The 60,349-nt window shown below is 40.2% G+C and overlaps 2 protein-coding genes across 2 annotated transcripts; one reads left to right on the top strand and one right to left on the bottom strand.

Annotated features, from left to right (window-relative positions):
- Positions 1-10,039: 10,039 nt before the first annotated feature.
- Positions 10,040-18,846, bottom strand: RBM11 (RNA binding motif protein 11; the record flags this gene model as incomplete). The annotated part of the gene is made up of 5 exons (XM_032195311.1): positions 10,040-11,310; positions 13,254-13,347; positions 14,039-14,117; positions 14,974-15,136; positions 18,757-18,846. Coding segments are annotated over 5 exons (759 nt in total), but the record flags the coding sequence as incomplete, so codon positions are not given.
- Positions 18,847-24,866: 6,020 nt separating this feature from the next.
- LOC116501806 (lipase member H-like) lies at positions 24,867-44,477 on the top strand. The gene is made up of 10 exons (XM_032207404.1): positions 24,867-24,945; positions 27,988-28,364; positions 29,545-29,653; positions 32,203-32,304; positions 33,726-33,815; positions 34,859-35,026; positions 36,717-36,809; positions 39,629-39,740; positions 40,112-40,285; positions 44,390-44,477. The coding sequence occupies exons 1-10, from the start codon at positions 24,867-24,869 to the stop codon at positions 44,475-44,477; spliced, it is 1,392 nt and encodes a 463-aa protein (XP_032063295.1).
- Positions 44,478-60,349: the final 15,872 nt, after the last annotated feature.

Genomic DNA, 60,349 nt, shown 5'->3' with positions numbered 1-60,349 from the left:
TGAACATCCAGCCTAGTACCGGCAATCGGGGTGCTAGGAGGAGCTGTGCTTCAGTACCGACCACCTCTGAAGCAGATCGAACTCCTTCATATGCTGCCAGTATCTCCTTTTCAGTTGGAGTATAGCGGGCCTCAGACCCTCTGTATCCCCGGCTCCAAAACCCCAGGGGCCGACCTCGAGTTTCCCCAGGTTCTTTCTGTCAGAGGCTCCAGGTGGGACCGTTCTCCCCGGCTGCAGTGTAGAGCACATTCTTTACATCTGGTCCTGTTTGAACTGGCCCAAGGGCTACTGCATGGACTATTTCCTGCTTAATTTGTTCAAAGGCTTGTCGTTGTTCAGGGCCCCATTCAAATTCATTCTTCTTACGGGTTACTTGGTAGAGCGGGTTTACAATCAGACTGTAATTTGGGATGTGCATTCTCCAAAACCCCACAACACCTAGGAAAGTCTGTGTTTCTTTTTTGTTAGTTGGTGGAGACATAGCTGTTATTTTGTTGATCACATCCATTGGGATTTGACGACGTCCATCTTGCCATTTTATTCCTAAAAACTGGATCTCCCGTGCAGGTCCTTTGACTTTATTTTGTTTTATGGCAAAACCGGCTTTCAGAAGGATTTGGACTATTTTCTTCCCTTTCTCGAAAACTTCCTCTGCTGTGTCACCCCACACAATAATGTCATCGATGTACTGCAGGTGTTCAGGAGCTTCCCCCTGCTCTAGTGCAGACTGGATCAGCCCATGGCAAATGGTAGGGCTGTGTTTCCACCCCTGGGGCAGTCGATTCCAAGTATATTGGACTCCCCTCCAAGTGAAAGCAAACTGTGGCCTGCACTCTGCTGCTAGAGGGATGGAGAAAAATGCATTAGCGATATCAATTGTGGCGTACCACTTGGCTGCCTTCGATTCAAGTTCGTACTGAAGTTCCAGCGTGTCTGGCACTGCAGCACTCAGTGGTGGCGTCACTTTGTTCAGGCCACGATAGTCCACTGTTAGTCTCCACTCGCCATTAGACTTTTGCACTGGCCATATGGGACTATTGAAAGGTGAATGAGTCTTGCTGATCACTCCTTGGCTCTCCAATTGACGAATTCGCTTATGGATGGGAATCAGGGAGTCTCGGTTAGTGCGATATTGCCGCCGGTGCACAGTTGTGGTAGCGATTGGCACTTGCTGTTCTTCGACCCTCAGCAACCCCACAACAGAGGGGTCCTCTGAGAGACCAGGCAAGGTAGAGAATTGTTTAATGCCCTCTGTCTCTAAGGCAGCTATACCAAAAGCCCACCGGAACCCTTTTGGGTCCTTGCAATATCCTCTTCTAAGATAGCCTATGCCAAGGATACATGGAGCATCCGGGCCAGTCACAATGCGGTGCTTTTCCCACTCATTCCCAGTCAGACTCACTTCAGCCTCCAATACAGTCAACTGCTGAGATCCCCCTGTCACTCCACAAATACAGATGGGCTCTGGTCCTTTATAGCTCGATGGCATTATAGTACATTGTGCACCGGTCTCTACTAAAGCCTTATACTTCTGTGCGTCTGACGTGCCAGGCCATTGAATCCACACAGTCCAATAAACTCGATTGTCCCTTTCCTCCCCCTGGCTGGAGGCAGGGCCCCCCTAATCCTGGTCAGAATCTTCTTCGTTTCTGTGTTTGAAGGACTGTCTGCTGGAAGTTGGAGCAGCAAACTTTTCAGAGAATCCCTTTTTCTTGATTGTTTTCTTTTGCAACTCACGTACCCGTGCCTCTAGGGTCGCGGTGGATTTTCCATCCCATTTTCTCATGTCCTCTCCATGGTCTCGTAAGTAAAACCACAGGGTGGCACGGGGTGAGTACCCACCATATCGTCTTCCTTGTGTGGATGAACACCTACCCCTGATAGCTGAGACACTGCTTTGTACAGGTGCGGAGGAGAATAATCTCTCTTCAAGTTGGTGAACCTTTTCAGAAAGTTTCTCCACAGCTGAGACGCAGGCCTGTAAGGAAGAGGAGAGACTTTCTTCGCACTGCCGGAGTTGTTTAGCCACTTCATCCACTGTGGGTTCCTCATCCTCTTTCCAGGCCATTATTGCCAATGAGCTGGCATATGAGGATGGTGCACTCCGTACAAACTTCCACCACATGGGTCGCGTACACCTGACTTCATCTGGATCTTTGGATGTTTGTCTGAGGTCTGGATCCTCATCAATCACTTCCCGTATGGCTAATTCCCTCAGGTACTGGATTCCCTTCTCCATAGTGGTCCACTTGCCTGGTAGACATAAAAGTTCTTCCTTGAAGGGATACCTTTCCCTCACAGCTGAGAGGAGACGCCTCCAGAGGCTGTGAGATTGTGCTCCATCTGCAATTGCTTTGTCAATGCCTGCGTCTCTAGCAAGGGATCCCAGTCGCTTGGCTTCCCTGCCGTCTAATTCCACACAATCGGCTCCAGTGTCCCAGCATCGGAGCAGCCAGGTGACAAGCTGCTCACCTATACAGCGACCAAAATCTTTTTGCACATCTCGTAACTCACGCTCGTTTAGGCTTCGGGTAGTTACTGTTGATTTTTCGGCATCCTCATCTTCCTCCTCCTGAACCCTTGATGGCCCAGCGTCGTCGTCGTCTCCATCGTCTCTATACCTAGATTTGGCAGAAGACTCTCTGCGTTCTAAACGACCTGAATCTCTATACCATTTTTTTCACCTTCTCTACAGGGGCAGCTTGCACTGCTACTGCTCGTTTCTCTGACCTGGTTAGAGGGTCTGCCACAGAGGTTGGAATACCCTCTGCAGGGTCAACTTGCACTGCTACAGCTCGTTTCTCTGACCCAGCCACAGGAGCTGGAGCAGCTGCAGGAGCCGGAGCTGGAGTGGCTGCAGAGTCCACCGTAGGGGTCACAGTGGCCGTTGGATCTGTCACCGGGCTTGGAGTGGCCGCAGGGTCTGTCACTAAGTTGATAGCAGTATCAATGGCAGCTCGATAGGCATGAGCCAGGCCCCAGCATGTTACAATGATTTGTGCTACTTTGGAACTGCCAGAATCATGACACCTTTTTCTCAAGCATTCTGCCAGTTTTTGAGGATTTTGCAGTTGTTCAGGGGTGAATTTCCAAAACACTGGGGGTGCCAACTGCTCTAGATGCCTGCCCATATCCTCCCATACTCCCTGCCACCCACAACTATACTGCCTCCGGGCAGATCTCCGGATGAGCTTCCTAAGTAGTTGTTTAACTTTAAGCAGAACCTGAAGTGCATTCAGGAGGCAGAACAACAAGACTATGCTGGTCTGAGCATCCCAAGGATATTCAATACCTTGGAGAGCTATTGTAGCAAGCTCGGAGGGTAAGAGGGTGGTGAAGGAGGAAGGCAGAGTGATCCAGGAGGATACAGGGGTGGTGAAGGAGAAAGGGAGAGTAATCAAGTAAGAAAAAATATCTTCCCCTTTCCCCTCCACAGATTGACTCCCTAATGGAAAAAAACAATAGGTATAATTGCTAATAGTTTCCAAGATACAGTTTCTAAAATACAGAGTCGACGATGTTACCGAGTACAAATACCAAGTTAGAGTCATGACCAGATATCTCATCGTCTCATAAGCCATTGCTACAACACTCAGTACCACAATGATCTGAAACCAGGGCCCGGAGAGGATAAACAACATGACAGAGAGCAAATACTCTGTTATATATCTGGAAAATAATGTACTATAATACTCAATTTGGAAAACAGGCGCAGCAGAGTTGAGATTAAAGCAATCAGCATTACGACAAGTGACTATTAAGCAGGTCTAATACTTACACCAATTTTAGTTTAACACACTCTGGTCAGATCTGCCGTTATCTCAACCTTTCGAGCCCCACGTTGGGCGCCAAAAAGACTGTCGTGGTTTAACGCGGCCGGCAGCTAAACACCACGCAGCCGTTCGCTCACCCTCCCCCCTCCCTCTCTGGGACGGGGGAGAGAAATAGAAAGTGAAGCCCGTGAGTTGAGATAAAGACAGTTTAATAAGACAGGAAAATAATAATAACAACAATAATAATAACAATAACAATGATAATAATAATGATACAATGGTGATAACAGCAAAGTAATAATAATAATATGTACAAACAAGTGATGCACAATACAATTGCTCACCACCCGCTGACCGATGCCCAGCCTTACCCCGAGCAGTCCGGCCCCCTCCCCCCGGCTAGCCACCCCTATATATTGTTTAGCATGACGTCAGATGGTATGGAATACCCCTTTGGCTAGTTTGGGTCACCTGTCCTGGGTCTGTCCCCTCCCAGCTCTTACTGCACCCCCAGCCTGCCTGTTGGCAGGACAGAGCGAAAGGCTGAGATGTCCTTGGCTTGGTATAAGCACTGCTCTGCAACAATTAAAACATCGGGGTGTTATCAGCACTCTTCTCATCCTAAGCCAAAACACAGCATTCCACCAGCTACTAGGAAGAAAATTAATTCTGTTCTAACTGAAACCAGGACAGCACGTAGCCAGTGTTCGAGAGGAGGACCAACGTTTTCCCAACAAGGGCGCCCCCCTCCCCTCTTCTTCCTGTTTCCACCTTTTATTGCTGAGTGTGACATCACATGGTCTGGAATATCCCTTTGATTGGTTTAGGTCAGCTGCCCTAGTGATGTTTCTCTCCTCACTTTTTGCCCACCCCCTAGGAGGGTTAGAGAAAGGCCCGATGCTGTGTCTACTGCTGAGCAGCAGTGGCACAACACTCGTGTGATAACACTGCTGTTCCAGCTACAAGTGCAGAGTACAGCACTTTCCCGGCTGCTGCCGGGAAAGTTAACATTCCAGCCAGACCCAGAGAAGCGCCACAATTCTGCGCCACAATTCACAGAATCACAGAATTTCTAGGTTGGAAGAGACCTCAAGATCATCGAGTCCAACCTCTGACCTAACGCTAACAGTCCCCACTAAACCATATCCCTAAGCTCTACATCTAAACGTCTTTTAAAGACTTCCAGGGATGGTGACTCCACCACTTCCCTGGGCAGCCTGTTCCAATGTCTAACAACCCTTTCGGTAAAGAAGTTCTTCCTAACATCCAACCTAAAACTCCCCCGGCGCAACTTAAGCCCATTCCCCCTCGTCCTGTCACCAGGCATGGGGGAGAACAGGCCAACCCCCACCTCTCTACAGCCTCCCTTGAGGTACCTATAGAGAGCGATAAGGTCGCCCCTGAGCCTCCTCTTCTCCAGGCTGAACAAGCCCAGCTCCCTCAGCCGCTCCTCGTAGGACTTGTTCTCCAGGCCCCTCACCAGCTTCGTCGCCCTTCTCTGGACCCGCTCAAGCACCTCCATGTTCTTCTTGTAGCGAGGGGCCCAAAACTGAACAGAGTACTCGAGGTGCGGCCTCACCAGAGCCGAGTACAGGGGGACGATCACCTCCCTAGCCCTGCTGGTCTCACCGTTTCTTATACAAGCCAGGATGCTGTTGGCCTTCTTGGCCACCTGAGCACACTGCTGGCTCATATTCAGCCGACTATCAACCATCACTCCCAGGTCCTTCTCTGCCTGGCAGCTCTCCAACCACTCATCTCCCAGCCTGTAGCTCTGCCTGGGGCTATTGCATCCCAGGTGGAGGACCCGGCACTTGGCGTTGTTGAACTTCATGCAGTTGACCTCAGCCCATCGGTGCAGCCTATCCAGATCCTCCTGCAGAGCCTTCCTACCCTCAAGCAGATCGACACACGCGCCTAGCTTGGTGTCATCTGCAAACTTACTGAGGGTGCACTCGATGCCCTCGTCCAGATCACCGATGAAGATATTAAAGAGGACCGGCCCCAGCACCGAGCCCTGGGGAACGCCACTAGTGACCGGCCTCCAGCTGGACTTGACTCCATTCACCACGACTCTTTGGGCCCGGCTCTCCAGCCAGTTTCTAACCCAACGAAGCGTGCGCCAGTCCAAGCCAAGAGCAGCCAGTTTCTTGAGGAGATCCTCGAGTCCAACTCCTGGCACCACACAGGTCTACCCAAAACTTCAGACCATGTGACTAAGTGCACAGTCCAAATGCTTCTTAAATGCCGACAGGCTTGGTGCAGTGGCTGCTTCCCTGGGGAGCCTGTTCCAGTGTGCGACCACCCTCTCAGTGAAGAACCTCTTCCTGATGTCTAGCCTAAACCTCCCCTGCGTCAGGCTGACACCATTTCCGGGGGTCCTATCACTGGTGACTGGAGAGAATAGATTGGTACTTGCCCCTCCACTCCCCCTCGTGAGAAAGCTGTAGACTGCGACAAGGTCTCCCCTCAGCCACCTCTTTTCCAGGCTGAACAGGCCCAGTGACCTCAGCCGGTCGTCATACGTCTTCCCCTCTAGGCCTTTTGCCATCTTTGTAGCCCAGTATCTTACTGACTTGAAGAAAGAGGCTTTAATCTCTCCTGTTTTGTTTACTAACAAAGGAGCACGAAAGAGATGCATGTCCTCGCCTCTGGAGAGGAGGTGAAAGAACAGCCAGTGCAAGGAACACAAAAATCGGTTGCGCCAGACTAACATGCAGTTGTATCTGAGCTTGGGGACTGCATCCCTCTTCAGACTTCCAGATCTAGAGGAACACTTTGGCTGCAGCCTAAAAGCCACATGTACATAAACTCCCCCAGGCCAGCTGATCTTCTTCCCATGACCTGCCAGGAAGCAGCAATGTAGGCATGTACCCAAATCAAAGCCCAAACCTTCAGCCCAGTCCTTTACCTGAATAGTGAGTGAGGATCCGGATCCTGGCCTTTGTACGTGATAGCTTATATGCAGTGGAAGTAAATAGTGTAGTCAGAGGTCACGGGGCTAGATTTAAATAACATTAATGCCAAGAAAAGTCATTCTGATTGCTATATTCTTTATCTGTCGTGACTAGACAGATGAAAATCTATGATAGCAATTTTGCCTTTAAGGTTATTTTCTTTTTTCTTTTATTTCATTTCTTTCATGTGTTTATTTACCTATTTATTTATTTTAACAGGCTCTGTACTACTTTTCCTCACAGAATGTCTAACAGAAATATGACCCTTGTGCACCTTTTGCAGTTCATTCATTAGGTCAACCCAAACCACTAAGCCCCTTGTCAGGTTATTTCTATAAGTGATAAGGAGCAATTGACCTTAAAAGACTGAAGCCAGGTAGATGAGCCTATTCCATAAGGTGTCTTGGCTCCACCCTTGTTAAGTGAAACCTGCCAGGTGTGGATCATTTGACCTTTGCTATATAGGAAGCCTGAGGGCTTGTGGGGAAGTGTTTCCCTGGGGGGAGTTTGAGGCTCAGGTTCTCTAGGGTGCTTTTTTCTGTCATGGTGACGTGGACTCAGTGTTCCCTGGTGGGCTGCTTTTTCTTCGTGTTTCTTCCCACGTCTGTGAAATAGTTTGAGTGACTCTATGAGCTAGCTGTGTAGTTGGTGCCTCCTCAGTACAGTGAGAGCCTGGTGGTGTGACTTCACTGTGAAGCCGTGTGGAAGTGATTCAAGTTCAGGAGCTGGCGGGTAAGTGTTCCTGGGTTCTACAGTTCTTCAATGTTGAGGAGTTTGAGTACTTCTTTCACCTTGTCTGTTTTCAGTGAAATTACTTCCGTGGATTCTAAGCTCCCTTTCCAGGCCTTACGAAAATAATAATATTAATAAATAAAGACAAACCGCCACCAACTCAGAAGCTCAAGTGCTTACAGTTAAGCCTGACTTTGCAGAATGTTCCTAACTGCTTCTTAAGCTTGAACAACAGGCAGTGTGAGAAAGGTGCCTTAATGTGAACTCAAATTAAGCCCTGTGGTAAGTAGAAACAGATTGTGATAGGAACCAGTGGCATTACCATAACTTTCACTGAGTGGAAATAGCGAGACTGTGCTGTTCATAACAGAAATGCCGTTTTCACAACATGTAAGTCAAAAGCAGTATGAAGAAAGCCTCTCCTCTTCCCTACAGGCCTGCGTCTCGGCTGTGGAGAAAGTTTTTGGAAGAGGTCTGCCAACTGAGAGAACCTATCTGCCTCCCCACGTGTACGAACCAGTGTCTGAGGTATCGGGGAAAGCGTCCTTCTGTGAAAGGCAGACGAGAGAGCGGGAACAAGGCCCGAGCGACCCTGTGGTTTTACCAATGTGACCATGCAGAGGACATGAGAGAAAAAGAAGGAAAACGGATGCTGATGTTAAAGGCATGAGTACTTCAGTTGTGAATAAAAACAATGGGGGGGGGGGGGGGGTGGAAGGGGTTCTCTGAGAAACCTGCTGCTCCAAAAGACCCAGATCTGGTCCCCAGATCAGGCAGCGCCAACTTAAACTGTGACTGAGGCTCTGCAATGATGCAATTTTATCATATAACTTATGTTGCAGCTTGACACCATTCCCACTGGTCCTATCACTTGTCGCTAAACAGAATAGGTCGGCGCCTGCTCCTCCACTCCCCTCGTGAGGAAGCTGTACACTGCAATGGGGTCTCCCCTCAGCCTCCTCTTTTCCAGGCTTAACAGGCCCAGTGACCGCAGCTGCTCCTCCCCTCTAGTCCCTTCACCATCTTTGTAGCCTTTCTCTGGACATTCCAGCAGTTTCACACCCTTCTTGTGCTGTGGTGCCCGGAGCTGCACTCCTCACTCGAGGTGAGGCCACACCAGCGCAGAGTAGAGCGGGACAATCACCTCTCTCGACCGACTAGCAATGCCGTGCTTGATGCACCCCAGGATACGGTTGGCCCTCCTGGCTGCCAGGGTACACTGCTGGCTCATATTCAGCTTACTGTTACCCACAACACCCAGACCTCTCTCTGTGGGGCTGCTCTCGAGCCTCTAGTCTCCCCATCTGTACATATAGCCAGGGTTGCCCCTTCCCAGGTGCAGGACCCAGCACTTGCTCTTGTTAAAGTTCATGCGGTTGGTGATTGCCCTGTTCTCCAGTCTGTCCAGATCTTGCCAGAAAGGCAAGGCAATTCCACCCTCAACAGAGTCAACAACTCCTCCCAGTTTAGTATCATCAGCAAATTTGCTCAAAACACCTTCTAGTCCTACATCCAAATCATTTATGAAAACATTGAAAAGAACTGGCCCTAAAATGGAGACCTGGGGGACCCCACTGGTGATTGGTCTGATGTAACCCCATTTACCACAACCCTTTGAGCCCTTGGATACCTATTCAATGATAAGTCCGGTAAGGACATATCAGCATAGACTAAGCTTCTCTTTTATCTTGTCCAACTCTGGCCAGGGCATCTCTGTTTTCTCTTTTTTTTTTTTTTTTTTTTGGATTAATTTCATTTCTAAATTAAGCTTATGTCAACATCTTCTTCCTCTAAGTGATTATATTTACGTTTCTTTAACATGTACTGAAAGAAATCCAGTGGCAAGTTTTGTGATCACTGGCTTACTGGTATAACGTCAGCAATATATTTCAACAGAAGTTAGATTACATTCACGTACCTCAGCCCTAAAGCTACTAGTGTGACATAAAAGATAGAGAGGCACATGTTTTTATGGCAATGTGGAAGGGAAAAGCAAAGGTGATTGGGCAGGCTTCATAAGGCATAAATCTTATTTAAGGCACAAACCTTTGTTATGTAAGTTCCTTCCAGAGACTGTTGAATTGCTGCTAATGACATTTCAAGGGTGCCATACATACATATGTATTATAATAATAGTCTCCTTGTCTCAAGAACTAATCCCTTTAGGAAGTTAGAAGCGGCATCCTTGAGAAATTTAATTCATTATCTGTGATTCAGAGTATCAAAAAAACTAGGAATTGTTGCAAGCCGTATTTTCTTCCATCTCTTAAAGTCATTTGGACTTGAAAAACTTATCAACTTTAACCAGTAAACTTGGGTATTCTTTCTCAATACTGTTGTATGAAAAGCATTCCTTTTGAGCAACCCAACATTATTATCTAAGGAAAAAGGGTTTTGGTTTTATTAAACTCAGTTTACTGTTTAGAGCCTACATCCAGTCTCCATAGAAGACTTTAAGCAATTAATGGCTGAAAATGAAGTGTTTTGCTTTCTCATAAAAGGATCATGAAAGTGTTTCACCTGTACTTGATCTAATAAAGAAAAATACCTCTGTATCTGTAGGTTGTTGATGGCAGCTGTAAATAATTAAAGTTGTGAAAGATAGAAAATAGGTCAGTATTTTGATTCGCCATTGTATGAGATTTATTCTTCCTCCACAAACAAGGTAGGAACTTTTCTTCTTAAGAGGCACTATTAACTCAGTTGACTTTTATGGTACAAATTAGGTATAATGGAGATACTCTGTTATGTTTTTTTATCTATTTGTTACAATTAACGAATTGTAACAAGAGTCTCAAGTAAATAAATAACTAGAGAGTAAGTTCATAGAAATACACATATATAAATGTGTATATAATTCTAGTCAGTACACATTGTGGCCATAAAGTACTTACATTCAAGTATTGACATATTATGTAAGTCTTGTGGTTAGTGCAAATGCCCGAATTTTACCTCACATTTAATACTGTGGGGGAAAAAAACACACCACAGTTCCAGTAAGTATACACAGTGATCCTACTAGAACATAACAGCAGAGCTAAATCAGAAAAGAGTAGAAGTTATAGGTGTTGATGTGACAAGCACGTCTCTAGTATGATGCCTAGAATTTCTAGCCTGCTCAGTTCAATTGCTCCAGAAAGTTCTTACATCAGTCCTAAAAATAAATTCCATAAATCATAGAAATGATACATATGCTTTATAAGTGGCTGAAATTATATATTTTCATAAAGTTTCTACAATAGTGAAATAATTGTCTTTCACAATTCATAGAAAACAAAAACAAAACTAGCTACTTTTTTCCTTCAAAAGGAAAATTTTAAGTTTTTAAATGTTTCCCATACTTTAAAGAAAGTAATTTGGTTGAGGTTAAAGTATATCAGCATAATTTACGCACAATACATTTCAAAATTAATATGAATCTTGAGCATTCCTTTTTAATAAAGTGCAACAATGAGAGAATTTCTCTTAAGTAAAAATAGCAAATATAGTTAAAAAATTAACCCAGTTACACAGTATTAATGCCTCTTTTTCGTGGCTTTGCACTTCTTGTATTTTTGGTCACACTCTCTTTGTTTCATTTGGTCATCTTCAGTACTAGTGTCACTGTCACAGCTTTGCTGTTCTCTCTTTCTTTTAGAAGTACTTTCATCCACCTGGTACACTTCACAATCGCTTGAATGCGGCAAGGCCAATTCAAAGGAACTCTGTCCAGACTTAAAATTTGCAGCTTGATTCTGATAAGGAGGAACGGATAAATTTGAAGGCAGTGGCGGAGTCATCTGATAGTAAGGAAATTGTTGACCCACTGGGCTGTGAACTGTATACTGCTGTGCTAAAAAGTGGTTCATCTGGGGAAATAAGAACTTGAATTGTTAATACTGTTAAGGGGAAGTTCTGAAGAGCTTAATTTCACATACATTACAGTTTCTACAATGAAAATATTGACAGCAAATTATATATAGTAAATAAACATGAAATTTAAAAGCAAAACATTTATTTTATTAGATCAACTAGTGTAGTTGGAAAACATACAATCTTTCATGGTTGAGGTGGAACACACAATCTGATTTAAGATTAAACTGCCCATTAAGTCTTTTTGTAAGGTGATCAAACATAGCATTCTTTTCTTTTCTTCACCTATGCATTGTATAAATATTTGTAACTACAATACCACTTGTTAATATAAAGACATACAGATCTGATTTTTTTTTTCTTTTAATCTGGTTTGATTCAAATAATTTTGAAGTTATTGTCGAAACAAGTTCCAGCAAGGTATAGTGAACCCATAGATTAAAGCACTCGGAACACCACAGTAAGTGCACAGCTTCTTGATACATTCTCTGAAGTATCCCAAGAGTCTCTCTCATAAAAAATACACAGTCCACATACAGCAATAGAATTACAAAGGTCAGAGGAGCAAGCGCCTTTCTACTGACTGTCAGTAACCCGAAAAAGTATGGGAAGCATGTCTGAGTATCTCCTTGTGTGCAAAAGAGACTTCCAAGTAAGTCTGACACACCCATATAAAGGTGAGGTAGATGCATGAAGGCATACATTCTGCTGAAGCTGCAACAAAGCAATCACTGGAGACATGCTGTTATACTGTCTATCTCTTCTAGCAAGTAGAAAATGGAATTAACTTGTTGGTGTTTGCAGGTCTGCTGAGCGTTTGGTCTTTCAATCTTTGTGTACTGCATTGTTACTGAGAAATGGGCTTGACAGTGAGCACAGTGGGGGCAATGGTACCCTCCAAAGCATCCAACCACAACAGAGAGGATGGAAAAGTTTGTGCAGGCATCAGATCTTCTGAGTACTGAGCCTGGGAAGTGGGGAGGCAGGCCACCACCAGAAAGATCTGTGTGACAGCGAACAGACCCTCTCCACCTTCCTGCTTAGATTGCAGCTATCAGGAAGAATCTATCTAGAGTTCACCCCTTCTATGGTTACAACAGGCAGGGCCATTCCCTGGTCAGACTGGGTGACACTTGGACTGTCCACAGTCTGCACCTCACATTAAATGCTGGGTTTCTTCAGTCCTACCAACTCATCAGATTCAGAATTTCCATGATGTGCTTGATGAGTAAGTAGGGCATGGCCCATAGGTTACCATCTGAAGATACCAGTTCACTTGATTCGGAGAATATCTCAGAGATTAGGACAATAGACCAGTGCACCTGAGTTTGACAAAGAGAAAAGGAATATGATTCTCACTGTCTACTGCAATAAAGGAGAATTCAATGTGAGAACTGTAGAGGCATGAAAAGGTTCAGGCCAGAAACCCTTAAATTACTGTTGCCTTAACTTAAACATTTCTCATAATGGCAGCGGTGGTTGTTGGAGGAGTTTTAGTTCAATTTTAGAACAGAACTACATTTCAAACTTCTGCTGGGCATATCTGAAGTAAGTAGAAGAGTTAAGTGGCCACTGACTGAATTAGCCATATATGAAGAACCTATTGCTTTCATGGTTGTATTTTTACATATACATATTTTTACATTTACATTTTTATCTTGTCTCACCAAGGGGATTTGATTTGAAACACAGTACAGCAATGAGCTCCTTCTATAGACTGACTTCTTAGCCTCCCTAAGCTATACCTTTAAGACATTCCTGCAGTAAGAAAACAGTTTGGTTAAGTAGATCCCTTAAGTGATAAACAGACCTCATAGTCAAAGTTAGCAGCCTAAGCCAAATTTTGAGTCATTAAATAAGCACACTTGTTTGTCAGAATGCAGAAAACCTTCAAGTTCAAAAAAAGTTAACATATTTATAACTTTTAACGCAAACTCACCATCTTTTGAAAGACTGAGTATTCCTGAGGTAAACTATTGTTCATTGGAAAGGGAGTAACAGGAAATGGAGCATTTCCATAAGGTTCTTGATACCTAGGAAAAACAAGCAAACACACAGAGACCAGACTTCCACCAAATACTGCCTAGTAGACTGCTGAGATGTAATTCTTAGGCTATAATGAGTATATCCAAGAGAAGAATGCAGATATTAATATCTGGGCTTACATGAAAGACTAGTAAAACAAGGAAAACATAAGTAATCAACAAGTAATCCTGACATACTGAAGTGCAGACAGAGTCCTGGATTTTACCATGGGAATTCTGTCACACTTGTTGAAAAATGATGAATTTTAAATGTTAAAGACATTGAAACTTGGGTGTCCAGAGTTCCATTATAACAGGTTTCTACCTGTGCAGTCATGTGTGTGACAGTTGCTTAAATATACACACACACAGAAAACTACAGATATAAACTCGATGGGGTTTGAAACGATTATTTCCATTACCAGATTTTTTTTTCCCTAAGAACTGCAAACACTGCTAGTACAAACACCATACTTAAATACTTTTTTTCATGTGCCTGTATCTTGCAAAACCAAACAGGATTGGAAATTCAACTAACTGAACGTCTGGCAAGCTGAACAACCAAACATTAACTAAAACCCACTGTGAGTAAGGATGCAATTAAGTATGCAACTGCTGATTGTTCTACCACATCAAGTCACTTTCTTAACAGGATTTCTTTTAATCATAATCATACAATTAATGTATAGATCTTTGTTACCTATATGAAGGTGAATATAAGTCAACATAGTTCTCAAAACCATGTGTCGGGCTGTTTAGTTCTGATGAGTGCGAACTCCCTGTAAACAAGACAATACTGTAATGACTATTCAGTTATGACTATTTGATTTACAAATTAAAGACACAGAAAGTGTTCTGTGTTATCTGTAGTGCACCAGTATATCAAAGTTAGCATATAATGGTGAGGTGTCAATTTATGGCTGACAACCTACAGCATCAATTTACTGCTTGAAAATATTTGTTTATCATTTAATACTCAGTCACTTACAGAAGCATAAATCAGGATTGTTGAAGTAATCACAAATAAAATTGTTCCCATTGCTTCTGATTTTAGGAACCTCAGCCACTTTACATACAACCAGAAACTACTCTGTACAGCCTTCTAAGAGCAACACAGTGCATAGTGAACACAAGTCCTTAATGTCTGGATTGCAAATACTGCCTAATCATTAACATTCTAGAAGCTTTACTTTCATAAACATAAAATGAAGAATAAGACTTTGATTTGACTGTGTTTTTCTACCTACAATCTCTTCCACTTAAAACTAATAACTCTGTGTATAGAAGTCAAACAGCTTGAGTGTTGCTGCTCTCACTAAATGTAATGTGTCATGACAACTGTGGCCACACCAGAGTTGTTTCTGTATTCCACACAGTGTGGTCTCTGCTGGCTTTCAAGTTGTGTTGTTGTGAACCAACCCATTGTCTTTCCTTAGTAAACAAAAAATGGTGAACACTTTGTCATGCAAAAACCACAAAAAGATTTTGTTCCTTAAAAATACAGAAAAGACTGCAATAGATTCAACTATAAATTGTCATCTTTCTGAAAGACTGTAGGATTAAAAAAATAGTCATTTAGGAAAACAATTCAATTTTTACAAAGACTTACGTAATCATCATGACCAGTAAACCTACCAAAACGATACCGTACTTTAATTGGTCTTCCATACAAACGGATTCCATTCAGCAAAGCGATCGCGTAAGGCACAGATTCTTTGTGCTTAAAGCAGACAAATCCAAAAGACTTTGGCTTTCCTTCTTTGTCCTTACAAATTGTCACTTTGGTTAACGGTCCAGCCTGAAAGAAATTTACATTATTTTCTCACAGAACTTGTTTGTTTGTTTGTTTGTTTAATACTTATGTCATAATAATGTACATTTTGTCATAGTCAGAAACAGTGCAAGTTTCTCAGTATAAGATCCTCTACTTAATTTTAAAAATCTCTCCGCATTCCCCATGCTTGAACTCAAAACTTTCCCTATAAAACAAAAAATCATCTCTAAAAATATTAGAAGGAGAACAAACCATCACTCCATTGATGATGTTTAGTCTTTAATAATCCATTTTTTAAATTATTTTTAAAAAGCAGTGATGACAGCCGCAAGGAACTTAGTAACTACTAAGTTACTGTATTCATAGCAAAGGTTACCTTATGCATGTACAGCTCCTAGTACAATTATTACAGAGCTTTTTTTGCACAGCTAACACAACTGAACAAATTGATAATATCAGTTACATAACAGCTATGAAGTCCAGTAATATATTTCTATTTTCCTTAAATTCCTAAAACAGGCAGCACCAAAACTGTAGGAAAGCACACCTTAATAGAGACTAGTGATTCTGGAACCACCACAAAACACAGTTTTCTGTACTGTGTAACCTTCATCACAAATGCATGGCAAGGAATCAAGAAACTCTACCATCTCATCGGAGATAGCATACTGTTCCTGACCAAAAAAGAAACAAACCCCAAACCACACCCTTAGGTGCCTCCTGTTAGGAGTTGAACTTGGATGATCCTACTGGGTCCCTTCCAACTCAGGATATTCTGTATCTTCACTGAAAAGAAGTTCCATCTCTGCCTACACTGTAATCCTTGCATAGTCCTTCTAGAAGAACCAAACCATGGCAGCGATGTTGCATGAAGACTGGTCCCACTTGCAAAGAAACTGTCATTTTCATAGTAGATATTAAATTTTCCCTATGCAAGGCTGAATATCAGTCACAGAATTATCAATTTTTATTAAAACAAACTGTAAGGCTGATTTAGCAGAGTGGAAACAAATGGCCAACAAGTCTTCTGCCACAGATCTGGAATGTTAAGGATGACAACAACTTATCTTTAAGACGATATACTATCCAGGTATGAAATGAGGTGTCACTTTAAGTGACAAAAAAATCCCATCAGATACAGTTACAAAAATTACCAAACGTTGTCTATGTTACTGTAGTAGATGGATAATTTATTGTTCTGAATAAAAACAGCAGAACTGGCTTACACTCCTACTAGTGATATGAAGCGTACTTTCCAGTAAAAGTCACTCAGAAGTCATCTGCAGCTTTAGGCAAGCACAAGTTAATTCGTTATAACAGCTTCACAGCAATTGTGCATAAACAGTTCAACATTCATAATAAACACACAGCATATGCTCAGATGAAGAAAATAAGCCACAGAAAGTGATCTACTTTATTATTCTGCACTTTCAATGATTATTGTCAAACAACAAATCTGCAATTTGTCTGCTGTGAGCATTCAGAGTGATGATTTGGAGCCATCTTCCTTATTATACCCTTTCTTATGTCAGACTGAGAATATTAAGGACTGTCATCTGTGATAATAATGTCTGATTGCTGTATGCTTTTGCAAGCTGTCTATAAACTACTCGCTTAAGTAAGATGCTCTTGATGAAACATGAGTATTATTCTCCCTCTTCCCTCCCCAGCCCTCGTGAAAGCAGAAGAATCATACAGACAATAAATATTAAGGATCAAAAATAATGTACCAGTTTTTATTATTGGTGCAGAAAGATGATCGGGCTATACAGCAATGGATACTACCTAGATTGTCCTGCGCAGGCAATCTTCAATATGTTGATTTTGTCTTTCCAAGTATCTTCAAGTTTGGTGGCCTTATTTAATTTTTTTTTTTTTAAAGGGGATTTCAGTGAGATTCTGAACATGCTCATTTTTGCTTGAGTTGGCTCTTTAAGGCATTTTTTTTGTTGCTGTTCTGCACTACACTGCAGTTTTTCTAAAAACGGAATATATCCAGTCTTCTGATTGTTTGCCTAATGAGGAGGATCTGGTTCTTCAAGAACTAGAAGTAACACGCTCAAATGCTTTGCAGATCAGTCTTAACTCTGTAGTCTTCCTGTTCATAAATAAAAAAATATTAATAGTTTAGAAATAATTATAGATATTTTCTCGTAATTTGATGGGGAAAAGCTACAGCTCAGGAGTGCATTTTTAGGGCTGTACCACTGCAGGCAGGTTGAACTATATGCTGCCTAAGAAAGGACAATACTGCAACAGGAAGCATGTGCTGTTGCAGCAAAGAGAGAAACATGAACAAGAATGCGATGAACAGAAGGAAAAAGTTAAGCAGGTATTAATTCAGATGATATGAAAACCCAGACAGAAGTCAGCAGTTGCATGACTGAAGCAGATTATGCAGAAGATTCATACAAAACTGTATTCTGAGAACAACCACTTGTTTTCATTGCTTTTATGCTCGGAATTGTGTGGCGTTACTCAAACCCTCTGGTAAGACAAGCCTTCGTAACTTAACTTTTAAAGTTACACAACAGAATACTATTGGAAACAGGTAGGAATACTGTGTAGAAAATAAGAAATAAAGAAACAACTGTTTCTTAGATAATTTTAGGGAGAAGTCAGGAAGAATTGGAATCACCTAAACCACCACAAAGCTAGAACAGACCAAACAAAAATGCCTTTCAATGCACACAGAGTAGTGTGCTGATACCTTGCTTAGATGAACAAGATGAATATCAGATTAATCAGTGGAAAAAAAACAGTGAGCAGAAGTAGTTCTAAATAGCAAATGGCATAGCAGAAGAACAGATTATTCTGCCCACCTCTATTTTTGTACTGTTGTGCGAAAACACCTGAAGGAAGCAAGGTTCCTTCTGAGACCAGGTGTAATTAGTAGACTGGCAGATGCACATGTATCACCATGCTATTGGCTGAACTGTCCAGGCTGAGCTTCATTCATGCTGATTGTATCAGGCCCGGAGAAATGCCCCATTGTCACCGACTACTGTCAATCCACCTTGCCATTAGATGCTTGCATTACTGATATGATGCTCCCTGCCTTTTCCTTACTCCTTTCAGGTTAATAAGCCTGGCTCAGCCACATTTGCTGTCTTTCAGCAAGCCCTCCAGGTCCTGGGGAAAATGGCAAGAAAATGGAGGCAGGGGGTGGGGACCCCACTGACAGAATCAGCATCTCCTCAAGCCTTAAAACACGAAACATTGTGTTATAAAGGTTATGCGGGTGGAAGACCCACAACCCACCATCCCTACTGCCTGTCCCACCATGCTAACTGCTGCCACCGTGCTGGACACATTGTCAGCTTTTGCACCCATTTTTCTTAATAAAATTATTGATCAAAAAAAATATATAAATAAATCTTAATCGATATAGAAAAACTATAAAAGATTTTTTTTTTTTTTTTAACTTCCTCGCTAACTCGGGGCCCCTTTCCGGAGCGAAAGCTTGCACAAGCAGGGCAGAGGCGAGGGAAACCCTGGAGAAAAGCTGGAGAAGGGGGCAGAGGACGGGGGGCAGCTGGGCCCGGCCGCACCCCCCGGCGCCCCCCGCCCAGCAACCGCAGCCGCGGAGCCCCCCGCGGGGCCGCCGGCCCCCCCGCTCCCCACCGCCCGGGGCCCGCCGCCACCTGCAGGAAGAGCTCGTAGAGGATCTCCTCCCGCACCCGGCTCTCCAGGTTGCCCACGAACAGCGTCCTGTCCGCCTCCCCGGCCCGCCCCGGCCCCGGCCCCGGCCCCGGCCCCGACATGGCGGCCCCGGCCCCGGCCCCCGACACGGCCCCGACATGGCGGCGCCGCTGCACGGCGGCGTCGGGGCGGGCCCGGTGCCCCAGCAACGCGGCGGCCGCGGGAGGGGCAGGCAGCGCGAGGAGGCGCCCCGCGGGTTTTATGCCCCTGAGGTTTCCCGGCCCAGCCGAGGAAAAGACCGCGTCCAGCCCTGCCGCCGGCACCGTGTGTGGTGCACGGAGCCAGGAGGAAGCCAGCCGCCGGGGTGTTCCCCCCGCAGGGAGGGTAAGGCGGCGCCGAGGAGCGAGGCGGGGCAGCCGCAGAGAGCTTTGTTCGCTGCTCGCCATCCTGGGGAACCGGTGGGCGCTGCAGCTGCTGCCGCAGGAGCGAGCGGCAAGGGCTTCGGGACCGCTCCACAGGGACACGGGACGGCCGAGGCCGGGAGGGACCTCTGAGGGGACCTCTGGTCCAGCCCCGCTGCCAGGCAGGGTCACCCACAGCACGCTGTGCAGGGTGGCACCGGGCGGGTTTTGGGTGTCTCCAGAGAAGGAGACTCCACGGCCTGTCTGGGCAACCTGTCCCAGCGCTCTGGCACCCGCACACTGCAGAAGTGCCCCCTCGTGTTGAGCCAGAACCTCCTCTGCTTCGGTGTGTGCCCCTTGCCTCTCCTCCTGTCGCCAGGCACAACCGAAAAGCGACTGACTGCGTCCTCTTGACACCCTCCCCTTTAAAACCCTCAAGTATTGTAATAGTTACTAATAAAATTTACACGTGAAGAGTCAAAGGTTGTACTTTTCTCAAGAAGTGAAAAGAACTGGAAAATGACTGTTGTCTTTAAAGCTGTAGTTACACCTGCATGCTAGTCCACTGTTACGTGATTACTGCATTCAGGTTTCAAGCACATACATGCGCGTAACATTCAGTGTATATATTTTAAAGTGTTATTTTACGAAGAGGCACATTTCTAGAAGTCAATGACAGAAATGTAAGGAATCTTTTCAAAGATTTTTTTTTGTTTGTTTGTTTTGTTTTTTTTTTTTTTCCCCCAAGCATAGATAATGTGTTTTCCCTCTGCCCATTATTTTCTCATGGAGGCTTAGTTGCAGACCTGTCAAGTCTCTGCTAAAAATGAGTAAATAACTTTCTGTTTTTCTTGCACCTATTTAAAAATCAGTTTACAGGAATTACAAGTGTCAATGTAGAACTAACAACGAAATGTAATAGTTTTCCAGACACAGGGTTTTTCACTTTGTAATCTTCATATTTTTTATTTTATTATTATTTTTTTTTTCCATACTTAAACACAGTGCATTGCAGAACAGAGATTTGATTTTGTCTTGCGTGGAGGGAAGTAGAGTTCAAAAGCTAGCAGCTAGAGGGGAATCAGTAATTGTTCTGGAGAAGTGGCTTGATTCAAAAGAGAAATGAGAATTCTTATAAGAATGGGATTTTCCAAGATTAAGAAATCTTTGGGGTAGAGAGAAGAATAGAAAGGGAAATACGTGTGACCACAGATCAGGATATCAAGACTTGCGTAAGAACTTGATCTTAATTCTGAAAAGCATGCAAGGGTTCTGTAGCATTTTTAACTGTTATTCTACCAGAAACTTCTGGGTGTAAACTGAAGTGTAAGACTGCCGTTCTGATATCTGGAAATCGTAATAATCTTGCACTACAATAAAATGAAGGTTTTATGTATTTTTTAACTTGAACACTTGGCCAGTCTTTTGGGTTTTTATAACAGCTGACGGACTGAGGGCTCTCCCAAATGCATTGTGGTTTGTTCAAGAGGTGCTACCCTTACATTTCTGAGCACTGCATGTCACAGAGTACTTGAGAGGTACTGCAGTGATCCTCCAGTGGTTGCACAAGCCACTTCAGCAGCAGGTAACTGAATTTCAATGCAAGAAAAGTGTATCCTTCTGAGAAAACCATGGGACATAATATGCAGAGAAGAGGGACAGGTAATACCTGAAGTTTGAGGCTCTCACATCTGTTTGTGAGCGTGTATCTGAAACTCACAATCCCCTTGATGGATTTACCTGACACTGAGATGTCAGTGGAAACTACACTGTAAACAGGAACTGTAGTTAAGATTTATGAATTTCCAAGTGGCATGACACTGTTTGTGAGTAATTCCCTTATGTGACAGTGGTGAGTCCCACGAGCACTCATTCAACAAGCTGATTAATATCACAAAATTTTCTGGGTGTTCAGTTGGTGCTGGAAACCTTTTCTAATCCTGATTTCAGAGAGCTTAATTTTTTTTTTTTCATTTTTTTTACACATGTTATTATATCAACATAGGTGATATATCATAGACTATATCAACATGGGCACAGTACTTACACGTTATTTGGGATTATTAGTTTTCACTTTAGAAGGAACTAAAAATTTCCTGTCTTTTCCGTGGTCATATGTAAAATAGCAAGTGTGAGCAATTTGTTTACAGCTAGTGGTATTAGGTATATGTATGGGTGCATATGTGAGATTTTCTTCTAAGATAAGTGACAGGTTCTTAGATAAATACAAGAGATGTTTTACTAGAGTTCATTACTGGTTCCAGTACTAGGCATTTTCAGTGGTGTTGAGCTCTCCGTGCTTTAACTTGTATATGAATAATCATGAAGTTTTTGTTGTAACATTGATCTATGTTAAAAAGTAGGGGAAAGGAACCAAATTTACACTACAGCATTACTTCTTATAAATAATATTTAATACCAGTAGGTCTGTGCTTTTATAATAATAGTTGGACAAAGTGTTAAAGATTTGCGATGAAGAGGAATGCAAAGAAATAACGAGTTACCTTATTGAACATTGCTCAAAATAGACTGACAAAATTGAGAAATGGGAACAAAAATAATCAAAAGACACTGCTTAAGCTGGGTTGAATTTCAAATGAGCAGATGTACTGCATTGTCTTCTCCTTGTAGCTGAATTCAAAGGGGTAAAGACTTTGAAGAGTCTTCTTAAAGGCTATCATCTGCAGAAAGAAGCTGTTTGCTTTTGTAGCACAGCTTTGTAGAGCTGTTCATGGTTGTAAAACCACCTGAAGAGACTTACTGCTTGAAAGCTAATACTGAATCCTCTCTGCTAACTGTTCTTGAAGAAAAATAATTATACCTAGAACATCTATTTAGAAGCACTGTGAAAGATATACTACACAGCAAGCATTTCTGGGACATGTCTCGCTCATATTTGGGTGGTTCTGACATCTTTCTATTTCCTACAGTGGAAATAATTGGGAGCTACATAAAGACGAACTGAGCATCCAGACTTCTCATTCCAGTAATTCAGAGTCTATCTGCCTCTTTGCCTTACCGTGAAGTCCAAGAAAGTTAAGTTTGTCCTCTTACACCTACCCAGTGAAATGGTTTGTAAATAAATGAGCTTCACAGTGGTATATGTTGCTTCATTTGTTTTAGAGCCGGGGACACAGAGAGTTCACAGAGTGGGGTATGTCACATTCAGTGTGACATACAAATACAAATACACAGCAACTCATTGTCTGTGTGAGATTCCTAAGCCCAGGGCTGTATGCTCCATCTCTCTCCTATAGAAATGCTTTCATAGATCTCCTCTGGATCTAGATTGGAGAATGACTTATTGGAAAAGGCTCTGAAGGTAATTATGAGTAAAAATTAATCCATGGAGATATAGTTCTCAGAATTACTGGTTGAAAAACAATGCAGACATTGGCCATAGGCAACACAGGCTCATGAGGGGGGAAGTCCTGTTTCACTAACTTAACTTCCTTTTATGACAAGGTTACCCATCTAGTTGGCCAAGGGAAGCCAGTTGATGTAATCTTTTTGGATTTTGGCAATGCGTTTGTTACTATTTCTCATTGTGTGTTTCTTGACAAAATGTCCACCATACAGCTAGATAAATACATAATACAATGGGTGAACAATCGGCTGATGTGTTGGATTCAAGGGTTTATGGTAAATGGGATGGCATAAGGCTGGCAGCCAGTCACTAGCAGGTTTCCCACTAGTGGGGCCTGCATTTTAGGGCTGGTTCTCTTCAATGTTTTCATAAATGACTTGAATGCAGGACTTAAAGTTATATACTAAGTAATTTTGTGTGTGGCAATTGGGCAGGGCAGTTGACTCCCTCAGTTGTGGAGATCTCTTGTAGAGAAATCATGCTGAATTAGAGATGGGCCAGTCATTGACTGCATGAAGTTCAACACAGAATCATAGAATCATCTAGGTTGGAAGAGACCTCCAAGATCATCTGGTCCAACCTCTGACCTAACACTGACAAGTCAACCACTAAACCATATCGCTAAGCTCTACATCTAAACGTCTTTTAAAGACCTCCAGGGATGGAGACTCCACCGCTTCCCTGGGCAGCCCATTCCAATGCATAACAACCCTTTCAGTAAAGAAGTTCTTCCTAATATCCAACCTAAACCTCCCCTAGTGCAACTTTAGCCCATTCCTCCTTGTCCTGTCACCAGGCACGTGGGAGAATAGACCAACCCCCACCTCGCTACAGCCTCATTTAAAGTACCTGTAGAGTTCGATAAGGGAGAGCCATTTCTTCTCAGAAAGAGTAGTCAGGCATTGGAACACCCATGGAGGTGGTGGAGTCACCATCCCTGGGGGTGTTCAAGGAAAGGTTGGACGTAGTGCTTAGGGTCATGGTTTAGTGGGTGTCATTGGTGGTAGGGGGACGGTTGGACCGGATGATCTTGGAGGCCTTTTCCAACTCTAATGATTCTGTGATTCTGTGTGTATATTAATTATATACATATATATATATTTAGCACTTGAAATTTATATATATGTATATATATATCAGAATGTATGTATATATAATGAAGGTTATGACCCAGCTCTGGGACACGATGAAGAATTAACCCCAATTAAGACAGGCTGAGGGAGCAGCTGCCCCACAGCCAGTGGCTGGATGGGCAGCTCTCCCCATTCGTTCACCTTTTCCTCATGGGTCACCTTCCAGGGTGTGCCCAGAGCCCTTTCCACCACCCGTGAGGGGCTCCCTGGCAGTGACATGGCGGCCCAGGGCCACCCTCACAACGGGCACCCCAACCGCACCACCCAACTGGATCCTGCTGGATTATGCACCTGGGAAAGGGCAACCTTGGACATACATACAGATGTGGGGAAGAGAGGCTGGAGAGCAGACCCACAGAAAGGGATCTGGGGGTTTTGGTAAACACCAACCTGAATGTGAGTCAGCAGCATGCCCTGGCAGCCTGCAGCTCCCTCACAAGGTGAGCAGAGGGGCAAGCGCTGAGCTCTGCTCTCTGGGGAGAGCGACAGGACCTGAGGGAATGACATGGAGCTGGGGCAGAGGAGGGTCAGGCTGGGAGTTAGGGAAAGGCACTTCTCTGAAAGGGTGGTTGTGCACTGGAACAAGCTCCCGTGGTCATGGCACCAAGCCCACCAGATTTCAAGAAGTGTTTGGACAACGCTCTCAGACACATGGTCTGATTTTGGGGTGGTTCTGTGTGGAGCCAGGAGTTGGACTCAATGATCCCTGTGGGTCTCTTACAACTCAGTATGTGTACTGTTCTATGATTATTTTCAAGTTCTTACATAAAACTTCTTCTATCACCCAAGTGACTTTTTGTTGCAAGTTTCTTTTGCCCATTTCAGTGCCTCTAATTACAATTGAATGACACACTTTAAAAAAAAAACACACAACCACAGACATGGTGGATCTCTGAATATGATGTACACCTAGCTACTTTGCTTCCTAATGGAGTTCTCTGTAAAACATAATGTCAACTGCTTACGTGTAAACTTGGTGATAACCGAAGAGAGAGGGAAATAGATTAAAAAACAGTCCCAACCCTGAAGACCCAGAAATCACCCTACCTACTGAAGTCATTCAATAGGAGGAGTCATGAATTGCAGAAGCTTGAATAGAGTTTTGCTTTCTGCTTCCTACTCTAGATGTCACCTACTTCATCAGGGGCATTCAGTTAACTTAGAATTCTGGTACGCTATAAGGAAGCACTTAATTTGCTACTTGTGTGTGGATGTTACGTATTACTTTTCTCCGTCTCTGTATGTTGAAATTGTGTTTCTTCATCTGTTTGGTATATGGGGTGAAATCAGGTAAGAACTACTTTTTTTTTTTTTTTTTTTTTTTTTTTTCCTTATGTGATATAGTCTCATGGCTTTATTGAAGTATAAAAAAACCCTAATATTTCTTTATGTAATTTGGCCAAAAGATTAAATCTTGTGAGAACTGTGCATAATGAAGCAGACGGTTAGTAAAGAGAATTTGATTGCTTTGAAACTGAGCCAAAGGTTCCCATTTTAAAGTAAATAGAACAAAGCCTGATATTTTATCTTTTGCTGTACTTTGGACAGAGACACACTCAGGTATGTGCACTTTGTACAAAGTAAAGAGGAAATTATAAGATAGTTTTAGTGTATTAAGCACTATTTATATTTATTAAGCACTTAATTTTATAAGTTTGTAATTATTTTTTGCTGATTTGATAGTTTGACAGCATTTCAAGTTATGTGTTATATTTTAAGTAGTATAATTTAGTTATGAAAAGGCAGTGTACACTTAAGATTTCCCTCTTTTTGACCACAGAAGACACTTATGATGCTTAGAGACATACACAGGAAAGTTTAGATTGTATATTAACTGAATTAAACTGCATATATAACTGCCCAACCCCTGTTTGTGTTTTCTGACTGTACAGAACAGTGTACTTGAGTACTCTCACAAGTGCGAACAAAGGGCACCTGGACATTCCTTCCTTCCAGGTGTCAAAAAGAAAGAGGAGTATGAAGAAATTCTCCTTAATGATTCATTGTTTAACAACTTAAACTATTAAATCTACATATTTATTCCTAGGACTGATCTAATTTTACAAAGACTTTTTTTTTTTTCTATTCACTTTTCAGAGAACAATTCCACTCTAATTTCATAGCCTTTAGTAAATTATTTTCATAGCCTTTAGTAAATTATTTTTTCTGTTTGATGTTTTGTAGCAAGTAAATAGGCTTCATCAGTTAAAATATATTCCTTGTGATAGTTTTCTCCCTTCAGTGGATCAGACTCTGTTTTATGTCAGTGTCATTCCATTGACTTTACAAAAATGAATTGTTATTTCTCCCAGTCAAATGATATGGTAAGGAATCAAAACATAAGAACACTTTTAGGCAAAAATAAAAGATCTATGTTATAGCTATGAATCTGAACAGCAAAACTGTAATCAAGTGGCTGTTTCCACTAAATTCAAGAAAACTGCAGCTGAACAGTTCTTGATTTCTGAACTTCTTCTATAAGTCTCAGCAATGAAACTGAGTTGCCTTCCTGTATCAGTCATTAGTTAATAACCTGTCCAGTAATCACAATAAAAGTTACTTAAATTGTTCAATATCTAAATTATGAGAACTGTGATATTTATTTTGAAATACAAGTAATTTTAACTTTTCCCAGACACAGTACTTGAAATTTTTGTAATTTATGATAAGGTAATGATAGGCATGATTTTTTTTTCTTCCGTTGACAGGAAGTTTTAGACCATTTCTAACATGCTGTAACTTCAACTTTACTCTGGGTTGCAAATATCCATTATTTTTCCTGATATCCAGTCCAGTGCTGACTGCTCTAATCATTGTAGATACATGGTTTGACCAAGAGATTATTGGTCTAATTCCCTAAGCTAATTAGTGTTTTTACTTCATCTTTATTGCATCCCAAATTTTTCAGTTCACTTTGTTTGGCTTCATTTAGACCTCTGCTATGATATCAAACACATTTTTCAGATACCTTTTAACCCCGTGCTTGCTATGCAAGCTTTTACAAACTATAGAGGGTTCTTCGTCTTCCTCAGATTTGCAAATGTGGTGAATTTGGTTCTACTTGCTAACCAGATGCTGGGAAAAGGAGGAGAGCTAGCCTCTTCTATAACTCAAAAGTACTGAGAAATTTCAGGTCACTTTTTTTTTTTTTTTTTTTAATAAAAAAAAAAAAGGGAACTGAGTAGGCATTATTCCTCTTCCTAATTTTGCTTTCTAGAAGTTGATTGACTTTTGTTTTACAAAATTGTTAATGTAATGGCAGGAAAGTTGACACAAGTGCTATCAAATACTAAAAAAAAAAATTAAATTAAAAAAAAAAAAAGATTCATGTAAAGTTAAAGTAGCCCACTAGAACCACTAGAAGTCAACAGATTGGCCCAAATATCTTTGCTCATGAAACACCTAAACCATAGAATCACAGAATTGTCTAGGTTGGAAGAGACCTCAAGATCATCAAGTTTAACCTCTGACCAATAGAGAAGGTGAACACGTCATACAGAAAAACTATGACAGGCAAAAGAGTTATGCCTAGAATCCTGAAACCACATTCTACACATTGTGATGTCAGTAGCCAAAGGTTACTTTTTAATGACTTACCTTTTGATGTTTGGGAAAAAACTAAGTCTTTGTAGACTCGTGGAAATTGCCATCCTCCTATTGATCCTGAGTGATCTAAAGCTTAACTTTGTTTTGTCCAACTACAGAAATGCTAAATATTGCAGGTTTTCTTGTGTCCTCTATATACAGGTAAGTTTTTCAAACTCAGGACAGTATCATTTTTTTCCTTGTTTCTTGGTAATGCTGTCCTTATGGTGATCCAAAATTGGGTATGGATTCTGGATCATCCCCTAGTGTCAGATAACTGTTTCTTATTGCTAGATCGAACAATAAGGCATAAGGATTAGCAACTTTGACACCCTGGCTGAAAAGAGGAAGAACCAACCACAATGGTCTTCCTGTTTATACAACACACACTGGTTGTGAAAAAATTCTGAGAACCTAAATTCGATGGTTAAGCGAACGATTTTATCAGCATTGGTTGCTAATTTTTATTTATTATGGAGAATATATATGGTTCAGAAATAATTAGAAAGGTTAGTTTCATATTTGAATTATTCAAGGGATCACAATAATATCTACAAAGTCATTAATTTAACTGTGGCTCCTACTCAGTCAGCACACCTTCTGGCACCTCATTCCAAAGGTCTGGAGTAAATAAAAGACAGGTTCTTCACTTTCCATGGATAAATGTGGAAAGAAAAGTGAAGAGGTGATATTTTGTTTGGTCTGACTCATCAAATTACTGTCTAATAACATTTTCATCTTTTTCAGATGAGGAGAAAAAATGTCCTGAATTTACAGACCTTAATATAGGCAATGCTTTATCTGGAACAGAACTTGATGTCCAGCTACTGCTATACACAAGGGAAAATCCAAATTGTTCTGAGAAACTCAATGAACATAATGTTACTGCATCTGAGTACCTTAATACCTCCAAGAAAACTGTCTTTGTTATTCATGGCTTCAGACCAACAGGGTCTCCACCAGCATGGCTAGATGATATAAAGGAGCTCTTACTGTCTTCTGGGGATATTAATCTCATTATAGTTGACTGGAATCGTGGTGCAACAACTGTGATTTATACAACTGCTGTTGAAAACTGCAGAAAAGTTGCAGAAAAACTGAAGGACTATGTTGACCAGATGCTGGTAAGTCAGAGAGTTGTATCTGTTCTGAACAAGTTTAAAGAGCATAGTTCGGGTAGGAATGAATATTTAAAATATAGTTATGTCTAAAGAGGAGCCCCATGAGAATATCAAGTGATATTTCTTTAAAAAAGTATTTCCTAATTTTGCATGCAGTAAACCTCACCTGAATTCTCATTTCCCTTTCAATGAAATATGTGTAAGACTGCATCTCATTTCTTTAGCCAGATGGAAATTTTAAGTCTTCTGGAAAGAGTGAATGCACCAGTGGGGAAGAAAAGTAAGAGTTATTCAAATAGTATTCAGCAATAAATTAAAATATCACACTACTCTTTCCAATATTAAATTACTATAGTTAAGGATCTTGAATAAAAAAGACATCACCAACATATATAAATATTTGTCACAAATTTATATAAATTTCCTGATGCTACAGATAGCTGCTAAAAGAGTTGCTGATGCTAGTATTCTTCACTGGACTGTAGATCTATATCCTTAATCAAATCAACAAAAAATGTAATTTTATCTTTTTTTTTTTTTTTTCATTATTACCTGAGTTTTTATCGCCCGAGTTTTCTTTTCTGCTCACTGTTTCTTTTTCCAGCTGTTCTCATGTTACCAGCATTCCTAATGCTTTGTAGTAATAAAATGTTTTTGTGGATTTTGAGCTTTTTTTTTTTTTTTTTTTTTTTTAAGTACTATTAGCCTTGTAGAATAGGCCTGTTAAGACTTTCCTGCAGGTCTGCATCTGGCACCATTATTCACTTGTTCTGTGGTTTGTTAATGGTATTATGGTTTTAATTTACTATACTGGAAAAATAAGGCATGAAGAGATTTCCCCTGCCCTCCTTGTTCATAGTTTTTTTTCATCTTTTTTGTATCTGGTAAATGTCTTCCTCTTCCATCTCTATATTCTCCTTTTTCAAATAAACTGGTGTGATATTTTGGAAGAAGTGTGACTCAGGTTTCCTTTTTACATTTTTATAGTCAAATAATTTCATAATTACTACAACAGATAACTATTACAGAAAGTCAAACTTAAAATAAGTTTAGAATTTTCATTTGTTTTTTAAAGTTACAGAATTACAATATATAGCCTGGAGTATTAACCTACAACTAAACAATCTGCTGATGTCTGCTTAGTTAACTCTGTGTGTGTTTTGTTTTGTACTTTTTTTTTAAGGCAGATGGAGCTTCTCTTGACTCTATGCACATGATTGGAGTCAGTCTTGGGGCTCATATTGCTGGTTTTGTTGGCCATAAGTATGATGGCAAACTTGGCAGAATTACAGGTAAGGCTTTTAATCCTGATACTTGTATTCTAGTGTACCCTGCTTTGTTACAGATCACGTAGATACTGGTATTGAAATATCAACAAATAAGAACTGATTATTTAGAAACATACAAGAGGAAAAATTAATCATTAATATAAGTTTAGAAAATTGCAAAATTATTCTTTGAGGACTTAAGTTACTGGTGAAATTTCCTATTTTTCCACTGCTTACCTCTAGTCTCTCAAATGAAAACTAAATGCTGCATCCAGATGCCACTTGAGTTAGGTGATGTACTATCTTAGTTTCAGTCTGGTGGTGAAGAAAATAAGGTCTCTCTTAAGGGAAGTTCAGAAGCTTTTGGTCAGAACACAGGAATTAGGCACAAGTATTAAATTTCACTTTGAATTATCTGAGCATGTTGCGGGCTTTACTATATTGGGCAACCTGCTACAGGAAGCTTAAATCAGGTGTGAAGCATGGATACTGCAGATTTTACCTAATATCTGTTGCAAATCATCATTGTCATCCGTGGGAGTGGTATATACAGTGAAAATTTGAATACCTACATTTGGGTACATCCTTCAGGCACATGAATTTTAAGAATAACTTTTCAATGCTAGTTCCTAGGGCAGAATCCACAGTGCTAATTTGGGTACACAGGCTCCTGATAATTCTTGTGCAAGAGCTAAATTCACTGCAGCTGGCATGCTGAGGAGGAAGCTGATTTAACTAACTACTAGAAAAGATTGTAAGAAGGCTCTGTTGCTTTCTAAGATTTAAGTGAGCAGCTATTTTCAGGCTGAAAGGAAGCACCTTGAGATTCACAGCTCCTAACCATCTCTTTGGGGTACTAAAGTGATTTGTTGTTTTGTTTTGTTTTTCCAAATGTAACAGAAGCCAGTAGCCAGTTTTATGAAAGGGAATTAGATACTCCTCCCCTTTTACTACAGTACTCTGAAAGCCATGGCCTTTTCTAAAAGTTTGATAAGCTATATTCCCTTGGTTATAAATATTCATTTCCACTTTACACAATTCCTTAGGGTGTTTTTTTTTGCTTCATAGGCTGGGGACAATCTTGATGGCAATACCAGGCCAACAAGTCTGCCGCCTTTCTGACTTTTTATATTAACTGTGAGCTAGTAGATCTATGTCATTTCTGAATTCAGGTGCTTAAGGGTAAATGGAATTGTATGAAACATCCCAATCACCTTCCTGTCATTTCAAATACAGATGAAGGCAAAGACTAGATAGTACAAACTCACAAGACTCATAATCACTTGACTGTTTTGATACTGTTTCTTTCCAACAAATTGGGTGTAAAACTATAAGAAAGTGGCCCAAACTGGTGTTGGAAAAACTAGATTAAAAAGAAATAAATAAATTGAGGCTTTTGGAACATAAAACTGATTAATGGATGGAAACAATAAACTTTGTCACCTGGCATACAATGAATGTTTAATCTTGGCATTCCATGAGCTTCTGTGGTAGTTTGGATTTTGGTTATCTTGATCTTGAGAGAAAACCTTTCTAGACCAGTTCTTAAAGCACATCTGCCAGTTAAATCATAATACAAATCTGTTGGGTCTTGAATAAGCTAAGGTCATGTGCTAGACCCATCTCACAATTAGTGAGAATGAAATTAGGAGTCAAGTGCAAAGATACGTTTTGTCTTGACAATTAGTTACATTTTCCATCCTTGCTGCTTTTTTGCCACCCTCTTCCCTTTGTCTCTGCTTTTGTTGTCAAGAAACTAGGAACAGAGCAAACCTCAACTAACGACTTTTCTTTCCTGCGAAGGACAGTAATTACTATCTTGAAAACTGTTAAGTTTCGTGGTTGCACAACAATAATTCTCTATTGCTAAAAGGAAGGAGAATAAGAAATGCTTATGCTTCAAATACTTTCCCACCCAAATTCTCTCCTATTAGGTATCAAGTGCTTTTTGTGGATCTCAGCTGAAAACTCTTTTGTCATAGTTCAGTTTTGATTTGAGTATAATACTTCCAGACCTGCTTCCAATGAAATTGTGTAAAAAGATAGTATGTCACTTATTTTCCTTTAAAAACTTTTTTCTATAATGAATTCCAACACCAACTGGTAAAATGATCAAGGCTTGTTTGAAATCATCTCCCATCCAAGATGTCCCTATCCTGGGTTTTTGTGTTGAGAGCAGCTACATTTCATATTTTATTTTTACGAAGTAAATAATAGGAATCGTATTTTCTGGGGGAAAAAAAGAAAATGAATTAACTTGATTTTATTCCTAATATAGTTGGCTTATAGTTGTTCTGGAGAATGTGGAGATGAGCACAACTTAACAGGAGAGAGATAAACTTAATAGGAGAGAGAGAAATTCAAACATATGGCTTGGTCTTATACTAGGAAACCTTGCTTTACTTAGCTTAGCAAGTTGAAGAATAGAAACTTGTGAATAATTGTTTTGGTTTTATTCTTATTACCTCATGAAAAGGGGTAAGTCATTGATGAATAATGCTCACGTGTCAATCTTGTATATAACTGTAGATACAGATCCCAGGATTTGTAATGCTAATGTCTTTTTCATTCAGGTCTTGATCCAGCAGGCCCTTCATTCACTCGAGAACCACCAGAGGGCAGATTGGATCGTACTGATGCAAAATTCGTTGATGTAATTCATACAGATTCTGATGGTAATGACATAGCTCTAACTTCCCTATTTCAGCTAAAGGAAAGGCAGAAAAGGGAAAGATGGGATAAGCTGTTTCAGGAACATGCATATGGCGTTGCAGTAGTTTTAATGAGTGGATTGCTGTGCTGTTGCTTCCTAATAGTGTGCATACTTTTGAAATCATGTTTTATGTAAGCTTGTTCATCAAGAAATTGAAATTCAACTTTGATGATGATTTCAGCAATGATGACCTGTTTTGTTCTGTTCTGACATGAGTAGTCCTGTTATTGAATGAGTTAGCTTCATAACTGAACCTGAAAATACTGAAGCAACTTTAATATCCAACAGCTAACTGAAGGCATATGTAGATAAACATAAAGATGAGTCCACTTAATGCCATGCAAATGTAATAATTTATGCATTGTTTGTTATGGTATATTCTTTCTGAATACAAACCAAGAAGTCTGCACATTGGATAAAACGTGTGTATTGCATTTATTTCTGATACTGTTCTTTGCAAAATAGTATCACGTAAACATTCTTTTACTGTGCTAGTGTGTATGAACACAGAGGTTGTAAGCATGTCACTGAATTAAAGCCTGTTCTCAGATAACCAGTCTCAGCTGTAACACATTAGTACGCTGTTCAGATCCACTGCCTAAAATTATGTATGGAAACACATTACTGTAAGGTTGAAGGACATTGTAGTCTGATTTCTTCATACTATAATCTGGTTTAATTTTCTTCTCAAAATATAAGGAAACCTTTCAAATCTACCACATGTGGCCCATTATTTGTGTAGTTTCATATCAGTTTCTTTAACGGTATTAAAACTTATTATTTTATTATACAATTTTATATGTGAAGTTGTAAAATACCAATGTTTGCAACATTCCCATTATGTGAATAAAGGTAAGGAAGGTAGAAAGGAAGGTAGGTCAGATTAAGTTAAATCTTACTGAAATCAGTCATGTTTCTTTTATGGAACATGAGAAACAAAGATTTATTTTTTAGTGTAGTTCAGAATCCAATGTCATATGCAAAAAAAATTGGGAAATCTTACTCTAGTTAAACATCGGGAAATAATTTTCGTTCATAGAGAAAACATGAATTTCATAAATTTCTTCATGCAAATAATGTTTCAGCTGCAGTACTAAAGAGTTGCTTCTGTCCTATCCTTTTTCTTTTGTGGAAATAAGAGTCATGCACACATTTGTAGATTGCAATTTACATTTTAACAACTTTTCTTAGAAAGAAAAAAAAAATGTGAATTTTAACTCAACATGAATTCCACTTAAAGAACAAAAGAACAATATATTTGCAAGTATTTTCTTTAAAAGATCCATGTTATTTTGTAGTGCAATCTAATGATAAATTATTCACTGGATAATTCTGCTTATGTTTTTGTTGTTATTGTTGTTTTTTAATTTGTGATGTTTTTAGTACTAGGTTTCAAGAAACCTTTAGGAACCATTGATTTCTATCCAAATGGAGGAATGGATCAGCCTGGTTGTCCACAAACAGTATTCAGTGGTAAATAAAAATGTGTTCAGTTAATGAGAAAAGAGTCTGAGGTCAAATCAAAAATGACTAACCTGAATTCAGTGGGCACTTCCCATTCACAGTACTATTGGGTTAGAGGGCACTGTATTCTTTCTTTTCCCTTCTCATTCAGCAAAAAGGAAAACCAAAGACATTGGGCATTTTGATTTTAATAAAAATCTTCCCATATGCATACATAGTCCATCGTACCATTATTACTGTCTATATAACATGCATGTAGTGATCATTATTTTCCTGTGTTTATATATGGTCAGGTATGGGAAAAGATGTTGTAGGGGAAGATGTAAGTGATTTGGACATCACCACTAGCAAATGACAAGGCAAGGGTTTCAAGTCTCCACTATATATCAGGTTTCTACCTGATTGGCAGCGATGTACTAGGGTTTGAGCAGGTCTTTTAGACCTGTTTTCTTCAGAAATAAAACAGTTTTATTGCATGATCTTTTGCTGCAGAATTTTGCTTATTTCAGCCTCCATAAATTTTAGGCAAAGTTGTTACCCATTGTTTGATTGTTTGTTTGTTTTTTAAATAATTTTGAATATATGGTTTTTGGTATATTGTATTATTCTTTATATATTATATATACATATGGATTATATATATATATGAAGTAGAGCTCACAATAGTGTTTCTACTTAAATATTACACATGATCAATTGTGTCATTTGTGGCAACAAAGCCAATTGCAATACAGGCTCATGCCTGATAACAAAAATTGTCTAAATTTGATAGGACATAGCAGACAGACTATTTCTTGCATATAAAAACCTGAATGTTTTTCTCTATACCTGTAATACTCAAAACAGTCTTTATTTTCTTCTTCTTGTGTGTGCATCCATTTTAGTGGTCAACTAAACAGGTGGTCCACATTCAGTGATCATCTAAACAGGGCATAAAGACATGGCTAACAAAGAATGATTTAGTTAAATGAGATTATTTGAGTAACATCTTTTCTTTCCTGAAGAAAAATGATGACATATTCTTTGTATATTTCGTTTTTTCTTTCCTGAAGGATTGCAGTATTTTAAATGTGACCATCAAAGATCTGTCTTCCTCTTCTTATCATCTTTGAAAAGGAAGTGCAACATAATAGCATATCCTTGTGACTCTTACTCAGATTATAAGAGAGGAAAATGTGTTGATTGTGAAGCTTTCCAACCAATGTCATGTCCAGTAATGGGTAAGAGTTACCATATCTGGTCTGGGATGGGTTTTTCAGAAATTCAGACTTGCTCCTTCTGGGTCTGCTCCAGGGATCTGTAGCATCTTGCTAAGGGATCTGATGAGATTGACTGAGGGTAGAGCTGCATACTGTTTTAAACAGTTCAAAGCTTAAGGCTTTGTCTGCTTTATAGTTAGCTCTCTAAGATAGGGTGCTGAATGTTCCCAATATTTGATTATTAGGCTTTCTAGTCTGAAACAGATTCAGCATGCATTTCCTCTATATAGAGAAATTGCTTCTTCTTAAGTGTGTCTGTCAAGTCTGCCACTTTGGGTAACTTGCTTTTATGTAATTGTATGTGTGTTTTGATACATCTCTTTAGGCTTTCGTAGTATGTTATAATTCCTGGAGTACCTGTGGTTTTTGATTAAGAGTAATAATGATTATAGCAACTTCATGGAGTCTCTGTCTCTTTTTTTGGAATCAAGCTCATATTTGTAGAGATTGTTATTGTTTGGGCCTTTATTACTTTTAGAGAAGATCTAGGGACAGTCTGAAAGCAGCTTAAATAACGTGAGCATTTCCCAGTTGGCAAAGCAGGGTTTTCATAAAAAGGAAATATTTAGAATATTTAAATAGAAGTTAACTTTCAATTCATACCTTGTCTTCTGACGTGTGTCCTTGAACAGTTATATTAGTTAGGTCTAGATTGAAGAAAAAACATAGATAGATGTGTCTGTATACTATTTTATAATAAGAACCAACTATAACAGGACCTTAGTATAGGGCAGGAAGACTCAGGGACTAGAATGGTTATTAGTCATGCCTGATGCACTTAAACAGAATGCCTGAGCTAGATGTGGAGAAATATATGATCAATCAGCTGCCCTCATTGTTAATTTTTATTTTAATACCCACAAGGAAAGGGTTTTTAAATTCTATTTTTAATACGTATAAAGAAATGGGAGGCAGCTGAAACTGGGAACTTGGAAGAGAAACGGCATCCTTCTGCTGCAAGCTTTCCCACCTGCTGTCTTGCAGTGCCAGCTCTGCAGCCTGGAACTAGCCCTCACTGTCCATTCTACATAAAGAAGTCAAGAGGGACTGAATAGCATCAGCCACTTTAGAAACAAAGACTTTTATCAAGACCCAAAGACAAAAAGCAAAATTATTAATATTAATTATTTAATAATAATAATAATAATAATAATAATACATTGCACCCAAGAACTTAGGAGATTTAAAGAGCATCAAATGTTTTATTAAATCATATCCACAATTATAGAATACAGGATTTTAAAATGCCTGCTGTAATGACTCAAGCAAGAAAGGAAGACACTTTACTAAATGTGAAGCTGTTCTGTAATTGTTCTCTGCAAGTATGTTAGCTACTTTTTTGGTTTTGTTTTTATTACCTCTGCAGGATTTTATTGGCACTAAACACATTCTTTATATCAATTATTATTTATATTAATTATATCAATTGTTTGACAGTAATATATTAGAAAAATGAAATACATACATATGTTATGCTCTTCTGTTCTGTTTATGGTATTCCTGCATTTTCCAAGTCACTTACTTTCTAAGTGAACGTTTAAGAAAATTAAACTCAAGTCTGTCACTTTGAGTAACTTGCTTTTGGGTAATTGTATGTGTATTGTGATGCTGCTATATGACTGAAATAAAATGTTTAAACTTTGAATTTCAGGTTATTATGCTGATGGCTGGAAAAAACATTTAATAATGAAGAATTCACCAACGAAAGCTTATTTTGATACTTCAGACAACGACCCATTCTGCAGTAAGTGAATGAACACACACACACACACATATGCATAACAGTCCCTTTATGAAATGTTATGGTTCTTAATTTTTAGCTGACTTGAAGGGAACACGTGTTAAAAGTAGAAAGTTATTGTTAGCTGCAATAGAAAACAAACAAACCATGAGTGAAGTGTCAGTTTGCAGACTGGGTGGAAGGAGATGAGTTAATATGGCAAAAGAGTAAGCAATATGTTAACTGATAAAGAAATGTGACTTTAAAAGTAATGAAATCTCTTCCAACCTAGAAATTCTGTGATTCTGTGAAATGGACTGACTGCCAGAGTAATAAGAAAGACAAAAAATGAGAATCAAGTGACAGGGAAAATGCTGAGAGAATCTGCTTAGATGGGATTGTTCTTGCCATTTTCAGAGAGTAAAAATTGGCAAGAGTTCCTTGGGTGGAGGAAGGAAAGGAAACACTTGTATGTTGTACCCCCAGGGTGGTGAGTAACCTACACTGAACTAGAGCTATTCCAGCTTTTAAAGATCCATGAGGAAAACAGAGGAGGAAAAACTGACTTTATTGGGGTTATGCTATATAGGGATGAACTCTTTTGGTGTGGACTTTAGCTACAACAATTTACCTCTCCATTTGGAGGTCTAGCTTAGAGTCTTATCCTATTTCTGATTTTATCTGTTTTTTTCAAGAGACTCTTTTAATTAGTGATGTTACAAAATCTTTGGTTTGGGGTATAGGGATAGGCTTATATGGAATTCAAGTGAAATCAAGTTTTCCCATTGGCGTTTTCCATTTTCTCAGCAAGCTTTGTGACCAGGGACCAAGTTATTTTTTGTTACTGTGGTAATTGTTCTTGCTTAAATCACTGTTTCTTCCAAAGGGCCCAGAAGAGGTTAACAAAGGTGTTACAGATTTTATATAACCTAGTGCTAAGGTAATTGGTGCAGCTGACTAACGAAATGAAGTGGTCTTGGTGTGCAGAGAAAAAGACTTGTGGAGCAAAGCCTAAGGCACAAATTTAAATTTGCTTACATATATGTATTCCATAGTGGCAGATGAAGGAGAATGAGCATATGGGTAGCTAACTGCATTTCAAGTATATTGATTTTAATGTTACAGTGCCTATTTGAGAGCCCTTTACACACTCCAGAGTCTTCCCAACCCTTTTTCTCTAAACTGCCCAAGTCAAATCTTCTTCCCCTCATCCTTCCTAACCCAGAGAAGAAAAATAGACCCGTCTCTTCCTGGTGTTATTTCCACTCAACATCTGCTACTGATGCTCCTCTCCCTGTCAGGTCTGCTTGGACTTTGCTCTTTCATGCTTTCAAGGCTGCACAGGCTACGAGGTTTCCTCATTTCATTCCTCTTGGAGAAAAATATGGCTTTGCTTTCACTCTCACACATATTAAAGTCTATCAAAAATCCTGATTCTTTCAGGCAGAATCCTTATTCTTTCCTGGTGGAAGAAGTATGTAGAAGAATAAAAGATTATATAGAGTAGCCTGGGACAGGTGTGGTAGAAGAGAGAAAACAGAGGGATTATTACCAAACATAGGAGGAGATACATGGAAAGGAGTAAGAAGATCTGTAACGACAGGATGGAAAATACGCAAAATCAGGAAGAAAAATAAGTCTAATAAAGCAGTCTGAAAAAGAGGGTATTTATTAACTAAGCCTTATTTTAATTCACAGATGTTTGAAAACATGAGGAAATAGAGAAAATAAAAAAAAAAAAAAAAAAAAGAAGCCTTGAACTAAATAAAACTGTAAACCTGAGTAGGACCAGTTTTTCATTCAAGGTGAGGGTTTGCGTTTTAGGAGAGACTGTTAAAGAATAACATGCCAGAAAAAAAGACAAATGGGTTTGAATTGGCTTCCCAATTTTCAGAGTAGTAATGCTGTATTTCCTCTGGAAAGCCATAGCCCAGTCACAGTATGTGTGGTGGTTGCAGAAGTGCAGCGGAAGGCCAGGTCGGTGCTTCACAGGGCATGGCAGAGTAGGCCCACTGCATGCTGTCCTCCAGTGGGCTGGTGCTCTGAGGGCACTATTCCCCAGCAGTAGCGTGTTTTACTGAGGCAGTGAGCCCTCCCATGGAAGGTCAGAAGAGACTGGAGCATGGAAAAGCAGTCAGCCTCCTCTCCTCAGTCACCCCCACACAGTTTTTCTAGTACCCATGTGGCCTATCCCCTTAAAAGTATGTTTGGGCACGTTGGCTTCCTCTGAGAGAAGGGTGCTCTGTGGACGTGTACTGCTGTGATTGCGCAGGCTGGGCAATCAAGAACCAGAATAATGTCTCTCTTCAGCTGTTAGCTCGCGACTCATCTGCTCACCTAGCTAACTGCCTGGCTTGCCTATCCAGAAAACTTGCATGAATGCTGTTCCTCCCTCTTCCTGCCAACGTACTGCACCTATTTCTGGATGCGTCACTTTTGTGGATAGCGTGATAGTTTGTTTCACCATAATAGTAGCTCAAATATCCCCACTTTGCAGAGCTTGCCAAGAACTGAAGGTGCCAGTTAGGAGTTAATTTTGCATTGTTTCCTTAGTAAGGTCAAACTCCTCATGTTAACTCTGATGGCAGTTTTCTGATGCAAATTGTTTCCATGTAAGAACTGGAAAAAATTATACGTTAAGTACAGAGACCTCCAAACAGCCATTTTGTGAAAGCTGCTTTTTGACAATAGCCATTTTGTTCTGGCTTTAGCTGGTTACTCAGAAGTAAAGGGTCGCTATTATTGCCATCACCAAGTGAATACTTTTAAAAGGGTGCTGATAATAACTGTATCCTGTTGAGGTTCATTCCTTAAATCTTACTATTTCCTATTTGTTTTTGCAGTGTATAACTACTTACTGTATATTACTACCTGGAATAAAAGCATTAGGAGAGGTTTCATTAAAGTTAAGATAACTGATTATGCTGGAAACACAATAGAATCAGAGGTGAATAGGTACGTCATGCTTTGTCTGTAAATCTTTTTTTATCTCTGTGTAATAATAATTTCCTGAGTTTCCTAAGCCTTGATTCAGACTTGTCAACTAAGTCAAGAGGTTGTTAAGTCTTGGCCACAGCTCCTTTTCCTGGATTTGATATGGCTCTGTGTCAGAGACAATGCTTCTCAACCTGAAATGATTTTCCCTTCCTTTCCAAACTAGCCCATGTTTTTGTCTGCCACTCGCTTGAATTCAGTTCTCAGTGTCCTTGTTCTGAACGTTCTCAGCTGATCCATCTTGCAAGATTTCTGTTCTCAGTAATAACTCTTTGAAATCATGAATATTTCTCAGATAAAAAACCCTGACTATAAATCATATTTTTCTCTAGTGAAGTTGCAACATTTCAGCAATATAAGAGAGTCAAAATATTGACTGGATTTTACCGGGATTTTGACAAAATATCGAAAATTTCCTTGACCTTTTCTACGAAGACTTTAATAGGTCCAAAGTACAAGCTTAGGATTCTTCAGATGAGGCTGAAATCTCTTAATAACCCAGAAAGGTAAGTGTTTGTTACGCATCAAAGTTGTGTGTCAACTAAACTGCTCAGGATGTTTCCTCAGAAATTTGTACTTGCCTCTATTACTTTTTTATCACATATTCATAAATACAGGAATAATCTTCTAATCCTATCTAGGATAAAATTCATCTTGTGGAAGAGCTGTTTTGTACATTAACACTTAGTGCACAGCACCCTCAAATGTACTCTTGTGCATGTAAAAGTCATACACGCTCCTTATTACAGCAGGCTGCTGCTACGGTTTGCTCTGAAGGAGCTCTCAAGGACCACTTATGTAGGTCAGCCTGACTTACACCTGCAGTGATTGCAGGGAGAAGTTCTCTTCCTGAAGATGAATGTTATGAAGTACTTTTCTGCTTTTAATTATGTGTCTGTACACAGCTTTTCTTAGACATGGAATGGAGTACTTCTATGACTGAACTAGGCTATTAGTCTTGTTGCTGATGGTGAAGACCCTCCAAGAGCAAAACGTGCAGTCTGTGCTTTCCTACACTTAAAATGAAATAATCTACATTTATTATACCAAGTGCTGTTATTACACAGCATTATTTATTTATTTATTTATTTATTGAAATACTTCAGCACTGCTGCCGTAAGTTATTTTTTACATCTCCAAAGTTACCTCTACTATAGCATTAGCAATTAAATTATACGTTTTCATCTTGTGAAAATAACATTTTACATAGAAAAGTTAAGAAATACCCCAGAGTAGCAACAATACTTTATTTTAGAGTTATTACATATATTTGCTTCACATTAATAGCAGATTCAACAAAGCATGATTTTAAAATAATGTCTGCACCGGGGAAGGTTCATACGGGATATTAGGAAAAAAATCTTTACCATGCAGGTGGTTAAGCACTGGGACAGGCTTCCTAGCAAGGCTGCTTATGCCCCTTGTCTGTCAATGTTCGAGAGACATTTGGACACTGCCCTAATTTACATGCTTTAACTTCTGGTTAGCCCTGAAGTGGTCAGGCAGTTTAACTTGATGATCTTTGTGGGTCCCTTCCAACTGTTCTGTTCTGTTCTGTTCTGTTCTGTTCTGTTCTATTCTATTCTATTCTATTCTATTCTATTCTATTCTATTCTATTCTATTCTATTCCTTATAATGGTAATCAAATAACCGATGAGAGGGAATAATGAGTAAGTCTTAAGTCTGTATATTTTGTTAACTTAAAATGCAACATTTGGTATATGATAATAGTCCAGAAGGAATCAGGTATGATAATTTGTAACAATTAAGAAATTTTGTTAAATTAATCTGTTATTTCACATTTACTGAGAAAGCGGAGAAGACAGGTGGGAGAGACTTAGAAAGAAACAGAATTTTGGCAATCAAAATAATACCTCCAAATATGTATGCATTAAACTTTGTTAACTTGTTGAAGGCCATAAATTTCTAGCTCTCAGGTGAACTGGAATGATTTTATTTAAAAGCATTTGGTGATGAGAGATAGTCAAAGCTCTAAATCATATTGCAATTTTTTTCCCAACTCAATGGTGATAAATCAAAAGATGCATTTCATGCAAGCCTATCGTTATTCAGAACTTTTTCAGATTAATAATCTAGCAAATGGTGACTGCTTTCAGTGAACAATCTTTATTGTTTTTGAGTTTTCATGCCTGTTACTCTGATGGTTGTTAGTTTTAAAGTAAGATGCACTTGATTTGTTTTAATATAGGATCCCCTAAAGTCCTTGTTACGGAATCTCATCAGATGGTAGTCATACAGGCACATTAGCTACTTTAAGACAGTGATGTAAAAAAGTGTGTTGAATCAGCATGTGAAGGTAATTTAAATGCAGATGTTACAGCACCATTGGTTGTTATAATTACATAATTGCTCATTGTAATTATGACTACCTATATTTACCTTATTTAGTTACATGTAATTACACCAATTACTTGAATACAGGATAATTAACTAGAAACTACTTTTAAATATTTAAATTATTCATATAACAAAATAATAGGTAAAAACCAGGAGACAGGTGCAGAGATAAAAGAGAGTCTCACTCTCCCCAGATTTGGGTTAATAGTGGACGGTGGGAGTCTGGGGAATATCACTGAAAATTGTGAAAAATCACTGACCCATTATTCACACAGCTGGTGTGGGAGTGTAGGAGTGGTAAAGGATACATGTAATTTTCAGACTCCTCTGATCTCTAAGATAAATCACTCCGGCTCATGCATAAAAACCGAAAGCTTTCATAACTTGTGTTCATCCAGGTGCCACTTCTCCCAGAAAGCTTTTGAATCTGTCACTCAGCTCAGACTCAATTGATGAGGAAGGTAAATGTTTCAGAGATACTTAGTCCAGCCAACTTATTTATTTATTTATTTTTAACCAAAGCAAAAACAGTAAGAGTAAAAAAAGAAGACCTTATTAATATCTCTGTTGAACAAGAAAGCATGGCATGCCCTTGGTTTTTAGTAGATGGAAGAGAAGCCACATGGGATGAAAGTTTATGATTGCCTCACTTCACAAAAAAAAATCATTTGCCTTTTGCTACTTCCCAGTGAACTGGAGAACCCTCTCCTCTCTCAGGTCTACACTCCCGGGAGACACGCCTGGTTCTTAATAATCACAAACTTAGATGGATTTCACTTCAAATGAGAGACAAATGTTGGAAACAGTGTTTTTATTTCTAGTATTTATCGTCATGTCTAACTGTTCTATCCCCTGTGATTAGATAGAATCCTTCCCAGGTGATTTCTTCTGTTGGAGAACAGGCTGTGCTAACGTACGCTGCTGTTGCATTGCGATTACTGTTGCAAATGTGCAGAAATACAGTGCTGTAAACTGAAAGTAAATTCAACAAATATATACATATAATAATCTTATATTGTTCTTTTTGCAAGTTTGTCCTGTGAATTCTTTCACAGTCTTTTGTGAGGATTTTTACAATGCTGTCAGTTTCCATGGTTTTCTCTCCCTCTACAAAAATAATGGAAGAGTAAACCATTACATTCAAATCAAAACAAATTGTGGATGAAGGACTGTGTTAAATTCTACATTTTGCATTATATAAAATATACAGAATTTCTCCTGATCCTAGTTGTAAAATCTACTGTTTTAGCTTTTGCGGGGCCTTTGAAGAGCCTCAAATTCTTATATAGGAATCTGTCAGTTCTTTCACATGCAGGTAGGTGGATTCATAACTGTTTGGAAATCTCGCACTTATGACAACAAAGGTGCCTTGTGGGATGTTCCTTCTCAGCCCTTTATTTTCCCTTAGGTGTTTCACTGTACCTAATTCCCAGTCTCAGGTGAATTGTGTTGTTTAGCCAGTTCGGAGCAATGTAGAAGATAAGTAACATAGTTTGTATGCCCTTAGAAGTGCCATCGGAGGAAAGGCTGTGTCAGTCACTTGTTTGTCCCATCCAGCTTTCACCATCTTCTATAGCACATAAAGGGCAAAGCTGTGACCTGTCTCGGCACTAAAAGCACACAGCTAGTTTATTTGTTGACGTCAAAAAGTAAATTTTGTGTGTGAGAGGCTCCTTTTGTGACATCTGTATACATTCCTGTGATACTGTGCTGTTCTGAGTTTTCAAGGCATTTAGATGATAAATTACACTCCTGCATGGAACTTATACGTGCTCTTGTTGCAGAATAAATAAATAGAGAGAAGTTATTAAGATGCAGTATTTTGCTTGTCTTTGGAATGAAAGAAAAGGAACTTTCCTACCTAGGAATTTAAAAATAAATTGTTAACAGGAATTGGGCTGCGCTTGGAACATTATTCTAAAGAACTAATTTTAATGCAGATTCAGCTTTAGTGGCTGCATTATAGCATCTGCATAGTTCAGACTAATGTGGTACTCTTCTTTCTCATGTCACTATATGCCATACATCTAATGACCTGGTTGTTTGCAGTCTGGCAAAACTACTCTAGTGATGCATAAAGTAGGGTGTAAACAGACAAGAAGACATCTGTTGTTGTCCTGAGTACTGTCTCTGAGAGGTAGTAAATACTGAAGGTTTAATAATTCAGATACTAAAACATTTTTCTATTGATTTTACATTTTCTGTTTTGCACATATATGTATATATTTTTATTTTGTTTCTACTTTCATAGGGTACAGCTGTGCAGATATGATTTTGTACTGATGGAGAACACTGAACTGACCTTCAAACCCATCCCCTGTCCAGAGAACAGTACATGAAGAAAGAGCTTCTGCTAACTTAATTTCTCTTATGGCAGTGACATTTGATTCTTCCTCAGGATAAAGACTGCAATGAGAAGGGAAATGAGATAACCTAGATTTATTTTCAAGAGTCTGTATGGTAATATGCATTACTTCCTCTGAGTGCCTTAGGGTGAAATTCATAGAAAAGTTCTGGTACCTATGTATTTAGGAAATTTGAATAAAATCAATGCATCATAGAGAACGTACAATGATCTATTAGTTATTATTTGTTAACAGTGAGGCAACTACTGAATTAAAGATGAATTATCTGCATAATCTCAGCACATTATTAATCAAGTCATACATATATTTAATTATTTATTATTTATAATGGTTTTTACATGGAAATATAATTACCTGTCTACCAAGTGAATTTAATATACTGTACATGTGATCTACAGTTCTAATATATAGCAGTTTTGCTGTGCGATGTTCATTGGATAAATTAATTAATGTTTTCTCATTATGCAGTGTCTCAGTCTCTAAGACCTGGAACAATAAGTTTTGTGAACACATATGTAACTGCTGTTTAAATTATCTGTAGTCTCATCTGAGATTAATACTATTGCACCCACTCAGATTTTTTTCAGTTAAAGCTATGGACAGGACAGTGATGTTTCAGATATGAAGTAATTCTAAAGACTGTTCTGAAGAGAATAATTTGAAGATGAAATATATGCATTTATATTGTGTTTCAGTTTGGGCCTTTCGCAATTGGAACTGCTGCTCATGTTGTACTTGATGACAGCTTTTCACTTACTGGAATGTGAACAGGAATAAATCCTACATGAAAATTTCTTCCACCAGTTCAGAAAAGTTTTCCAATGCCAGATTGCCTTCCTGATGGTACTGATTGAAGAAAAGATATGTGCTTTATTTTTCTTTAAGCTTTTTTCTTTCTAATTCTTTTACTATGTATTTAACTGTTTTCTTGTGTGAATGAGTCCTATGCACATTATTCTTTCCCATGTCTACACTGTCCTTCCTCTTGATAGCAACAGGTGGTTGAACCTAGTGGCAAACTTCATGTGAATGTCAATGGTGTGGGATGTCCAAAACCTAGGAACTCTAAGTTGTATTGAAAGTCAACAGCTGGGTTAGAAGGAATATGGGAGACAGTGCGGCCAGATGTATTTGTTTTTGCACACGCTCCCCCTGACTGCATGAAGGACTGTGGGTTCATGCATGTAAAACTAAACTGGAACAATCTGCCCAACATTCATTCACAGAAGGAAGGGAAAACACCTTTTTTTTTTTTTTTTTTTTTTTTTTTTTAATTGCAGGGGTATTCAAATTAAGTTTTATGGTATTTGAGCCATGATGCATAAATCTTTTAATTTCAGATTTCAGCAGTAACCACATTTTCACTTTACATGTACATACAATCACACAGAACACATTTGAATTCTGAACTATCAAGCACTTTAAATGCCTTGAGTGTACGAATGGACCCCTTTTAATGAAAGCATCTTGCTTCATCAGATCTATTACTGTGAAGGAAATGGCTGATGGGTTAAAAACATCATTCAGATACCATAGTGATTCGCACAAAATATGAACCTAAACAGACAAGCAAACCATTTGTTTTGGCTGTCTGGAATTGAAGCTGTGTTAGGGTATTCTAAGTTGTTGTTCTGTATTTTATTTTTTTTTATTATTTTTCTGTTCTTACATGATACATCATCATGGCATTTTGTTTAGATTTAAAATTAGAAATAGTGATAGCAATTTTTTTTTAAATTTATTTATTATTTTTTTTTTTGGTTGGGTAGGTTCTTGTTGTTACTGTTTTACTATTGTTGTAAGCCAAACAATGTACTTAGATCATAGGATATTTATGTACAAGAGAAAATGATGGGGAAAAAAAAAAATGCTCTGTAAAGCTACCATCAAATTTTTGCTTTTTATTATTTTTTAAAGAATTTTTTACTTTTTCAGCCAAATAAAGAAGATGGTCTGTTATTCAAGTGTTTTTGGTGTTTTTCTTTCTTTCTTTCTTTCTTTCTTTTTTTTTTTTTTTTTTAATAATAATGGGTTAACCAAAGAAAATATGGGATGCTCACAAGCCAGAGTAGCAGAGTAGTTCGGAAGTTAAACAGAAGAAACAACTGAGTTTGGCTGTGGACAGACATGCTCAGGGACTTTTTTTAAAGATAAAGCATATATATTGTATATTCCACATTAGTATGCTTATGTATGTTATGCTTGTGTATGGAGGGAAGTGTGGGGTTTGTGTGTGTGTGTTTTTCTGTATTTCATCATCTCATCTCATTTTTTTTTTTTTTTTTTTTAATTGACTATCTATTCTGCTTGTTTTCATTCTGTAGGCTTTTGCCAAGCAGTGCTCTCACCACCCCTAGGTTTCCCTTTACAAGTCTCTGAGCTTCCTTTATTGCCTTACCTTCAAATACCTGTTTCTTATGTCACTTAAAAGGAAGCATAGAGACCTGAGAGTAATTTTCAAATGTCTCAGAAAATAATCTTTCAATGGGTAACATAGATGTTCTGGCAGAGAAATGTATCAGATGGCCTCTTAAGTTTCCTTTTAACGTTGCTTTTCTACAGTTACTCTGACATAAGGCATTTCAACTATTTATGTAATGTTTTATATTCTTGCCTTTTTTTTTTTTTTAATTATTATTTTTTGCTTTGGTTTTATGTCCTGCTGATAAGAACTGAAGTACTGAGTATGAATATAATTTTGACTATAAACCTCTATTTTGCTTGAGATAGTCATTTGCAAGTTACTATCTGGAAAAATTAATGAAATTGTATTGTCTCTAAATTGGTAGCATGAAGGGTAGATGTACTGCCCTTTCCAGTAATGACACTGAGTACTTGTTTACTACTACAGCTATTATTGACATAGTTGTCAAATGGTTGGGGATTTTTCCACTCTATTTTTACATTGTTTAACCACATGAACTTAATTTTCAACAGCTTACTTTATAAGACAAAGATACATAAAGATCTGCCTTTTCAGTATTTGCTGGGGTTGGCATTTTCACTATAAATTATATCCTTTGCCTTTAACTTGCTCCCCAAAGTAGGGTGGAACTCTGGTGTTGCAGCCCTTGGAAAGGAGAAGCTGCTTTTAGGCAGTAGCCATAACTCATATATAGAGCAGGCTACTAGCCCCACGCATTCTTTATCTATCATATAAACATACTGGCAAAATGGTGCCTACACAAGCAGTCATGATATATTGAATTGTGAGGTAGCGCATAAGACATGAGCAGGAAAATATGAAGAATTGAAGACTGAGATACTTTTCTAGAATTTTCCCATTATGAATATATGGAATATATGGAATAAAGGTGCTGCTGAAGATGCAAGAAGACCTACAAGTATGACTACTGGTGTTAAAGAGTGATACATTATAAAGGCAATTTTCACACATTTTAAACATACCTATATAAGGTATAGTGAGGACCATACCCATGTAAGTTTTGGTAAGAAAGAAACAGTGATTTGCTGCCTTGTTTGGGACAAGCTTTGGGTGAAGGGGAAAGGAGCAGTGGGGTTGATCAGGAGGTTCCAGTAATCCACATAAAACAAAGAAACACTTTTGTTTTTTCTTCTATCTTTCCAGTTTAGTTTGTAATTTCCATTTTGTTCCAGGCAGAGCATTTCCAGTACATAATTGCCCTTCTCAAGTGGCTAAGCACTTGGACTCCATCCTTGTGTCTCCCAGCACCAGCAAAAATGTGCTGTAATTGTTCGGAAATGCATTGCTGTTTATGGCCCACTGCCACATGCTACTTTGTACTGATTCTGTCAGCTCTCTTAAGCTCAGCAGAGGATGTCACAGTCAGGCAGAAAATGAAAATCTTCCGAGGTTTCCTGTTCTGAAGCAAGTGGTAATGATAACTCAGTTCTGCATCAGAGCAAAAGAGCAGTTGGACTGATTACAGTACTGTTTGAATTCTCTGTCAGATTACAAAATACCTACCAACACTTTCCACGTTAATATGAAAAAAGAAAAAAGGAAAAAAAAAAAAGTGGACATATGTTTTCACAGAATAATGGAATGATTGAGGGTGGAAGGGAGCTCTGGAGATCATCTAGTCCAAAGTCCCTGCTCAGGCAGGGTTCCCTACAGCATATCACCCAGGATTGTGTCCAGACAGTTTTTGAATATCTCCAGAGAAGGGGACTCCACAATGTTTCCGGGCAATCTGTTCCAGTGCTCTGTCACCCCCACAGTAAAGAAGATTTTCCTCAAGTTCAGGTGGAATTTTCTGTGTTGCAGTTTGTGCCCATTGCCTTTTGTGCTACTGCTGGGCACCACTAAGAAGAGCTTGGCCCCATTTTATTGACACCCTCCCTTCAGATACTGACGCACATTGACAAGATCTCATCCTTCTCTTCTCCAGGCTGAACAGTCCAAGCTCCCTCAGCCTCTCCTCATATGAGAGATGCTCCAGCCCCTTAATCATCTTAGGAGCCCTGCATTGGACTTGCTCCAGTAGCTCCATGTCCCTCTTGTACCGGGAGCCCAGAACTGTACAAAGTACTCCAAGTGAGGCCTCACCAGGGCTGAGTAGAGGGGGAGGATCACCTCCCTTGACCTGCTGGCAGCACTCTTCTGAATGCACTACAGGATACCAATGGACTTCTTGGCCACAAGGGCACACTGCTGGCTCATGGTCAAGCCTTTGGCTGCCAGGACTCCCAGGTTCTTCTCCATACAGCTATTCTCAGGCAGGTCAGCCCCCAGCCTGTACTGGTGCTTGAGGTTATTCCTCTCCAAGTGCAGGGCCCTGCACTTGCCTTTGTTGAATTTCAAGAGGTTCCCCTCTGCCCATCTCTCTACCTGTCAAGATCCTTCTGAATGGCAGCACAGCACTCTGGGGTATCGAACTTCTCTCCCAGTTTTGTATCATCAGCAAACTTGCTGAGAAGGCTTTCTATCCCTTTGTCCAAGCCATTAATGAATAAGTTAAACAATACTGGATGCTGTATTGACCCTTGGGGGATGTTTATTTCCATTCCAAACAAACAAACAACAACAACAAAACTTCCAAATTCGTAAGATAAATTGTTAACTTTATCTTAGTAGTTTATTTGTAACTAGTGTTTTTAACCGTAAAGAACGATCTCTATACACATGAAGAACGATGTATCCCATGAGTAAACATAGGTTCTGTAATTAACAAGATCATTGTAGTAATACCAAAGGGATCTCGCTAGGATATACTTAGAGTAATAAATTGTAAATTATTTCATTCAAATGCAACAAGTTTGGAACTTTTAATGTAGTATTTTTATTTAATGCTTATTCACAGGAAGATAAAATTGTTGAGTGACAGGTTTATAAAGCTAATATAAGCATATTTTTTCTGTGTTTGTGTAAGACTTGATTTGTATTTGATAAATCCATCTTTTCTTTTAACCATGCTATTTTGAGTGTCATGACAGTAAGGATATATCAAGAAATTCATTAAGTACTGGTAGGCACTGGAGTAAGCAGTAGCTTACTTAGGGGAAACATATAGTGCAGATGTTTACTACATCACTTATGTAATTCACAATAGGTTGAAATGGTCTAGATTAAAGATATGTAGAACAAGACCAATTGCCAGTTCGATTTGGGAAGCTTGTATTGATTTCAGTGATGTTATACACAGTTAAGGCTGTTTTTTAATGGTCTCTGCGTCAGGTAACTTAAGGCAGATTTCACATTGAGATTCCTTATTTGTACAAGGTAAAGTGCAGATGTATGTTGGTGGAATTACAGGCTAGGTTTATATACAGCAAAGTGGAAAGCGATTTAGTAAGGAGAGGCTGAAGAGAGTGCAGGTAACTTTTTAGGAAGAAGAAAGGTCTGTAAAAACATCTGTTCTTTTTATGTGAATGTTGTAACTAGAGTTACGAGTTACTTCTAAAGGCGCATTTCAGGGTAATTAACAGTCACACAAGCCATTACTGTCTGGATGGCAAATGATGTGAGTGAGAAAAGAAGGAATCAGACATAGGGACCTAAAGAGGTACTTAATCAGGATTTATGCTAAATCCAGAGTTACCCTCTGCATTTGTCGGCTATCAGGATTCCTGTCTCTTTTTTTCACGTTGACATTTGCAATATTTATTCTGAGCATATCCAGATTTGTGCATCAGTCTTAGTGCTGAACAGCTTGACACTGCCTCCTAGTTAATCAATATCTGAAGTCCAGGCATTCATACACCTCTCCCTTCAGTCTGGTGGGCATACCTGGTGCACATCTAATGCTTTGAAAGGAAGTCCACACAAAATTTGAGACAGACTCTGCCTTCTGTTTAAAAAAAGTGTAAGGAAAATGATATGCTGCTGCTCCCTAGCATGTGCAGTTCAGGGTTAAAAGAACATTTGGACTACAAGTTAGTTAACCATGGCATTCAGGAGATTTAGGCCTACATCTCTGGATTCCTAGGGGAGTGCTTTTGCCCTCATGCTGTAAGCTGTCCTGGGCTGGGAGCACTTACCCTCTCCTCTTGATGTTTCATTGTTGTACAGGTAGGGACCATGATTAACCGGGCTAGAGAAAAACAAAGGTACGCCCATCAGGGGTATTCTACATGCATTCAATGGAAGAAGGACTCTTGGGTCCATCCTTATTTTAGGGGCTGTTAATACATATTTTTTACATTAACTTATTGATGGGGTAAGTGGACTTACAGTTAAAAGTCTGTGTTTAGTTGTTCTGAATTCCAAATGAATTGTTTGTCCTTTCTCACAAGAATGAAGTCTATATATCTACTGCTACAGAGCTCTGGATTCACTGCCATTGCCAAAGAGGCTCTGTACTGTGACATCAAATTCTCTTTTTAATTTCAACCTCTGCATCCTTCTGCGTACTGTAGGAGAGAAACATTAATAAAGAGCTTTATGCCCTACAAAAAGTAATGGTAGCTTTTAAATATGCTCACCCTTCAGGTCCCTCACTTGCTGCAACCTCAGTGCAGCTGGAGAGAGTGACTGTGGCCATTAACTACCATGGTCAATAAGGAGGGGATGGGTAGCAGCTGATGTGAGACTTGATTGCTCACCATACCTTTGCTGTATGCTCAAGCTTGTCCTCAAACTCTCTTCTGGTTCCACTCACTGACTTGCCAGTACTAATCAGAGTGCTTTAGGTGTACTCCTGGAAGGCATTTTTCAGTTCAATTTCTTTTGAAAGCAACTCACTCTGTGCTGAGATATGGCTCTGTGATGCAAATGAGACTGTGGTAAGTAGGGAAGACTGTGTCAAAAGCACAGTCCCTGTTCAAATTCAAAGGCATAGGCAGATAGTGACCAAACACTGTGTATCCATACTGTGTGTGCATCTAAAAATGAGAAGATGACAAGTTTAAAAAGTGAAAGTGTGACATCTGTGGCAGTTAGTATTTCTTCCATGCCTTGGAATACCAGATATTCACGTGCTTCCTGCCCACCTGCTTGAGTAATGGGGTGTAGAGGGAGGGGGCAGTGATTTTTATCATGTTTATCAATTGCATACTGTTTACACATTAATTGCATAGTATATTTCCTCTTCTTGTTTCTACATTTCTTACATCTTTCTGAATACAATTGTAAGGAATGGGATAATCATCCTACCAATACATTGTACAGGTAAACAAATGGTAAAGTATAACTGGAGATGAGAAAAAGATACGAAGATTTTAAAAGAAACAAAAAAAAGTTGTCAGAAGAGGGCAGCCTTTTCACATAAACTGTAAGCTAGAAACAATACAGAAAACAAATTATTCCTTTCACTATAGCTAAGCATGCCAATGTGGGGGTAACCTTGTTGAGGAAACTGCAACGTGCACAGAACTTGATCACTTCAAGAATGCTTCTCTTTTGTGCTACCTGATTTTCAAAGGACAGAGGGTTAGCTTTGTAGTGGTAGTGGATTTTTTTGTTTTGTTTAGTTTTGTTTTTCTGTTATGTTCAGACAATGGAGTTTGAAATGTTTTTAAGATGAGTCAGCAAAGGGAAATCTGATTTATTTATTTATTTATTTATTTTTGTTAAAGGCAACCAAACTTTGCCTTTGCATACTTCGGGTATTAAGGGCAAAGTGCACTTGCTCTAAATATTGTTGCAGAGAGGTAACTCATTATTTAGATTAAGAAATAAAAAAGCACAAGTAAATTAAATGGATTGCAATTTATTAATGTGTTCTTAAGCATATCAATCTGTCTGAGTATTTATGCAAATACAATATTTAGTCAAGAAGACTTTCGCATAGTGAAATTTATATCATAAACAATCGGCAGACTAAGCTGATTTTATACAAATCTTGTGGCAGTCAGTAAACCCCAGCTACAACTAGTCCATAACTATTCCAGTGAACATATCACTGCAGGGGAAAAAGAGAAACCCTAAAATTTCAATGAACATAATTTGTGATCTGATGCAAAATGTTATGAAGATGTGTTTGTTTTAACTTCTGATTCCTGAGTGAAAAGAGTAGCCTTGTAGCTGTGTCTTTGTGACTAATTTAGCTTCAAGAAGTTCAGGGCAATGGAACAGAAACTTTCGAACTCCCCAGGCAAGCTTTTAAGAAGATCATTGCTAATATTGGAAATCTGAGGCTAGGTACTTGGCTGAGTGAGTACTCAACTTTAGTTAAAGATATTTTTAGAGCTTGGGTCAGTAAAACACTTAAACTCCAGGTGATTTGAGTGACTGGTTAAGATGAGAATTAAGCAAGCACATAAAAAGGACCCTAATGGCAGTCTCAAGCAACTAAGTACTTTTTGCTCAAAGACCAAAGATTTCTGTAGGGCTCAAAAGTATCATAAAAGATTTAGTTTGTGCATACTATGCAAAGATATGCTTTTGTTACCATTAAGAAAAACACAACAGAAGGAAGAAGCAAAGGGTGTCTAAAGGCTTTACCAGTCTTCTCTGTCTCAACCATCTACTCCATGCTCATGGATGTTTTTAATCTGTAGTTTCCACCCTTCAGGAAAACCTCAGGGGAAGGCAGGGAGTTAAGCATAGCATGGCATACTGCTCAACATGAGGTGCATGCATTGTCATGTATTGAATGCCAAGACACACCCCTATCCCTATAAGATATAGCAAGACGCCTTCACCGTGGATGCAGAGCAGATGGGGCTTTGGCTTTTCAGTTCTTATTCAAATAAATACTTTCAATTTAAAGCATTTCGTTTTCAGTTGATTTTCTTTAAAGGAACAGAGGGCTGTATGAAACGCGTCAGGCTCTGTGCTTATGGTTTTGAAGGTGTTGTGGTATATATGATGCATATTATGGTATTTTAAGATAGCTAAATTTTGGATATTCCCCAATGTTTTGACTAGCAAAACACATGGGATCCTAGTAGGTCCACATTATTGAAGAGACACATATAAACTGGAAATTTTCCAGAAATGGTATGACTATATTTGTATGTCAAGATCTGTCTCCTCCTGAGTCTGGTTTAATTAGAGGTATTAGACTTGTGTACTTTACATATACGTATGCAATAAAATCTTCAACCTTCATATAGGTTATTGTTAACTTAGCCATAGGATCCCTAGAACACTCACGATAATTGATACCTAAATCTAATAAAGATCTAATATAAACCCACGTATTTTTTTTTCCATTTTCTCTATTTTGTTGTTGTTGTTCCATTTTTCCTGAACTAAAAAGGAGAAAAAATGTTCTGGTCAGCAAAATTGTCAGATTTACTTTGAGGAAGTAGTGAGGAAAAAAATACTTTTACAAAATGTCTTAACCACAGAATCACAGAATTTCTAGGTTGGAAGAGACCTCAAGATCATTGAGTCCACCCTCTGACCTAACACTAACAAGTCCTCCACTAAACCATACCACTAAGCTCTACATCTAAACGTCTTTTAAAGACCTCCAGGGATGGAGACTCCACCACTTCCCTTGGCAGCCCATCCCAATGCCTCCCAACCCTCTCAGTAAAGAAGTTTTTCCTAATATCCAATTGAAAACACCCCTGGCGCAACTTCAGCTCGTTCCCCCTCATCCTATCACCAGGCACGTGGGAGAGTAGACCAACCCCCACCTCACTACAGCCTCCTTTAAGGTATATGTAGAGAGCAATAAGGTCACCCGTGAGCCTCCTTTTCTATAGGCTGAACAATCCCAGCTCCCTCAGCTGCTCCTCGTAGGACTTGTTCTCCAGGCCCCTCACCAGCTTCATCGCCCTTCTCTGCACCCGCTCAAGCACCTCGATGTCCTTCTTGTGGCGTGGGGCCCAAAACTGAACACAGTACTCAAGGTGTGGCCTCACCAGAGCTGAGCACAGAAGGACAATCACCTCCCTAGCCCTGCTGGCCACACTGCTTCTTATACAAGCCAGGATGCTGTTGGCCTTCTTGGCCACCTGAGCACACTGCTGCCTCATATTCAGCCGACTATCCACCATCACTCCCAGGTCCTTCTCCGCCAAGTAGCTTTCCAACCACTCATCTCCCAGCCTGTAGCTCTGCTTGGGGTTATTGCGCCCCAGGTGGAGGACCCGGCACTTGGCCTTGTTGAACTTCATGCAGTTGACCTCAGCCCATCGGTGCAGCCTATCCAGATCCTCCTGCAGAGCCTTCCTACCCTCAAGCAGATCGACACACGCGCCTAGCTTGGTGTCATCTGCAAACTTACTGAGGGTGCACTCGATGCCCTCGTCCAGATCACCGATGAAGATATTAAAGAGGACCGGCCCCAGCACCGAGCCCTGGGGAACGCCACTAGTGACTGGCCTCCAACTGGACTTGACTCCATTCACCACGACTCTTTGGGCCCGGCTCTCCAGCCAGTTTCTAACCCAACGAAGCGTGCGCCAGTCCAAGCCACGAGCAGCCAGTTTCTTGAGGAGAATGCTGTGGGCGACGGTGTCAAAAGCCTTGCTGAAGTCAAGGTAGACCACATCCACAGCCTTTCCCTCGTCCACCCAGCGCGTCACTTGGTCATAGAAGGAGATCAGGTTCATCAGGCATGACCTGCCTTTCATAAAGCCATGCTGACTGGGCCTGATCACCTGCTTGCCCTGCAAGTGCTGCGTGATGACTCTCAAGAGAATCTGCTCCATGAGCTTCCCTGGCACTGAGGTCAAACTGACAGGCCTGTAGTTTCCCGGGTCTGCCCTCTGGCCCTTCTTGTAGATGGGCGTCACGTTTGCTAGCCGCCAGTCAACTGGGACCTCCCCCGATAGCCAGGACTGCTGATAAATGATGGTAAGCGGCTCGGCCAGCTCCTCTGCCAGTTCTCTCAGTACCCTTGGGTGGATCCCATCTGGCTTCATCGATTTGCATACATCCAAGTGCCGTAGCAGGTCGCCAACCATTTCCTCATGGATAGTGAGGGCCACATTCTGCTGCACGTGGGGACAGACCGTTCCTGCGCCATTAAGATTTCCCTCTTGAAGAGCGCCCAGCCTTCCTGGACTCCTCTGCCCTTCAGAACCGCCTCCCAAGGGACTCTACCAACCAGTGTCCTCGGCAGCACAAAGTCAGCCCTCCGGAAGTCCAATACAGCGGTTTTACTGGTCCCCTCCCTGGCCTCGCCAAGAATAGAGAACTTCACCATTTCGTGGTCACTCTGCCCAAGACAGCTCCCGACAATCACATCCTCCACCAGTCCTTCTCTGTTTGTGAAGAGAAGGTCTAGCGGGGCGCCACCCCTGGTAGGCTCACTAACCAGCTGCATCAGGAAGCTATCTTCCACGCTCTCCAGAAACCTCCTAGACTGCTTCTCTGGGCTGTGTTGTGCTCCCAGGATATGTCAGGGAAGTTGAAGTCCCCCATGAGAACAAGCCCTGACAATTTCGCAACTTTTGTCAGCTGCATGTAGAACTCCTCATCAGTCTCCTCATCCTGGTTTGGCGGTCTATAACAGACCCCCACCAGGATGCTTGCCTTGTTGGCCTTCCCGCTGATCCTAACCCACAGGGACTCAACCTTATCATTCCCAGCCTCAAGTTCCATGACATCAAAACTCTCTCTGATATAGAGCGCCACACCACCACCACTTCCTCACCCCAGGCATCCTCCTGGGCAGACTTTCTACCTCTTCCTCAGCTACTGGCCTCTCAAGCTCCAGGGCCTCAAGCCTGTTGTGTAAGGGCACCTGGGAAGGTGGGGCCGGCGGGGGGGGAGGGGGGCATTGCCTGCGATGTCGAGCAGGGACCTGTTTCCATTCCTCCTCAACTCCCAGATCCCCTCCCTCTGCCCAACAGCAACAGGGCAGGGGGTCCACCCCCATTTGGGGGGTCTCACTCTGGGGCCTGTCCTTCAGGCTGCACAGGGAGTCGCTCCACCAGTCTATCTCGCGCTCACACTCCCTGATATCCCTCAACCTCTCCACCTCCTCCTTGAGCTCTGCCACCAGGCGGACCAGGTCGTCCACCTGCTCGCATCTCACGCACACAGTCTCTCTGCCCCCCGCAGGTGGTAGCAACAGGCTCAGGCACTCCCTGCACCCGGAGACCTGAACTGCCACAGTGTTGATCGGGCAGTCGGTCTGGGTGCGTACAGACTCCCAGGAGAGCGCACTGTGCCTGGTGTACCCCATTGCAGCCTAGCTAGCGGCAGGCCACCCTTAGAGGAGGTGTTGGTATGGGCGGGGGGAACGCTCTGCCCTGCCCGCGCCAACTGCCGCGCCTCTCCCTGCTGAGGCGCCACGCGCTGTGTGCCCATCCTGGTGGCCGCGCTCCCTAGGGGCAGGTTATGAACGGCCGGGAAGGGGGCGCTGCTGGATCCGCTACGCCTCGTTCCCGCCTCGTTCGCCTCCCTCCCGAGGGCTGCCGGGTCCTGGCGGCTCCCTCGAGTGGGCTCGGTGCTGGAAAAATCAGCCCTGCCTGTCCGATCCCTGCTCCGCTGCAAAACGCGTCTGCCCAGGAGCTAATCGCCTTGGCAAGTGGCTAAACTAGAACCAATTTTTAAACCATCGTAATAACAGGTCAGGTTGTCAGATGGTATAGTGTTTAGCTCTATCAAGTGGAGGGCTTGTGCTGATTTATGCAGTATCTCGTCCATCTGCCCTGTCTTCTGCCATCAGAGTAGATTATATATATATATCTTCTGAATCTAACTTATTTTTTCCTTGTTCTTACTATCTGCGTTATGAACTGAGGAAAGAAAAGGAGCATCATTGGATGAAATGAAGCCCAAGTTACTGCTGATCAAGAATTTCCACCAGCTCTTTAGCAGCCCACACAAAACAATTGTGGGTTGTTGGTTTTCTTTTTTATTTTTGTGAGTGGTGGCTCTGCTTGGAGAGTTCAGCAGGAGCTAAACCTGTTTACTGGAAATAACAAAGGCTTTGCCCAATATGCTCAAGTAGGTGTTAAGACTTGAAAAGAAGCTGACCTACCGAAGTATTTCCCTGAGGACTGATAGACTAAATGGAGAAAAATGTGGACAATGCACATACAGTCACTGAGAAAGATGGCAGGTATCTGCTGGTAACTCTTCAGCCTTTTGCCTTTCCTAAAAATATAACTGCTACCCAGTCTACCTCAGTGTACTTTCTTAGTGAAGCCATACTGTTTAAATTGCTCCAGCTAAACTGTGTGTGTCATCTTTAATGGGACAGGTTAGGAAGCTTGAAGATTTGAGGGCAGTGTAATATTCAGCAAGAGAGTGGTGAACAGTCTCAAAGAATGGAGCCAGAAAAAAAAGAATGTAAATATTCAGCCTGATCAGCAATGTGAAATGACAGAATTAAAATAAAATAAAAATTCAGAAGGAGAGAAAGTTAAAATAATGACAAAAAAAAAAAAAAAAAAAAAAAAAAAAAAAAAAAAAAGTTATGGAACAAGCTGAGTAACAATGGGAGAGATTTTAGGGGCCAGTGTTATCTAGAAGAACTTTGAATTGTTAAGAAAGCACCCATCCACCAAGGTGGGGCTTTGTTCATAGACATAGCTGCATCCAGTGACGAGATGAGCCATGAGCCAGATGGGCTCAGCTCCAGTTCAGATGACTGGGTTTTAAAGTTAGAGCTTGATTCTGAACTGTCTGTCAGTTGAAGAAATGCTGCCTCCAGTAAGCTCTGCTCTCTACCCTGGTACACTCTTTACTGGGAGCCATGCCACCCAAAACTTGGCTCAGTGGCCAGCTCCTCCTTCTCCTGCCCACTCAAGCACAGAACAAGAAGTCCCCATCCCTGGAACTGGTTGTGAGCCTGGCAGCTCACCCATTCCTACTCCTCCCTCCAGGAGCAATTTTTCTTCCTTACAAAAACAACTCACAGGACCACATATGCTACTTAACTGCTTGGTTCTTAGGGGTGATGCATAGTGACAGAATAAATTTCCTGCTTAAAAAATACAGGTGCCCATCTCACAAAAACAGTCCCAATGAACAGTAACACTATTGACATTCTCCAAAAGGCAGACTGAAGGGAGAAAAAAATTAATCATTACAAAATCTATTCACAAATGGCTTTCAGGTCACAACTGAAGGTTGGACGTTGTCATAAACTAGCTCCAATACTTCTCAGTCTGTGCCGTGTCTGCATATTATACTGAAGACTCCAAGTCTTTTAGGTTGCAAAGTACCGTACTTTTTTCTGCTAAATAGGTCTTGAAGTATTCACCAGAGTCAATGGAAATAATCCTGCAGATCCAGTGGGTTTGGATGAACTCTCCCCCTCCTCCTCCTTCTTCTCCTCCTCTTTCCTCCTCTTTCCTCTTCCTCACCAGAAAAAAAAAAAAAAAAAAAAAAAAAGATTATACTGACATCAAATCAAATCTAAAGCAAATAAAGGGAACAAATTGACAAACACTTACATACTTCAGGTACCATGTTAATGAAACTTTGAATATGATATTCATTAAAAATAAATAAATATAACTAGGGTTCTTTCAGTAGTTTTATCTCATTATGTACAGGGCCATAAACATTCCACTTCATTTCTGTCTCATGAAATACTTTGAAGAAGAGTCAGTGCTTTATAGCATACAAATCAGTTGAAAAAAAAAAAATCCAAGATTGAATAAAATAAGCTTGAAATGATTCTCTAGATGGAGATGCAGCTTTTGCCTACAGCATTAATATATTACAGTTTGGCATCTCTAAAATATAGCTGTGAAGAATGCTGTGAACCTGCTAATTAATGAGACTCTTTTCCTTAGACATTTCATTAACCTAAACTTTTTAGTTTTCTGTAGATTGAATGCATGCATGCCTGTTTTTAACCTTTGTATGATGGCTCCTAATGTTATAATTAATTTATTCCCACTAGCAAGAGGAGAATATTGGGTTATAGAAGTAATTCAAAATGAGTCATGCATAATTTACACTGATCAATATTGTTGAGTATAATATTTTATTTTCTCTGATGGCTTTTAATTTTATAGAAACAATGTATTGTCAAAAATACCGAACTATAATATTTAATTTATCATTTAGCATTAATCAACACAGAGGCAAAAATTTAGAAGGTTCCAGAAGGGACATGAATGTAAAGAATTAAAACTACTTTGCTTTCGAGGCAAGATCTCCTATTTCCCATACTATGTCCAGCATCTCACATAGATGTCTTTTCATTACTATAACACAAAAATTGAGGTTTTGAAAAGTCTGGGTGTTTCTGCAGAGAGATCAATCCCGAATCTGTTGTTGCACCTGGAAAGTGAGGATCATCAGCTGAGAATATTATTCAGGAGCTGGAGAAAGTTGCATCATGTGCAAGGCGGGGACAAAATTATAACCACACCCCTTTCCTTTTGGCCCTGACATTCATTCAGTGCCAAATGCTAGTTTCAGTCCTCTCTCTCCACCTGTTGGATCAGAAGAAGATTGTGTTTCAGGATCTGCACTGACTGTTGTACTTTGGGGCAGACTGAAAGGGAGCAAGAGTGAAATTTTCCCTTCATGCACGTATGGGTGGGTGAAGTAA

Source organism: Aythya fuligula, chromosome 1 (genome assembly GCF_009819795.1).
Source record: "Aythya fuligula isolate bAytFul2 chromosome 1, bAytFul2.pri, whole genome shotgun sequence".
In the NCBI taxonomy this organism is placed as follows: domain Eukaryota; kingdom Metazoa; phylum Chordata; class Aves; order Anseriformes; family Anatidae; genus Aythya; species Aythya fuligula.
Note: the sequence above shows the minus strand (reverse complement) of the source record. Positions and strands in the feature narration are given on the sequence as shown.

What these genes read in the sequence shown, in the direction of transcription:
- LOC116501806 (XM_032207404.1), top strand. Translation starts at nt 24,867, where the DNA reads ATGTTACGTATTACTTTTCTCCGTCTCTGTATGTTGAAATTGTGTTTC. An exon ending in AATTCATACAGATTCTGATG is followed by an intron (nt 32,305 to 33,725) that starts GTAATGACATAG and finishes TGATGTTTTTAG; the next exon opens with TACTAGGTTTCAAGAAACCT. An exon ending in TCTCTTAATAACCCAGAAAG is followed by an intron (nt 40,286 to 44,389) that starts GTAAGTGTTTGT and finishes CTACTTTCATAG; the next exon opens with GGTACAGCTGTGCAGATATG.